This window comes from Lonchura striata, unplaced genomic scaffold (assembly GCF_046129695.1).
Source record: "Lonchura striata isolate bLonStr1 unplaced genomic scaffold, bLonStr1.mat Scaffold_113, whole genome shotgun sequence".
NCBI lineage: Eukaryota > Metazoa > Chordata > Aves > Passeriformes > Estrildidae > Lonchura > Lonchura striata.
The window spans coordinates 455,735-516,682 of record NW_027461081.1 but is presented as its reverse complement, the minus strand read 5'-3'; the positions used below and the strand labels follow the sequence as shown (position 1 = coordinate 516,682).

The following is a 60,948-nucleotide window of genomic DNA, read 5'->3' as shown; positions in this document are numbered from 1 at the left end:
CCTGGACAGGCTGGATCCAGGGCCCAAATCCAACAAGGTGAGGTTTAACAAGTCCAAGTGCCGGGTCCTGCACTTTGGCCACAACAACCCCTGCAGTGCTACAGGCTGGGGACAGAGGGGCTGGACAGCAGCCAGGTAGAAAGGGACCTGCAGGGACTGATGGACAGCAGGCTGGACATGAACCAGCAGTGTGCCCAGGGGGCCAAGAAGGCCAATGGCTCCTGGCCTGGATCAGGAATGGTGTGGCCAGCAGGAGCAGAGCTGCTGTGCCAGCACTGATCTGCCCCAGCTCTGCACACAGACATTGCTGCTGCAGCTCCAGAGAAGGAAACAAAAGGGCATCTCTGCAGAAAACTCTGCTGGGAGATCCTTTAGATACTTTAAAGCCACTGAGGGCGCAGCCCCTCACTGACACAGTCTGGCACAGGGAAGGTGGAAAAAAGCAAAATGAGAAATGGCTCAAAAAATTACATTAATTGTGGAAAATATGAAAAAAGAAAAACAAAGGAAAAAAATCCCCACAACTAAACCAACAAGAAATACCAAAAATGACGTTTATTACAAGTGATTTGCATAAATTGACCAGCAGTTTAATGTCCCTGAAAGCATCCAGTCATCAGTCTCCTCACTGCAGCCTTGAGCTCCTGGTTCCTTAGGCTGTAGATGAGGGGGTTCAGGGCTGGAGGCACCACCGAGTACAGAACTGTCAGGACCAGATCCAGGGATGGGAAGGACATGTAGGGAGGCTTCAGATAGTAAAATATACCAGTACTGAAGAACAGAGAGACCACGGCCAGGTGAGGGAGGCAGGTGGAAAAGGCTTTGTGCCGTCCCTGCTCAGAGGGGATCCTCAGCACAACCCTGAAGATCTGCACATAAGAGAAAACAATGAACACAAAACAACCAAATGCCAAACACACACTAACAGCAATGAGCCCAAGCTCCCTGAGGTGGGAATTGGAGCAGGAGAGCTTGAGGATCTGTGGGATATCACAGAAGAATTGGCCCAGGGCATTGCCATGGCACAGGGGCAGAGAAAATGTATTGGCTGTGTGCAGCAGTGAATAGAGAAAGGCACTGGCCCAGGCAGCTGCTGCCATGTGGGCACAAGCTCTGCTGCCCAGGAGGGTCCCGTAGTGCAGGGGTTTGCAGATGGACACGTAGCGGTCGTAGCACATGATGGTCAAGAGATAAAAGTCTGCTGAGATGAAGAACATGAAGAAAAAAAGCTGGGCAGCACATCCTATGTAGGAGATGTTCCTGGTGTCCCAGAGGGAATTGTGCATGGCTTTGGGGACAGTGGTGCAGATGGAGCCCAGGTCGCTGAGGGCCAGGTTGAGCAGGAAGAAGAACATGGGTGTGTGCAGGTGGTGGCCACAGGCTACGGCGCTGATGATGAGGCCGTTGCCCAGGAGGGCAGCCAGGGAGATGCCCAGGAAGAGGCAGAAGTGCAGGAGCTGCAGCTGCCGCGTGTCTGCCAGTGCCAGCAGGAGGAAGTGGCTGATGGAGCTGCTGTTGGACATTTGCTGTGGCTGCACATGGGCACCTGCTCATGGTGAAAGGACAGTGAAGGGTTAGAGGAGATACTTGTAACCAAAATCAAAGACATTTCCCATTCACTCTTTTCTGGAGCACACTCAGACTCTGGAGCACACATTTTTATTTAAGAGTATATATTTGTTTATAAGGTCCGCAATATTTGTCACAGTATTCCTGGATATCAAAATCTCTGCATTTCTAGTTCCCCCAGGGAGAACAAAGCAAGTTCTCTGAAACAAAGTGAGGAGTGGAGAATGAGGTGAGGTGATCTCTCGGTCTGACCTGTTCAGATTTCTCTGGGCTTTAATCTCTCTCACCTTGAGGGTGATCACCTTCCCATGCGTCCCCTAAAATGTCACCAGGTACTGCTGAGAGCAGATGGATCCACCACTGCCCAGCTCCACATTTGGAGCTAAGGACTCAGGTTTATTTCACAAACCCAAGAGCATTTGCAGTGTCACAACACCTCTGTCTTTCCCCATCAAACTTAAAACTCAAACATTGTCTAAGACAGGTTTGCACCCTGCATTGAAGCTCCCAGCTTGGATTGAAATCTCAGGGACACTTCCAAGTGTCCTTCTGATGGCACTGGATGAAGGGAGGTGCAGCTCCTTCCCTGGCTGCACTGCCAGCACTGCCCAGAGCCGGGCACTGGGGACAGCTGTGTCACCCTGAGCCAGCTGTGCCCCCTGCCAGAGCCCCCAGTGCCGGGCAGCTGCTCCCAGCCCTGTGCTCTGCAGAGGGAACTGGGCCCGGGGCTGCAGAGCTGCCCCACGGCTCTGCTGCAGCTCTGCCTGCACAGGAGGGGCTGCACGCCTTGGAGCCCCAGCCCTGAGGGCAGAGGCTTGGCTGGGGCACAGGAGGGAGGGGGCTTGTGCAGAGGGAGGGGCTGCACTGGAGGGGATCGTCTGGACATCTCTAAACTCTCCCTGCCACAGCATTTCTGGGATTTGTTTTCTCTCCTTCCCTGATCTTCTCTCTGCTTCCTGGAGATTTTCCTCCTGCAGGTGTTTCCCTGTGCCTGATCTCTCCCTGCCAGCACTCCCAGACCCCAAATCTCTGTGCCCTCTCCTTGGCCTGACAGAACCCTGCCTGTTTGCAGGGCACTGGCTGGGGGCAGGTTCTGTTTGCAGCTTGGAGAAAGGACAGCGCAGACTGAGCCTGATGGCTCCAGCAAAGGTGATGCTGCCGCTGTCCATGTGCAGAGTGGCTGAAAGCACAATAGGGATCTCCTGTGAACCTACAGATCACTAAAAGTAACAGTTCAGATGTCTCATGCACTTGTCAATATTCATAGTCAACCTTTAATATTTATCCTTCTTTCCCTGCCACTCTTCAATAGTAGACAGCTGACTACAAATTCTTAGGAAATTTCCACATTTTTATCAAAATCCTTGTCTTGGAAATATTATATGACTAATAAGAAGCCCTCAGTATGTCAGAGCTTCATGAGCATTTCACCTCCCCTGCACCAGAAATACTCAGTACTCACAGGATCTGTGGGCATTGGCATGTTCCAGCTTTAGGAGATCACTGCAGGAGCTGCAGCTGCATTGTCCTGCAGCCAGAGGTTCCTGTGCCAAGGGCTGGCAGTGATTCTGCCCCAGGCACTTCTCAGCCCCTTCCCAGCCCTGACTGATTGAAGCTCTCTGTGCCTCTGTGCTGTGCCCGCATTGGCTGCAGGCAGTGCCCCAGCCCTGCTGGGCTGGCAGAAGAGCTGCTCAGCAAGAGAAATGTGCTTTTGAAGATCTGCTTGGTTACCAGCATCACCCTCTGTGCCAGGAGCCCAGCCCAGCTCAGCAGCACAGACACAGCACAAGGATTTTAATGACCCTCTCAGGGGCTGCTGTTGTTTTCATTAGTCTCATTCCCAGAGAGTGTGCTCAAAAAACTTCTCAAGAACTCAAAGTGTGATTGAAAAACTGAAGTTTCTTGGACTTTTAATGGGTCCCACTGAGGGACACGACTGAGAAAGTGTCCCCAAGTAGAGCATAATGCTGGAGCAGAGATGACAGCAAGGGACAAGCAAGGGGAAGGTGTCTCTGGTGCTGAGCAAACCTGGATGTGTTTCAGGAATGCAAAGGGCCCAGGCCTGAGCCCCAGCCCCTGGCAAGGCAGATCCTGTCCCTCCCTCATTGCTCAGGGCTCTTCCCGGGATGGGCACTGGCATGTGGGGATGTGCAGTGCCAAGGGCAGGACCATGGGGCGGCCCCTGCCAGGCTGCTGAGCAGGGACAAGGAGGCACTGAGGCCCCAGGGCTGCAAGGGTCACTTGTCCCCTGGTGGCCTCAGGCCCAGGGCCAGCAGCCATGGCCAAAGGGCTGCACAGGTTGGCTCTGTCAGGGCCTTGCAGCTGCTGCACATCCCTGAGCCCTCTGCAGCCCAGGCTGTCCCACGGTGTCCCTGCCCTGCGCCTCTGTCCCTGCAGGCTGTCGTCACCCCCGGCTGCCCCACCTCGCTGGCCCTTCCTTTGCTGGCAGCTCTGCCTCCTGCTGCCCCTGCCTGGCCTCACAAAGCCTTGGGCTGCTCCAGGCTCCTTCTGGGGACATGTTGCACCACAGCCCTGCCCTGGGAGGGAAATTCCTCTCCTCTTGTGTCCAGTCTGGACCTCACCAGCTGCCCTTGGCATTAATTCTTTCTTTTTCTGGCTGCTCTCTTCTATGTCAGAAGGCTCCGCCATCTCTGAAATCACCCTTCAGTCCCTCCCAGGGCTCTCCTCTGCTGTCCTCAGTCTCCACCCCACTGAGCACAGAGCTCCTTTGTCCTTATAGAGTGGTCAAGTGCCTGAGGCCAAGAGTACCCAGACAAGAGGGACAGTTCTTTTCCACAGGAAGGAAACCACAGAGCCCCAGGGCTTTGAAGGCAGATGTGAAGCTGTCACCAGAGGCCAAGGCAGGCCAGACCTGTCTGTAACTGCAGCTTTTGTCTGAAAGCAGCCTTCGAATATATGGGGAGTTTTAGGGTTGGAATTCCATTTCAGCAGTGGGTTCCTGGAATAGGAATGACAGTTCTCCACCTGAAGGAAAGGATGCAGTCTGAGTGTTTCAAAGGCTGATTAAAGGCAGCCCCAAGGAGGCCAAGGCAGCCAGACCTGTTTTCAGGGAAGAATCCTTGGGCAGACAGAATCTGGGAGGCCAAACCCCACTTTTGTCTATGGCTGTCTGGATAAGGACAGTTCTTTTCCATAGGAAGGAAAGTATGGAGCCCCAGTATTTGAATGGCAGATGAGAGTTGGCCCTCAGGAAGCCAAGAGAACCTGGACAGTCCTGGCAGGTTTTGTCTGGGAGCTGTCCATGTATACAAGGAATTTTGGACGCAGATTCTCAATTTTGGCCATGGATACCTGGACTTGAAAGATGGTTTCTTCCATGGGAAGAAAAGCACAGCCCCCAGTGTTTTGAAGGCAGATGAGAGGTGGCCCCAAGGAGGCCAAGGCCAGCCCAGAGCTGTCTGTCCTGGCAGGTTTCACATGGGAATAGTCCTTGGATATAATCAAATTTGGAGGAGTAATCCTAATTTCAGCCATGAATAACTGGAAGAGAAGGACAGTTCTTTCCCACAGGAAAGAAAGCATGGAACTCTAGGATTTAAGGCACAGATGAGAAACAACCTTCAACATGCCAAGGTCACTTGGACCAGACATGCAACCCCCCGGAGGCCCAGCCAGCCAGACCTGTTCCATGTTCTTGGATCCTTGGGGCCCTGCAGCATCACAATTTCTCCTTGGTTCCATGAGGCCCTGTAGGATCACAATAGATCTTTGTTTCCATGAGGCCCAGTGATATCACAATGGTCTCCTTGGCTCCACAGTGGCACAATGGCCCCTTGCTTCCATGAGGCCTTGCAGTGTCAAAATGGTTTCCTTTTTTCCATGGGAAAATGCCACAATGGCCCCTTGGTTCCATGAGGTCATGGAGTCTCAAAATGGCCCCTTGGTTCTGTGGGGTTCCCCAGGATCACAATGGCCCCTTGGATCCACCAGGCCTGGATGTGTTACACTGGGCCCTTGCTTCCATGGGGAAGCAGTGTCACAATGGCCCCTTGCTTCCATGAGACCTTGCAGTGTCACAGTGGTTGCCTTGGTTCTGTGAGGCCCTGTGGTGTCACAATGGCCGCTTGGTTCCATGGGGACTCAGAGTGTCAAAATGGTCTCATTGGTTCCATGGAGCCCCGCGGTGTCACAATAGTCTCTTTTGGTTCCACAGTGTCACACTGGCACCTTGGTTCCCTGAAGCCCTGCAGTACGGAATGGATCCTTGGTTCCATTGGGCTCCTCACTGTTCCACGAGTCCTCAGTGCCACGGAGCCCTGCAGTGTCACAGAGCTCTCCTGGGTTCCATGGTGCCACACAGGGTCACCACGGCCCCTCAGTTCTGCAAGGCCCCACAGTGTCACAAGGCCCCCTGCTCCCATGAGGCTGGGTCATGTCGCAATGGTCTCATTGGTTCCATGAGGCCCTGCAGTTCCACAATGGCCCTTAAAGTGTCACCATAGTCTCTGTGGGTTCACCCACTGGTTCACAATGTCCTTGGTACCATGATGCCCCATAGTGTAACAATGGTGTCCTTGGTTCCACAGTCAGAATGGCTCCATGGTCTCATGGTGCCCCACAGCCCCTTATGGAGCCCCACGGCCCCTTATGGAGCCCCACATTGTCACTGTGATCCCCTTGATTCCATGAGACCATGTCATGCTACAATGACCCCTCACTTATACAGTATCACAATGGCCCCTTTGGTTCCAGTGAGTCATGAAATGTCATAATTTTTGGAGAATGGTTGTTGGAACAAGGCCATGAGTCTATGGAATACTTGTTTCAAAAAACCTCTGTTTAAGACTTCAGAATCAGGCTGTGTCTGACCTGGGAACAGAACTTGGGAACCAGGCTCTGTGTCTAGGCCTGGGAAACCGCATTCTGTACAAGGTCTAGGAATGAGATAATAAGGACAGGCATAGCCTTGAAGATATGCTTGTACAAGAACAGGCTGTAAGACATGTTCAACAAAGATGAAATGTCCTTGGAAGAAGTGACTTAGAGATGAGAATTTACCTTGAGAAACTTAGCTGCAGTTGTAACTGCACATAGGAGAAATAAAACAAAGACCTTTGTAAATTAACTAATGAGAGCTTACTGCTGATTATGCTTGTAGAATACCTATATAAGCTAAGTGGCTTTTTGATTAAAGTTGGAGCTTGCTATCAATCATATTGATTGTGTGCCTTTTTCCCCACCGCCCATGTCACATAATGGTCTCCATGGTTCCATGAGTCCCCACAATGAACTTTTGGTTCCATGAGCTTTTGTACTGCCAACAATAGGCTCCTTGGTTCCACAGTGTCACAATGGACCCTTGGTTCCATCAGGCTCAGTAGCATAACATGGACACCCTGATTCCATGGGGTTGTGTGGTGTCACAATGATCTCCTTGGTTCTGCGGCCCTGCTGTGGCTGCTGTGTAACAATGGACCTGTGGTACCATGAGGTTCCACAGTGCCACCATGGTCCCTTTGGTTCCACAGGGCCTTGCTGTGCCAATGGCCCCTTGGTTCCATGAGGTTCAGTACTGTCAGCAATGATCTCCTTGGTTCTGCAGTGTCAAAATGGACCCTTGGTTCCATGAGGTGCCTGGCCTCCCACAGCCCCTCATGGCCCCTCATGGCCCCTCACAGCCCCTCATGGCCCCCCATGGCCCCTCAGAGCCCCTCAGAGCCCCTCACGGCCCCTCACGGCCCCTCACGGCCCCTCAGAGCCCCTCAGAGCCCCTCACGGCCCCTCACAGCCCCTCATGTCCCCTCATGGCCCCTCACAGCCCCTCACAGCCCCTCACGGCCCCTCAGAGCCCCTCAGAGCCCCTCACAGCCCCTCACAGCCCCTCACAGCCCCTCACGGCCCCTCACAGCCCCTCACAGCCCCTCACAGCCCCTCATGGCCCCTCACAGCCCCTCACGGCCCCTCACAGCCCCTCATGGCCCCTCACAGCCCCTCACAGCCCCTCACGGCCCCTCACAGCCCCTCACAGCCCCTCATGGCCCCTCACAGCCCCTCATGACCCCTCACAGCCCCTCATGGCCCCTCACAGCCCCAGCCGTGGGGCTCCTCCCAAAGGAGAAGGGGTCGGGCCCTGCTGTTCTCCTTTAATTTCAGTCCCTTCCCAGTGCCGAGCAAAGAACGGCTGGAATGGAGCCTTTCCCAGCCTTTCGCTCTGGGCTGGCTGCGGGCTGAAGCTCTGTGCCGGCGCTGGCCGAGCACCAGCAGCCCTGCAGCCCCGGCCTTTGCTGTGCCGTGTCCGTCCCTGTCCCGACCCCGCCCGGCTCTGGCAGCAGCAGCAGCCGCAGCGCAGCGGGCGCCGGCCCGGCCCGGCCGGGGCTCCCGGGCAGGAGCAGCAGCAGCGCCGGCCCCTTCCCGCCTGCTCCTGCCTCGGCTGCCGAGGGCTTTTCCAGCTGGACTCTGGAGCAGAGCAACAGGCACCCGCACACAGCCCTGGCTCCTCAGGGCCCGCCTGTGCTGCCCCGAGCCAGCCCCCAGGGGAAGGAAGGATCGGGTTCCAGCGCTGTTTTCAGCGCTGTTTTACTCACCCTGAGCTGACAGCAGGAGGCTGCTGCTGCCTTCGCCTTGGGAATTGCAGAGCACGGCTGCTCTTGCCCTGCTACTTACCACCTGAATTTTATCCATAAAACTGCAAGTGCCTCTTTCAGTTGGCGCTAACCACAGTGCTTTCATGACAGTAAAGTCAGTATTTTTGTTGCAGGCATGAGGATCAGCAGATACTGGAATGCCCACCAGTTCCTGAGCACTAAGGTGAGGGGAATTAAAGCCACACAGGCCACATTTGCAATGCTCAAACACAGCCCTTTTGCTGGTGCTGATTAAATAGAACCAACTGACAGAGGCCATCACAGAAATTGCATATGAACTGTGCAATTAAATTTAAAAATCCACCAGGAAAGACGGGAACCAGAACTTCTTGACACACTTCATTTATTCTTCCCAGCAGCAGGAAATGTCAATGCCCAGAGGTGTTTTCCCTGCTGGTGAGCACAGTGAGAGCCCAGCCTGTGCCCAGTCCCAGCGGGAACCTGAGCCCAGCCCAGGGAGCTCAGCGCACGCGGGGCCAGGCCCAGAGCCCCGGGCACGGCCGCCCATTGCGGGGCAGCGGCGCAGACGGAATGTCCTGCGGCCCAAACCTCCTGCTCCTGCCACACAGTGCCAGCACTCTCCCCCTCCTCCTCCTCTCCCAGCACAGCACAAATTCCAGCTCAGAGGAGGCTACCCCAGAGAGGGCTCTGGCTCCTGCTCCAGTCTGAGCATCCCTGCAGAGGAACTGGGCATCTTTCAGGCACTTCCACAAGCTCAGGCTTCTCATTTCATGGTGAATCTGGGATGGAAATGTGCTTGTTAATAAAGCCAAAAGCCATGGGAATGGACTAGTAATTATTAGAAGAAAAACACCTTTCTTCCAGGGAAGGTTCACCAAGTCATTTCCTGCATTTCTCCTTTGCAGATTCTTTCAGTCGGCTACTCTGAGAGGTCCAGCTTGTTCTAGTGCTTATCAGGAACTGATTGTACTCTTGATTTATGCATCAATGCACCAGATGTGGAATCATCTACACTGAAACTCCCTCTATCAGAGCATTTTCACATTCCAGATAATTTTCAAGATGTCCACTGACAGGCTGGAATTATTATTATTACACAACTCTCCACTTTGGGCTGCACGCTCTGGAGATTATTTCTCTGAATTCAGCCAGGTTTGTATTTCCTAACAATTCCTGGTACCACCTCCTCTTTTCTTAGCCTAGAACAGTAACAATGAAAACCTTACCCCCAGCACAACTCCCCAGTCCACCAGTTAAAGAAAGGACAAGCTGTCAACTTCTCCAAACCTTTGTCCTGCTCTGCTGCAAGAATCCTGCAGCACACAGGGTGTGGAAAGCCAAGAGAAGCTGCAGTTGGTGGCACATCCTGTGACAGGAGCTCGACCTCATTTTCCAGGAAGGGTTCTTGAGAAGAGCAAAGAGGACTGTGGAGAAGATTCCTGAAAAACTAAAACAGCTTTCCAGAAGTGAAATGAAAATGAAAAGAAACAATCTGAAATGTTTTCCCCTATTTATTTCTATGCTCCCCTTTTCCATCTTGTTCTCCATCTCATAAATTCCAAATGCATGTCACCTCTAAGACTGGTGACTTAGCAAGTTTTAGACACTCTAACATACCATGAGCTACACACAGTTTGCCTTCCCCTGTGCCTGCTGGAAAGCAGTGCTGGAGCCATAAGAGCAGTGCTTGGGTCGGGCACGAATCCTGCAGCCAGGGAATGTGCCCCGCCGGTGTGTGACCCTCAGCAGGACAATGCACAGCAGCGTTGCTGTGCCGGGTCTCCATGGAGCCATCCCAGGAGCAGCTGCTGAGCTCAGAAGCCATCGCAGCCACCGCCCTGCTCCAAAGGCCCTTGGCAGGGTGGGCTCCTGGCCGGGCTCTGTGTGCGAGGAGCCGGCAGCGCTGAGTGCAGGGAGCCCAGGGAGGGCACAGAAACGCTGGGTGAGAAATGCTGGGGCACAGTGAGATGGGCGAGTGCAGCCGGCCAGGGCAGAGGAGCAGCGCACACAAGGGGCACAGCCCGTAGGAGAGATGGGCAGGGCTGGGCAGGGCTGGGCAGGGCTGTCAGGGACAGAGGCACCCAGGCCTTTGTCCCTGGGCTCAGGCAGCACCTCTGGAAGCCCCACAGAAGGAACTTTCCTTGGTGGGGCTGCACTTTGGTTCTCCCTTGCCCCTCCCTAAGGAGGATGGCAGGGGTTGCAGGTTTATGGCATTTGTCCTTGCTGCCCCTCACATCCCCCTGCCACACAAACAGCCCCGAGCCACCCGCGAGGGACAGGCCCTGCTGTGCCTGTCTGGGCTCAGGGCTTGGCCTTTCTGCTTCCCACAGCCAGCCCAGGCCTTGCTCAGCATTGCAGTTCCCTGCTCTGAGCCTTGGGCTCCCTGCAATCCTGGCCTCAAGGATCTGCTCTCTCCAGTCCCTGGTAGCCTTTGGCAGTCCCTGTCTTCAGTGGGGCCCAGTGATGCTCCAAGGGACTTGGAGTTTTGCTTATGACTCCTTGAGCAGCTTCTTCAGCCTTCTCTCATTGACTGAGGATCCTGGGCTCAGCCCCAAATCCACCATAGGGATCATTAAAATGCAGAAAGCCCTCAGGGCAGCTTTGTCTTCATTCAATGGTCTGCAAATCCCCAGGGCTTGTGCAGCTGATTGGAGCCAGTTTGGAGTTCTTGTAAGGAGGAAGATTTCCAAGTGCACCTCCTGAATTTTTTTCTTTTATAAAGGCAATATTTTTTTGTTTTCCAGTTCAGTGAAGAGCTTATAGAAGCATGCCCCAGGTGATCTTGATGCTGAAGTTCTCCTTAGGAGGTCTGGGCTTGCAGAAGAATGAGCCCCTTGAGGACTGACCCTGTTTGAACAAGCTGCTCCTCACCCCCAGCCTCACCATGTCTGACATCGCCCACCTGGCACTGACATCCTTGTGCCCTGCAGCAGAACCTTGTCCCTGAGCTCTATAGCTCCATGTCCCAGCCCATTGCACCGTGTCCCACCTGCTCTCCTCAGGGCTCTGCCTGCACACAGGCCCAGGAGAAGTTTTTCTCTGGGGAAGGAAAGAATGGAAAAGCCTGAGCAGGTTTCCTAAACAACAAACCCCACTCAGGAACCACCTGTTTAGTACAGGCAGCCTGGAATGGTGTCACCTTTCTACAAGAGACAGTGTGACCAGAAATGATCTCTGGAAGCATTCTCTGAGTCTCCTAGCTGAATTGTCTGTTCCTGACCTTTCCCTGGATCTCTGATGCAGATGTAAGCTGCTGGTGGCATCCTCACCTTTAACCTCTCTTTGGAATGCAAACAGATTTTCCCAGATATGTTAAGCACTATTTGCTCAATGTTTCTATAAATCTTTTCTGTCACCAATGGAATGAAAGGGCCATTTTGGCACTGAGGGGGTGACATGGAAGCAAGGAGTCAATTGTGACCCTGGGGTCCCATGGAACCAAGGGGCCACGGTGACACAGCAGGGCCATGTGGATCCAGCGGTCCATTGTGACACTGTGGATCCAAGGAGACCACAGGGACACCCCCAGAATCTCATGGAACCAAGGAGTCCATGGTGACCCAGCGGGGCTGCATGGAGCCAATGGTCCATGGTGACACTGCCCATCCAAGGAGGCCATTTGGACACTGTGGAAGCTCATGGAGCGAGGTGGCCATTGTGGCACTGAAGAACTTCATGACACCAAATATCCATGGGGACACAACAGGGCATCATGGAACCCAGGAACCGCTGTTGGCAGTGCAGAAACTCCTGGAAGCAGGGGTTGTTGTGACACTGCAGAACCAACACAGCTGCTGCACCTTGTCCCCTGCCCTGCACAGCTCCTTGGCAGGCACGGCAGGAGCAGCACCCTGGGAACCTTGGGAATGCCCCTCTGGGATCCATGGCACACGCTCCCAGGGGCTGGAATTGCAGTTCCCAGCCAGGAAAAGATGTTCCTGCCCTTGAAGGCAAAGCTCATATGGAAGAGCCAAAAGCCAAGTGGAGCAAGATCCTACAGTGACATTTCACTGCCAGCCATCATAACTTCACCCATGGTTGTTGTAGCTCGTGGATTGGGAATTAAATCATGGCAGGGCCATTGGTGGGGGCTGCCCTGGGTCAAGGGAGGCAATGAGAGAGAAACAGAGCAGGCAAAGGAAGGCAGGAGAGAAAGGAGGCGTTTTGGTTTGGAAACACAGGTGTCTGCTAAGAAAGGCATGGGCCTCCCCTGAAATGGAAAATTGAAGACTCTTTCTTTAAGAATTGTTATAAATTTGAAATTAAGGGCGGCTGTCAGGTAAAAATATGGAAGCAGGAATAACTGTTTTTTATTAGGGAAAAAAAAATAAAAGAAACAATGAAGTGAACTAAAACAACACTGACAGGGTCAGAATACAACCTGACACTCTGTTGGACAGGGTGTTGGCCGCAGTCCAATTGGAATTGTAGCTGCAGCCCTCCAGGAGTGTCAGGTGTGGTTCTGTTGGAGAAGTGATCCTGTAGAAAAGGGAGTCTTCTTCTGAAGAGGCAGTGGAAGAGGCAGCTGTTCCTCTGGGAAATCCAGCGCAGAAAAAGCTGTGTTGGTGTGCCAGAATCTCAAGACTAGATGCAGGTAGGAATGCTTGGCTCCTCCATCTGGGCGGGGCATCTCACAATGGGATGTTACAGTTCTTATCAGTCATGCTGTGACATTCAATAGCCCATTATCAGCAGATGTCTCCCCCGAGGGAGGATTGATTGTGGAAGAGATAAGGAAAAACTGCCCACTTAACACAGGACAACTGCCATACAGATGGCAAATAGAACACATCTTACTTTTCAGTCTGGGGCAGGAGGACACAAACAAAATCAGCTGAGAAGGCGGCACTCTGAAAAGCAAACCAGAACTGACAGAAAATGAATGGGACAGAAATCAATAGTTCTGGAAGTTTCATTTGCTATCAAAATAAATCACACCCACTCAGCCCCGCACAATCCTGATCCCACAACCTCAAATTTGGATCTCACTTCTCCTGATCTCCTTGCAACCCCATATCAACCTGGAGGCTGTGGAATTCAGTAATTTTGGCATGGGACTGAGGTGGGAACCAGCCATTTTGAGGTGGGATTCACTTATTTTGGGGTAAGATTTTGGGGTTTCGAGTGGGATTGAGTCATTTTGAGGTGAGAGACAAATCCACCTTGGCTTTTGGAGTGCAAAGATATGGAAAATACTACCAGATATCCCCCAAGAACCAACAGATCCTCCAGAATATGTTCCCAAAGGATAAATTCCACCTCAAATACCACTAAAATGGTGGGACTTTTAACATCTCTGGTCAATACTATTTTTAGTCATTTTTCAGGTGTTTTTAAGTGATAAAGACAAATCAGAAGAAAATTAGGGCCAAACCAAAACCAGAGACCCCTTGAGCATCCTCTGGGCACTGAACAAAACAAACTCAGCAGATATTAAACTTAACCCTACAGATAATGCCTTGAGGAAGATTTGCTCTTTCCGCAAGTCTCTTCTGATTGAAACGCAAACAAATCCCAAACATTAATAAACCAAAAACAGAAGCAATTCTATGGCAATTCCAAATTTTATCAGTTCAAGCACAGCTCCAGCTCAGATGCTGGCAGGTTCCAAAAAAAGAAACACAGAAATTTGTCCCAATACAGATTATTAAAAGGAAGTTAAAGGTCAGTGTAGCTGTCACAAAGGTGACAGGGACCAAGAAAATAATGCTTCTTCTCCAAGACTGTCAATTCAGGAGATATTTGTAAAATAACTTGAGCTGGGCTTCTTGTAGGACTTTAGTAGCCTTGTGTTCCTCACTAGGTCATGAATGATCCATGTCAGCCTCACTGGTGTCATCTGCTCCCTTTCTTTCAGTGATTTTAACAAACTTAAGAGAGAGAGATGGAAAGAAAGAGAAAAGGGGAGAGAGCAAACGAGTGACAGGGACAGAGATCTCCCCTGGGACAGGGCAAGTGTGACATTGTCCCCTGTGTGCGTGGCCTTCCCAGGGTGGGGGTTTTACACCTGAGCCAGTTTGGGTAAGGGGGGTGGTGTTCATCCCCCACCCCGAGCAGGGATTGCCTCACTGTTTCAGGTTACAGTGTCAGATGTAACCAAAAGTGTTTTCAGTCACCATCTCCATAAACTGTTATCAACAGGTGGGGCAGTGTTCTTTATCTCTTCCATGGCTCAGCCCTGATAACGCCCTCCAGGGTCCATCTTCTGTTAATGGGCCACTGAGTGTCACTGCAGGAATGATAAAATTACATCATCCCATTGTGGGATGCTCCGCCCAGGGGGAGGAGCCAAGCATTCCTACCTGGATATAATCTCACCATTTGCAACACCATGACCACCTTGCCTACTGCATTCCCAGAGGACAAGAGCTCCATAACCACCACTGGACCTTCAGAGGAAGACCAGACCCTTCTACAGGATCACCGCTTTGACAAAATCACGTTCATCACTCCAGCCGGACTGCAGCCACCATTTCATCAGACTACTGCCACCACCCTGAGCAATGGGTTGTCACCTTATATCCTGACTCTGTCAGATTAAGCCAGTGTTTCTGTATCATTGTCTTCATTTTAATTTTATTATTCAATTATTATGGCTTAGACTCTCCCCCTGGTTTGCTTTGAAGCCAGTACAAAACTCACTGTGCTCATACCTTGTTTTCCTCCCAAAACAAGATTTCCCGTATTCAAACATTCGCCAGATGGAGGAGAAGGTTGCAAGGAAGAGGAAGATGCCCTGGGACACCGAGGCAGGTGAGGAGGAAGTCAGTGCCCCTTTCTCCCTCTCTCCTGCTCCATCTCCCAGCCCAGCACAGCCCCCGGCTGCAGGACAGCCCCGCTGCCGGTGCTCTCCTGCCAGGGATGCACTGGGGGGATCTCCTTGCCCTTCCCTCTGGCAGGGAGGCAAATCCCATCCTCTCCTTGTCCTTCCTACCCCAGAGAAGGAGCTGCGGATGGAAACCAGGAAAGACAAATCCCTGCAGCAGAACCTCATGGAAGAAGCCATTTTGAGCAACTCCATAGTGCAGGAATCCAACAGGGAGGAAAATCCCTGGAGATCTTACAGGAGGACGGGCTGCAAGCCCAGTGCAGGATGCTCTGAGGAGGAAAGACCCACTCTGGGCCAGGAAGGTGGGCAGAGCTTCAGCCAGAGCTTGGAGCTGGTGGTCCCTGAGCAGCTTCCTGATGGGGAGAAGCCCTACAAGTGCTTGGAGTGTGGGAAGAGCTTCAGGCAGAGCAACAATCTGAAACGACACCTGATGATCCACACCGTGGAATGGGCCTACGAGTGTGGGGAGTGTGGGAAGGGATTCAGCTGCAACTCCCACCTTGTCAGGTACTTACACATCCACACTGGGGAGAGGCCCTACAAGTGTGGGGAATGTGGGAAGGGCTTCAGCTGCAGCTCCCACCTGATCATCCACCAACGCATCCACACTGGGGAGAGGCCCTACAAGTGTCCCAAGTGTCATAAGAGTTTTCAGACCAGCTCCAATCTCCTTGTACACCATCGGATTAACACAGAGGAGAGGCCCTTCCGCTGCCCTGACTGCAGGAAGGGCTTCAAGCACAACTCCCACCTCATCAGGCACCAGCGCATCCACACCGGGGAGAGGCCCTACATGTGCCCCACTTGTGGGAAGATATTTCAAAGCAGCTCAAATCTCCTCCTGCATGAGCAGATTCACATGGAGGAGAGGCATTTCCTCTGCCCCAACTGTGGCAAGGGCTTCAAGCACAAGTGCAACCTTGTCAGCCACCAGCACATCCACACTGGGGAGAAGCCCTACGAGTGTCCCCAGTGTGGGAAGAGCTTCACCCAGAGATCTCACTTGACCAAACACCAACAGAGCCACCAGTAAGGGAGGCCCTGAAAATGCCCCAGCTGCAGGAAGAGCTTTGTGCACTGCTCCAGCTTCATCCCCTGCCGCGCTCCCGCCCCAAATCCCTTTTCTCTCAGCCCCGGCTAGCTCTTGTGGGGCGAGGGCGGGCGATGGAGGCACCCTCCGCCGCTCCCAGCTGGGGTTTGGAGAGTGCCTTTGTGGGTTCCGGGCAGCGCTAGCAAGCCTCGCGGTGGTAAATGAAGAGCGGATCCTGCTGGAGGCTAAGTCCGAGTTTATTGTAGCCCAACGGGGCCAAATATCCTAGAACGGTGCCAGCCAACAGGAACAAGCACAAGGTGCTTGCACTGGCTTATAAACTGTAAGGGAGGGGTATCCAACGACCAATGGGGATAGGGATAGGGGGTGGCTCCGGGATGGGGGGATATGGTGGAGTCCAATGGGGGAAAGATATGGGGGGAGCCCCAGGTCCTCGCCCAATCACCCGGTGCCCTGAGTAGAAGCTTCTGGATGGATGGGAAGGGGCACCGAGTGATAGACAAGGCACCCGGGGGGGGTAAAATGCCTCTTTCAGGGTGATGGATAGATACTGGGAAGGTGGGAAGGGAGGACAATGCGGGAAAACTGGGGATAAACCAAGTTGCACACGGGGGTACAAAGGAATAAACCAATACATAATACAGGGATAATAAAACATACAAATAACGCAACTCCACATCTCCTCCTTTTTTTGTTTAAAAAGAAAGGGGAAATGGGCAAAATGAGTCTTTAAACGGGGGTGCACAGTCTCTGGGCTCATCTTGAAACTAGATGTTGTTTTCTTCAGGAAGTTCTTCTTCTTGGAACCCTTCTTTGTTCAAGGGTTCCAGTTCATCACTACGCTAAAGCCTGTAATAAACACAATGAGTCCCAGCAGCAGCAAAAGTCCTGTTTTTTTAGAAAACAACTGAAATTAATAGTCGAGGTAGGGGAGGTCTAACTCAAAGGGGAACAGAGAATCCCAGGAGCCAGAGAGGGAAGAGGGGGGATCAGGTGAGGGGGACCTTTTCCGCCGTCGGAGGGCAGCGTACCCAACTTGAGGACTGTCCGGTTTTCTCTTCTGGGTCTTAGGGACATATGGTCTGACGAATTTGGAAGGGACCCATCTCAGGCCTGAGGGCGTGGATATCAAGCGTACCCCCGTCCCCAGGTGACCAAGTCATAGGGTCCTTCCTGCCGCCAGGTCTCAGGGTCTTTAATGAGAACTGGCGGCTTTTCCCTGACTTTGCTCTGCTCGTAGGAATTAAAGTGCCTCGCAATGGGGGGGTTGAGGCACTCGAAGGAACAGTTTAAGAAATTGATGGTAAAAAGGGCCCACGCCAACTGAACTTGGGGGGACTCATTTTTAGCTGATGACTGTTGTTGTTTAAGCATCCTTTTGATGCTTTGATGAGTCCTCTCTACTACGGCTTGACCTGTCGGGGAATAGGCGATGCCAGTTTTATGTTCTATTCCCCATTGCTGCAGGAAGCCTGTGAATTCCTTGGACGTGTACCCGGGGGCATTGTCTGTTTTTATTTGTTTTGGGACGCCCGGCATGGAGAAGGCTTGTATCAGGTGTTTCTCTACTTCCTTGGCCTTCTCCCCTGTGTGGGCAGAGGCGAAAACTGCTCCGGAGAAGGTGTCCACGGAGACATGGACGTACTTCATCCTCCCGAAGGAGGGGATATGAGTAACGTCCATCTGCCACACCTCACAGGACTTTAGACCCCTAGGATTAGCCCCTGCGTTCACCGATGGTAGTGGGAGCGACTTACAGGATGGGCATGTGGCCACAATGGCCTTGGCCTGGTCCCGGGTTAGATGGAACTGCCGGACCAGACCAGGCGCATTCTGGTGGTAAAGCTGGTGGCTGATCTTTGCCTGCTGGAACTTGTCCGGGAGCGGCGCCAGCTGTGCGGGGGCGGCAGCGAGGGAATCGGCACGCCGATTGCCCTCGGCCAAGAACCCCGGCAGGTCGGTGTGTGACCTGATATGCATCACATAAAACGGTTGCTCTCGGTGGGAGACTAGCCTTATCAGCTTTGAGAGCAACTTGCTAAGGGCATCGTTGGAGACACCTTGCAGGATTGCATCCTGTGCTCTAGACATTACACCTGCTACATAGGCCGAATCGGTTACCAAATTAAAAGGTTCAGAGAACCGCTCAAAAGCTCAAACGACTGCGGCCAACTCAGCTACTTGAGGGGATCCTTCCACCTCAACAACATCTGCTTCCCACTGCTGAGTTTGAGGATCTTTCCAAGTCACTACTGACTTGTGGGACCCTCCGGACGCGTCTGTAAAAACTGTTAGAGCCTTTAAGGGTTTTTTGCTCTGAATCTGTTTTGTTGATAAAGTGAATTGGATTTCCGAATTGAAAATTTTGTGGGCCAGTCTCAAAACAGAAATTTTTCCGGTGTAGCTGTCCAGTGCAAACTGCAATGATTCATTCTCTTGCAGCAGGTGTTCCAACATTGCCTTTGTGAATTGGCCCGATTCCAATTTCAAAGGAATGTGGATGTGATCAAAGTCACACCCCGCCAGCTCCCGAATCCGTGTTCTCGCTTTGCGGATTAGCTCTGCCACCAGCTCTTGTGGCCGTGTCAACCTTTTGGATCGTGAATGACTCAGGAATACCCACTCTATGATGGAGAGTGGGTCCCTTTTGTCCTGATCCTTGCCCTTTCCTAGGGTGTCTGCCCATTGGAAGATGACACCGTGGAGGTGTGGCAGTCTGCCCAATATGATGAATCTGAAGGGTAGGCCCGGATCGTACCTGTGGGCCTGCCTGGCAGACATTGCCTCCTGAACCTTCTGCAAAGCAGCTTTGGCCTCTGGAGTGAGTTCCCTGGGAGAACTAGGCTCTTCCCCCCCTTTCAATAAATTGAAAAGAGGGGCTAGGTCTTCGTTGTTAATACCTAACCAGGGTCTCACCCAGTTTAAAGACCCACACAGCTGCTGCACGTCGGCTAGAGTCCTAATTGAATTTTTTATGGCCAATTTCTGCGGAACAATGGTCCGCTTGTTTATCTCCAAACCCAGGTACTTCCAAGGTGGCATTTTTTGAATCTTCTCCTCTCACAGCTCGAACCCTACAGCAACCAACGCACTGGTTGTCAGTTCAAGCGCGTGTGTAAGTAGATCGCTGTTGGGGGCACAAATAAGGATATCATCCATGTAATGCTGGATGATCACGCCCTCGGTGGCTGCACGCACAGGGGACAGCAATGAAGAGACGTACCACTGGCAGATGGTTGGGCTGACTTTCATGCCTTGGGGAAGAACTTTCCAGTGGTATCTCTCCATTGGGGCTTCTCGGTTGATGGAAGGAACCGAGAAGGCGAACCGTGGCACGTCATCAGGGTGTAGGGGAATTTGGAAAAAACAATTTTTGATGTCAATGACAGCCAATTCCCAATTTTCTGGTAACATCGTGGGGGACGGCATCCCTGGCTGGAGAGGACCCATGTCTTCTATGACGTTGTTGATGGCACGAAGGTCGTGGAGGAGGCGCCACTCGTCTTTGCCAGGTTTTTTCAGGACAAAGACGGGGGAATTCCAGGGGGATGCTGTTTCCTGGATATTCCCTTTGGCGAGTTGCTCCTTCACGAGCTCCCGAAGCGCTTTTAATTTTTGTTTATTGAGCGGCCACTGCTCTACCCACACTGGTGTGTCTGTGAGCCAATTAAGTTTCCGGGTAGTACGCTCCTCAGTGACTGTTGCCCGAAAAACCTGGGGGGTCGGGATGTTAATTGTGACCCCCCACTGGGCCATCAGGTCTCTCCCCCACAGAGGTTCCGTATAGTCTAAAACGAACGGGCGTAAATAGGCCGATTGCCCGTTCGGCCCCTCAAATTTTACGACGTTTTTTGACTGTCTTGCCAATTGAGAACTCTCTACACCTTGAATTTTTCCCGCCACGTTTTGCAGCTCTCAGCAAGGCGGCCAATCCCGTGCGGGAATGACTGTCACGTCTGCCCCTGTGTCCAGGAGACCGCTTAGGTGTTTGTACTCCCCATCCTTCCGCATATAGCAGGAGAGCTTTGGTCTTTCCTTCCCTATGACCTGGGCCTGGCACACCTGGTAGCTCTTCTTCGCTGACTTCTTCCATAGATCCTCAGGGTGTGCTGGAGGCCCAGATGCTGGAATGGCCTGGGCGATGATTTGGCCCTTGGGAAGGAAGACCGGAGGATGGGGGCAGTGCAGCCACACCACTAATCGCTCGGTGTTCCTGGATGTCAGGGATGGTGCAATAGTGACTTCAAGAGGCGTGAATTTTGTGTCCCCAAGAACGATATACTTACTGTGGAGGTTCCTCCAGGTTCCCGGGTCCTCTGTGTCGACGGCGATGGAGTGCCAGTCGCTGTCCCTTAGGTGCAGAGCCTCGGTCAGGGCCAACCTATATGGGGAGAAATCAGATGGGGTGTTAAGTACCAGCTTGGGCTGGTTCGGGTCTCGACCCAGCCAGGCAGTGGGAATGAAATCCACATCTTCCCTCATATAGGCTGGTTTGTCAGCTATAGTCCGGTGTGTCAAGTCCAGTGAAATGTCCTCAGGTGGGCATTGCAGGTAGTCGTCCCTCCCCTCCTCTGATGTTATAGAGCCCACCATATTTATGTCCTCGCGCAGGGAGGGACTGCGCTGATGACTCAGTTTTTTTGTTTTCCCCCCGAGTTGGGGACACTCTTTTCTTGTCGCTGCTGTTTAAACCTAAAAAACTCGTCCCTCAGCGGGCATTGGGAAGCCCAATGTCCCTTCTGCCTACATAGATTGCAGGCCTGATGGTGCTGTTGTCCCCTTGGGGGTGCTCCTGTAGGGCGGCGATCTGGAGAAGGGGTGGCTGGCGGTGTCACGGCTGCAGCAAAAGCCACTCTGCTTGTTGGTGGTTTAGGAGTCTATGGAATGTCTTTAGCAGGAACTGTCACCTTCCTCGCACAGACTTGCAGGATGCTTTGAAGGGTAGGCTCAGGGTCCAGGGGCAGACTGAGGATTGCTTGCCAGCACACGTCGTTAGCGTTCTGCCTCGCAACTGTGGCAAGCATCCCCTCTCGCAGCCTCTCGTCCGGGACCTGAGCCTCTATCGCGTGATGCAAGCGATCCACGAACGCGACAAAAGGTTCTAGGGGTTCCTGCTTTAGGGACAAGAAGTTAATAACCGTACCGCTGGGTCTTAACTTAAAAAACGCCTTTTCTGCCGCCCTAGTGCTGACTTGCAGCGCCTCTCTGGGGATTTTCTCCGCCTGCTTGGTCCCCATTTTCCAATCCCCCTCCCCGCACAAGTGGTCTACGGATATTACTGCCCCATCCTCATCCCTAGAGCTATCTGCATTGGCCCAGAGGTCAGGTAACACCTCCCTGATCTCCCGCTTCCACTCGGACTCCCAGATGAGGAATTCTCCGTGGGTAATTAAACAGAAGAGAGTTCGAATGTCCGCGGGGACATATTCTTTGGAGGAGAGGGTTGCTTTTAATAAGCTTCGGAAGTATTCACTTTCCATCCCGAACCCCTTCTTGGCCTTGCAGAGCTCTTTGATGGTCTGCTAGGGGATGGGGGACCACTGTGCAAGGGGCCTACCCCCCCGCCGCGGGGTATAGGTGACAGGTGCGGCCGAGAAGGCAGGCAGGGATTGGGGTGGATCGGGGTTCCCACGCTCCCCCCCCCCGGAACCGAAAGCGTGGGAACTGGAAGTGGGGTCGTGGGAACCAGGGGACGAGGCGTGGTCTGGAGCAGGGGGAGTGGTATGGTGGGGACTCCCCTCCCCGGGGGTGGAGCTGAGGGGGGGGGTGTTGAATAATTCAAGAGAGGGGGAGTTGACGGGTGGTGGAGGAGGGAGGTTGTCGGAGAAATCCGGGGAGCAGAAGGGGTTGGTCTGCCGGAAGGGATTATGGGAGGGGGGAGGACAGGGATCATGGGAAGAAGGAGCACAAGTGGAGGGAAAAACCACGCGGTCACCGCCATCTTGTGTCCTGGGGAAGGGGGGAGAAGGGGAGCCATTTTGTGGGGTTTGGGGATGGTGGATGGGGGATGAGGGATCTTCGGGGGTCTGGAACAATTTAAAACGAACAGAGTTTCCACGGGACGGGGCTGTACAGCGCGGGGAAGAAGGGGAACGGGTAGAAGCAGAGACAGTGCCTGCACCGCCCTGCGGGGTGTCTAAGGTATTCTCAGAGGGGCCAGAATCTGCCTGTGGGCAATGCCGGGATGCCTGTCTGATAATACCCGACTTCGGGAGAGAGGGAGAGTTTTGCCGCAGTTTTCTCGCAGCGCCCGCCGCAGCCGCAGCCTCGGGAGCAGCGACAGCAGCCGCCCCGCGCCCCGCCGCAGCCGCGAGCGCCGCATCGTACTGCAGCGACCGGGCTGAGGGACAGGGAAGCGGAGTAGCGTTATATGAACTACCCGCCGAACTGGGGATCGGTTTGTTTGCAGCTGGCTGTGGCAGACCTTCGTAGTGATATTTAATTATATCGCAAATTTGGAGAGCCAAATGGGTGAATATGGAGAGAGAGAGATCCGACTGTCGCAGGATCTCCCCCGCTACCTGTTCCCAAAAAGGGGCTTGGTATAATTTAGCTGGCGAAATGTCAGGGAAAGTCTGCGACAACCACTGAACAAACTTCTTAACTTCAGATTTTTTAACCTTAATTCCCCCCACTAAAAGGATACCCACAACTTGGGAATAAATGCTCTTCTGCAGCACGGACAGCCTTGCACCCATGCTGTTAGATGTTAAATCGTGCCGCAGCGCCTACGATTGGGAAAACACGAACGAAAAACAAAAGACCACGCTTCCGGCTTTGCCGCAGTCCTTAAGCTTCCCGCCCGGGAAGGGAAGCACCAAAAACAGGAATTTTTTCCCCGACCCCGGGGAAAAAGAAACCCACCAAAAAGGGATCCTTTCCCTAAACCCTAGGGGAAAGGAACCAACCAAAAAAGGACCGGGAAAGCCCCAGGGGCCCCTATACTCACAAACCAAAGGGGTCCGAGAGGGAAGGGTGGAAAAGAAAAACCAATCGTAGAACTCCTCCGCGAGAGGACCGATTCCGGCGGTGCGTTCTGGAGCTGCCGGTCCTGTCCCTGAGAGTGCCACCCACTAGAACGTGGGTCTGCTCTCGCTGGGGTAGCTGACGGCCAGGGAGGACGATTCTTCGGGTCCGCACGAACCTAAAATCCTCAAACGAGGGTCCAACGCCGCAAAAACAGGGCCCCACGTTGGGCGCCAGCTGCCGCGCTCCCGCCCCAAATCCCTTTTCTCTCAGCCCCGGCTAGCTCGTCCTGGGGCGAGGGCGGGCGATGGAGGCACCCTCCGCCGCTCCCAGCTGGGGTTTGGAGAGTGCCTTTGTGGGTTCCGGGCAGCGCTAGCAAGCCTCGCGGTGGTAAATGAAGAGCGGATCCTGCTGGGGGCTAAGTCCAAGTTTATTGTAGCCCAACGGGGCCAAGTGTCCTAGAACGGTGCCAGCCAACAGGAACAAGCACAAGGTGCTTGCACTGGCTTATAAACTGTAAGGGAGGGGTATCCAACGACCAATGGGGATAGGGATAGGGGGTGGCTCCGGGATGGGGGGATATGATGGGGTCCAATGGGGGAAAGATATGGGGGGAGCCCCAGGTCCTCGCCCAATCACCCGGTGCCCTGAGTGGAAGCTTCTGGATGGATGGGAAGGGGCACCGAGTGACAGACAAGGCACCCGGGGGTGGGGTAAAGGGGAGGACTGCGTCTCTTCCAGGGTGATGGACAGCCACTGGAGAGGCGGGAAGGGAGGACAAGGCGGGAAAACTGGGGACAAACCAAGTTGTACATGGGGGTACAAAGGAATAAACCAATACATAATACAGGGATAATAAAACATACAAATAACGCAACTCCACACCTGAGTGCCCCTCCAAGCGCCCGCCCGGCTCCCCCAGGGGTCCCCCAGACCCTCAAGTTCTCTCTGAATTCCCTCCCCAGACACAAAACTGCCCCAAATGTGCCCAGAAATGTCTCCGTGGAACCCAAAGTGGCCGCTTTTACCCTGCCTGTGAAAATGATAAGAAATTATGACAAAAATAATACAAATAAACAAAAATTAGAATAAAGAGGGCAAAATCAATAGCCAAGAGTGTTCAATGAATTAATGAAGGGAATTGTGTTACTTAGAACCAATGACCAATAAGTTTTTCGTTAGAAAACACATATAGAGTTTTTTTATAGAAGCATTAAAATGAAATAATAAAAGATTTAATAATATTTTTATGCATAAGCAAAATTAAATTTTAATTGTTATTAAGCTAAAATTAATTAATTGTATTCGTTTATTAAGATTTAATTAAATTTTAATTATGAAAAAATGCATAATTTTTAAAAAAACTTTTGGCATGTCAGCCCCAGGTGGGCAATATCTGTCGGTAAGGGGCATGTGGTAAATAGATGTGATTCATGCTGAATAAGTTGTTGTCCTAGATTGCAAGGCAAGATGTGTTCAATTGCCATCTGTTAGAGGTTGGTTCACTGCAATGTTTATTTTATCTTTTAGTTTTCTTCCCTAATAAAGAACTGTTTTTCCTGCTCCCATATTTTTGCCTGAGAGTCGCCCTTAACTTCAAATTTATAGCAATTTACAGGGAGGGGGTTCTACATTTATTTTTTTCCCCATTTCAGGGAGGGTCCTGCCTTGCTTAGCAGACTCCTGTCTTTGCAAACCAAGACAGATTTTGGCACCCAAATTGCAGCTCGAAGGCAAAGAAACAAAAAAGGGAATAACAGTTCTTGAGTAATCCAATTTTTGATTTTTGTGTGCTGCTACAGAAACCTCGTTCAGCGGCACCCTGTGCTCCAGCCTGCCCTGGTTTGGGTGACACGGAACCGTGGCTGCATTTCTCCATTTGCAGGCCCTGATCTAAACATGGCTCCTACAGCCAAGGCTGCTGTGGCTGTTCTCTGGTTTGTTTTATGGGCGAATAAGGGGAAGAATTCATGATCTTTAACTTCCTCTGGGAAGCAGGCACATGGATTCACAGCTATAACACACTGACTGTGTGCTTTTGGGGTTACTTTAATAATGGCACCTACTGTGAGGAAATGACACCGGGGGAAATTTTCTCCCAAGCCTTTAACCATCTCTTTGGGGCTGCCCCACCAGTTTGTGAAGGGCTCAGATCCACTCCAAATACCAATGATATCATACAGGGGCTGTGTTGCTGTTAGCCCTGTTCTATTTGGCACTGAGAGACAAGGGAAGATTAACCTGGATAACCACCCTGACACCCAGCCCAGAACCTGACACGGCCCCAGAGACCAGGGATGCTGCTGCCCCAGAGCCTGACCCTGCCCCACAGCCACCCCAGATATGAACCACCCAGACTGGGTGGGGGTCTGGTGAGGGAGATGCAGGAGATGCTGAAGGAGTGCATTTCCCCAGCTGGTGAGAAGCCCTCCCCCTGCCTCGAAAAAGGAGAGTCTGATGGGGCAGCAGTGGAACCCACAGATGTTACAACTGTCCAGGTTCCAGCTGAGCCACAAAGGCAGCCACAGCCAGCAGCAGTCGCCCCTGTAGAAACAAGGAGGTCTAAGATGGAATCAGAGCACCCAGATAAGGGAAGGCCCTCACAACTCACAGGGGAGCCAGAGGTTGCGATCATCACCGAGTCCCTGACGTACAAAAGTCTCTGTAACCTGCACAAGGACATTGTATGACAGAGACGTGAGGCTTATACAACCTGACTGCTTCAAGTCTGAGACCTCATGGGTACAGGTGCCCAGCTGGATGGTGGTGAGGCAAGGAATTTGGGACCCTTGACCCAAGGCTCAGGTATGAATCAGATTTTTGTAAGGGAGCCAGGGTCGCTTTCCCTCTGGGAGCGGCTTTTAATAAGTGTCAGAGAGAGGTTTGTCCACAGGGAGAGAATGCAGAAGCACCAGCACAGAATGTGCTGGAAAACCCTTGAGGAAGGGATCCAACAGCTGAGGGAACTGGCAGCATTGGAGGTACTCTTTGGGAGGGATGGACAGCATGATACTGACCCCGACAAGGTCAGGTGCACAGGGCAAATGCTGTGGAGTCTGGCAAGGCTGGGGCCATCTCAGTACACCACCTTCATTGCCACGATTAATGCCGATAACAGCCAAGAGACAGTGGGCTCTGCTGCCAACAGCTGAGAAATTGTGAGAGTATGATCCATGGCCCAGTGCAGGCTCATGGCTCTGCTGTGGGCAAGGAACTCAAAGAGGAGATGAGGGAGATGAGGGAGGAGGTGAGGAGGAACAGTTCCCACATTGCCCCAGTGCGAGTCACAGGCCCCAAAGTCAGAGCCCAACGTTCCCCAGCCAGAGAGAGAGGGTACGCCCCACAGGCTGGCCTGGGGTTCTTTCTGTGTGACCATGGGGAAGACATGGGAAGGTGGGATGGGAAACCCATTTCTGTCCTGGCAGCATGGGTGTGTCAGCTCAAGGAGGGAAGCACTGACCGAGGGAATTCCAGTGAAGTGAAGGTAGCCTCAACCTCCCATGACCAAGCTGCCGGGTGTGATTTGTCAGATCCCCTTGAAAGTACCTCTGCCATGTATGCCTTGGAAAGAAATAATAACCAGGGTAGAGGGGCCCTGCCTCAAGCCAGGGAGAGGCATGGGAAAACCGGATCTTTTGTTCAGTGTGGATCCGATGGCCTGGCACATCAGTGCCACAGAAATATGAAGCCTTATGTCCTGGGTTGTAAAATAAGCTTGTATTCTATTTGCCATCTGTTGAAGGCAAACCTGTTGGACAGGTTTTGTTATCTCTCTCAAAGACAATGGTTTGCCCCGTAGAGGCAATGGTTTGTTTATACACTATTGACTGACTCACTGCCGGGCTGATAAATGTAACACCATCCTATTGTGAGGGGTCCCACCCAGAGGGGGAAGCCAAGCACTCTATTATTGTATAAAGGGGTAGCTTTTTGGGGAGAGAGGCAGCTCGCTCTCTCTCTTCACGGGATTCCCAGAGAAGCAGCTCTCTTCGGCGGCACTCGCAGCGAAGCAGACGGAGCGCGCTGAGGCGACGGCGGCGGAGCTCGGAGGCAACCCCGGTGCAGAGGAAGACCAGCCCCACTGCCACCAGATCTTCAGAGGAAAACTATACCCTTCTAAAGATCACCACTGCAAGGGGAGCAATCGTCCCAGCAGGACTGCTACTGGCACCCCGAATCCTCAGGTTCTGGACTTTTTTCACTGGTTTTGTTTGTACCGATTGCATTTGCCTTTTTAAATTGTTGTCTAGTTTTCTCCTAGTAAAGAATTGTTACTCCCATTCCCATATCTTTGCCTGAGAGCCTTTTAATTTAAAGATCCTGGTAATTCAGAGGGAGGGGGGTTTGCCGTTCTCCATTGCACAGGAGGCTTTAGCCCTCTTTCACAGACTCCTGTCTTGTCGAACCAAGACACCTTAGCTGATACTGGTGCACAGTGTACCCAAATGCCATCGGGACATGTAGGGCAGAACCTGTTTCCATTGCCGGGGTGACGGGGGGATCGCAGCAATTGACCCTGTTGGGAGCCGAGGTGAGCCTGGCTGGGAAGGAGCAGCAGAAACATGCATTGTGACCGGCCCAGAGGCCCCGTGTGTTCTGGGCATAGACTTCCTCCAGAACGGCTGTTACAGAGACCCAAAGGGACTCAGGTGGGCTTTTGGCATAGCTGCTGCAGAGGCAGAGGACATTAAGCAATTGAACACCTTGCCTGGACTATCAGAGAACCCATCTGCAGTAGGACTCCTGAGGGTGGAAGAGCAACGAGTGCCAATTGCCACCTCGACAGTTCAGGGCCAGCGGTATCGAACGAATCTGGATGCCGTGATCCCCATCCACAGAATGATCCGTTAGCTGGAGAACCAAGGGGTGGTCAGTAAGGCCCACTCACCCTTCCACAGCCCCATCTGGCCTGTGCACATGTCTGATGGAGAATGGAGATTGACTGTGGACTATTGTGGCTTGAATGAAGTGACTCCACCGCTGAGCGCTGCTGTGCTGGACATGCTGGAACTCCAGCACGAGCTGGAGTCCAAGGCAGCAAAGTGATACGCCACTGATGACATTGCTAACATGTTTTTCTCCATTCCTCTGGCAGCAGAATGCAGGCCTCAGTTTGCTTTCACCTGGAGCGGCGTGCAATACTCCTGGAAATGACTGCCCCAGGGGTGGAAGCACAGCCCCACCATCTGCCATGGACTGATCCCTGCTGCACTGGAAAAGGGTGAGGCTCCAGAACCTGCAGGACATCGATGGCATCATTGTGTGGGGGAACATGGCAATGGAAGTGTTTGAGAAAGGAGAGAGGATCGTCCAGATTCTGCTGGAAGCTTCGCCATCAAGAAGAGCAAAGTCAAGGGTCCTGCCTGAGAGATCCAGTTCCTGGGGTAAAGTGGCAAGATGGACAGAGTCAGATTCCAACTGAGGTCATCAATAAGATCACCGTGATGTCTCTACCCACCACCAAGAAGGAAATGCAAGCTTTCCTAGGTGCCATAGGTTTTCGGAGAATGCACATTCTCGAGTATGGCCAGATTTTGGGCCCTCCCTACCTGGTCGCCCCCAAAAAAACCAATTTCCACTGGGGCCCTGAGCAGCAAACAAGCTTTCACCCAGATCAAGCAGGAGATCGCTCATGCTGTAGCCCTTGGCCCAGTCAGCACAGGACCAGATTTCAGAAGTGTCTTCAAAGTGTATAGACTTTATTGAAAACAATGCAGAGAAAATTGTTTTGTCCTTTTAACTTTTCTTATTTATATCTTGATATCAGCAATATCCAATTGATATTGACCCCCAGCACCTTGTTATGCAATCTGAATACATATGAAAATCATGATCCTTCATGGCTGACAATCAATAGCACTTTGTCCCTACCCCCCCGCCCCACCATTTCCCTCATCCAACCCCTGGCACTCCTATGGATCAGGAATGTTGTGGCCAGCAGGACCAGGGCAGTGATTCTTCCCCTGCGAGACAGAGTGAAAATTTAACAGGGTAGAAATCCATTTGGATTTAGGTGAAATGTGCTGCTTTGAGCTTGTTAACATAAGTGAAATATGCTGTTTAGTCTGGTAACTGCAACACTAGCAAAGTTGGCCCAGCTAAAGAGAAAGAATGCAAATTTCCACACTAAAAAGAGATAAGAAAGACTCCTTGGGCCTTTAAACAGACCACGCAGAGTGACCCAGGAGTTCTTTCTGTACTTTCTGACGAAAACAAGTGTAACTAGCTCTAAGTGTAACATGAAATCATCAGAATGAATATGCATGAACCTATTATGAAATTCTATGCCTATGGAAATAAATTAAGGGTAATAAAAAAGGTTAGGGACTTCTCAGGGGGGCGAATGTCCATTGAAGGGCAATGAGTCCCTACATGTGTCCAGCGCTGCAAATAAACATACCATTCCCTACAAATCTTTATTGGAATTGTGGGGTTTTTATTTTTCATCTGCATTTCACCTGTGCTGGGCACTGGTTGGGCAGCACCTCGAGTGCTGTGTCCAGTTCTGGGGTCCCCAATTTAGGAAGTGTCAGATTCCAGGACACTGCAGCACCAAGGAATTCATTGTGGCACTCTGAGGCTTCATGGAACCAAGAGGCCACTGTGCCCCTGCAGGGCCTTGTGGAACCATGCAGAGCTTTGTGACAGAGCAGGACCTCATGTCATGATGGGGCCACTGTGACCCTGCAGAGCCCTATGGAACCGAGGGGCCAGTGCTGCCCCTCAGGAACTCACGGAATGCAGGAAACATGTTTGACACTGTGGTGGCCCTTGGGACCAAGAGGCCATTGTGACACTGTGGGAGCAAGGAGAGCATTGCTGCCCTGCCAGACCTCATGGAACCAAGGATCCACTGTGACACTGCAGGGCCTTGGGGACCACGGTGACATTGAGACACTGCAGGGCCCAAGGATCCAAGGGACTTTGTGACACCAAGGGATCCCATGGAACCAAAGGGACATTGTGACACTGGGAGGCCTCATGGAATCATGGAGACCATTGGGACACTCTGGGGCCTCATGGAACCCTGGTGACACCAAGTTGTCTGGGAGTGTTGGTCTGCTGGAGGGTAGGAGGGCTCTGCACAGGGCCCTGGACAGGCTGGATCCAGGGCCCAAACCCAACAAGGTGAGGTTTAACAAGTCCAAGTGCCGGGTCCTGCACTTTGGTCACAACAACCCCTGCAGCACTACAGGCAGGGGACAGAGGGGCTGGACAGCAGCCAGGCAGAAAGGGACCTGCAGGGACTGATGGACAGCAGGCTGGACATGAGCCAGCAGTGTGCCCAGGTGGCCAAGAAGGCCAATGGCTCCTGGCCTGGATCAGGAATGGTGTGGCCAGCAGGAGCAGGGCAGTGATTCTTCCCCTGTGCTGGGCACTGGTTGGGCAGCACCTCGAGTGCTGTGTCCAGTTCTGGACCTCCAATTTAGGAAGGACGTGGAGGGGCTCGAGTGTGTCCAGACAAGGGCAACAAGGCTGATGGGGGGTCTGGAACGCAAGTCCTGTGAGGAGTGGCTGAGGGAGCTGGGGTTGTTGATCTGGAGAAAAGGAGGCCCATGGGAGTCAAGGTGGTGTCAGAGCACAGGTTGGGCTTGATGATCTCCAAGGTCTTTTCCAACCTTGCTGATTCTGGGATTCTCTGAAACCACTCTTGGAGCAGTTGCAGGAGGAGCCCTGGGCCTCCTCTTCAGAAGCTCCAGCAGCCCAGGTTCCTCAGCTTCTCCTCACAGCCCCAAAGCCCATCCTGTCAGTCCTGCAGAGCCTCTGCAGCTCCTCCTCACTGCCCAGAACAGGGAGCCCCACAGCCAGACACAGCAGCCCAGATGTGCCCCCCTGGCCTGGGGTGCCTCTGGCAAGGGAGCAGCACCAGGCACTGCAGGAGCCTGCAGACAATTCCTGCAGCACTTGTGGGATGATCCTACTCCCCAAGGGATGTTCCCATGGTGCCAAGTCAGGAACTGCAATGGGGAGTGGGGCCAGAGAGGAAAGGGCAAACAGGGATGGGCTGTGTGCAGGGGAGGGAACAGGGGTGGACAGGAGGAAAAAATTTGTATCAGGAAGAGTAAAGAAAGCAAAGGTGAAGCCAAGGAAATGCTCAGGGCAGTTTGGGGGTGGCTGCCAGGCAGCCCTGGCTCTGAGCAGCAGCGTCTGCAGTGGGACAGGAAACTCCCAGCTGATGGGAACAAACTTTCTGGCTGACTGCAGAGGCCAGGACAAAGCTGAGTGGATTCCCTAGTGTCCCCCAGCCCTTCCTGGCCCCAGGGGCTGATGGCATTTGTGCTGCCTCAGGTTCATGTCCCCACAGCCCCAGCATGGGGGTGCTCCTGCCTGCTGTGTGCAATGCAAACAGGGGCTGCTGAGCCAGTGCTGCCGTGTCTGTGCCTGCAAGGATGCGGCACCTCTGTGAGCTGAGGGAGAGGCCAGGGCTGCAGAGGGGGGATGCTGTTGGCAGCACCATGAGGACACTCTGGGACGCTGCCCTGGGCTGTGCAGCACAGTGGGGATGGATCAGCCCCTGCTCTGCTGCTCCTTCCCGTCTCCCCCAGGGCCCCTGCAGAGCACTAGCCATGCTGTTTGCCCCCAGCCTGCCCACGGCCAGCCTGGGGCTGCTCACGGGGGTTTTCTGTGCTGAGCATTGGCCTGGCCGTGTTCTTGAGAGAGCCCAGGCAAGGAGCCTGGAGCCCCCAGGCCCTGCCCTGAGGCGTCAGCGCTGCCCCAGCAGTGCCCATGGCCTGTCCCTGCTGCAGCCCCGGCACTGCCACCCCCAGGACTGTGCCCGGCCCCGAGAGCACTCAGGCCCTGCAGCAACACCAGGGCCACCAGGGCAGCGGGGCAGGGCCACGGGAGCAGCACTGGCAGCACCAAGTGCTGCTGCTCCTTGGGCACAGCTGCTGTGCCAGCACTGATCTGCCCCAGCTCTGCACACAGACATTGCTGCTGCAGCTCCAGAGAGGGCAACAAAAGGGCATCTCTGCAGAAAACTGTGCTGGGAGATCCTTTAGATACTTTAAGGCCATCGAGAGCACAGCCCCCTATTGACAGTTTTTGGGCACAGGGAAGATGGAGACAAACAAAATGAGAAATGGCACAAACAATGACATGTCATTGTGGAAAATCTGAAAAAACTAAAGCAAAGAACCACTGATCAGAAATAAACAACAAGTGTCAAAGATGACTTTTATTACAAGTGAATTGCAGAAATTGGCCAGCAGTTTAATGTTCCTGAAACCATCTAGTCATCAGTCTCCAAACTGCAGCCTTGAGCTCCTGGTTCCTCAGGCTGTAGATGAGGGGGTTCAGGGCTGGAGGCACTAGTGAGTACAGAACTGACAGGGCCAGATCCAGGAAAGGGGATGACATAGACAGGGGCTTGAGATTTGCAAACACTGCAGTGCTGAGGAACAGAGAGACCACAGCCAGGTGAGGGAGGCAGGTGGAAAAAGCTTTGTGCCGTCCCTGCTCAGAGGGGATCCTCAGCACAGCCCTGAAGATCTGCACATAGGAGAAAACAATGTACAAAAAACATCCGAGTCCTAAACTCACACTAACTGCAATGAGCCTAATTTCCCTGAGGTAGGATTTGGAGCAGGAGAGCTTGAGAATTTGGGGGATTTCACAGAAGAACTGGCCCAGGGCATTGCCATGGCACAGGGGAAGGGAAAATGTATTGGTTGTGTGCAGCAGTGAATAGAGAAAGGCACTGGCCCAGGCAGCTGCTGCCATGTGGGCACAAGCTCTGCTGCCCAGGAGGGTCCCGTAGTGCAGGGGTTTGCAGATGGACACGTAGCGGTCATAGCACATGATGGTCAGGAGGGCAAGCTCTGCTGAGATGAAAAAGAGAAAGAAAAAGAGCTGAGCAGCACATCCTGTGTAGGAGATGTTCCTGGTGTCCCAGAGGGAATTGTGCATGGCTTTGGGGACAGTGGTGCAGATGGAGCCCAGGTCGCTGAGGGCCAGGTTGAGCAGGAAGAAGAACATGGGCGTGTGCAGGTGGTGGCCGCAGGCTACGGCGCTGATGATGAGGCCGTTGCCCAGGAGGGCAGCCAGGGAGATGCCCAGGAAGAGGCAGAAGTGCAGGAGCTGCAGCTGCCGCGTGTCTGCCAGTGCCAGCAGGAGGAAGTGGCTGATGGAGCTGCTGTTGGACATTTGCTGTGGCTGCACATGGGCACCTGTTCATGGGGAAAGGACAGGGACAAGTCAGTAGAGGCTGCTTGCAGCCAAACCTGGGCCATTCTTTGTAGACTGTCCTACTGAGACTCACCCATCCTACTTCCTGCTCTGAGAAAACCTTTGGCTGCGATCGGAGCACAATCACACTCCCAGATCACCCTGGGATAAACCAGACCCTGCCCAGAGCAGAGGGATCCCTTAGTGTCTCACCCTCTCCAAAAGTCTCTGGGCAAGATCTAAGCACCCCTTGTGCCAAGGACACTCACGGCTCCCCTGGCCAACCCAGGAGCATTTCCTCAGCTGTGGCATCTCTGCACTTCCCTGTGGGACATTCAGAGAACTCCCCGAGGCTCTGGCACAGATCTGCACCCAGGAGGGCAACTCAGAGCTGGGGAGAGCACAGCAAGGAGATCCCCAGCTGTGCCCATGAGGGGATCTCAGAGAGGGGCTCAGCTCATTCCCCTTTCTCATGGACTGCTTTGCCCACAGCCCCACAGGTCCCAGGGATGCTTGGACACCCCATTCCCATGGACAATCCTGCCTGGCAGGAATGCCAAGGGAAGTGCCTGACTCAGCTGCTGCAAATGCCAGAGCTTCCCTGAGAGCCCCAGATAACAGTGACAATACCAGGGGAGTTCATAAACAAAAGAAGATGTTGTGGTGCTGTGCCTGAGAGGGCAGGGCAGAGACAGCCAGGCACTCAGGACAGTGTTCCCGTGCCCAGCTGTGGCCGGCACCTCCCACACACCAACAGAGCCCTCCTGCCCCAGCACTGCTCTGCTCAGCCCCCTCTGCTTCCCTGAGCATCTCCCTGGGCCTGGACATCCCCTCCTGAGAGGTGCCTTGTCCCTGCCAGCGCTCACAGAGCCCATCCCAGCCTGTGTGCCCTCGGCCCGGCCCTACAGAAACCTGCCTGTGTGCAGGGCCCTGGCTGGGGCAGGCTCTGTGTGCAGCTGGGCAAGGACAGCTCAGGAGAGCCCTGCTGGGCCCTGCAGAGGTGATGCTGCTGCTGCCCAGGGCTGAGGAGTGGCTGAAGGCCCTTTGGGAGGCTCCCAGAAGAGACACTGACCACCAAAGTCACAGTTCTGGAGTCTCTGTAAATGTTCAAACATTCCTTTGATGATCCTGTGTGTCCCTTTCAACTCAGAATGTTCTGTGATTCTGGGATTACAATTCCTGTTCTGCTTCACTCATCCCCCTGTTGTCTATAATAAAAAGAGAAAAAAATCCCTTGCAACAGTGTTAGAACAGTAAAGTTAAAACCAGAAGTTCACTGGAAGCTTCCAGGTGTCCCTGTGGGGATAAGGGAAAATAAGTCCCTGATTTCAATAATTTATTAAGGTTGATTAATTAGGATATTTAACAGGAACATCCAATGGGAGATTCAGTACACAGTTACACACTCCTGGCTAACCCACTGGAGTAAGTCCAGAGCCTTCTTTGTCCCAGTTTTTGTTATCACTGCTCACATTCAAAAGCCAAAATACTCTTCTTGTGGGTTCTTTCCCTGATAAAAAGACGATATAGCACTTAAAAAATTTATTTAGACATGTTATAGTTCTAAAATCTAAGACAAGATAAGGAAAGGTACTAGAGTTAATTAAGCAATATAATTACATTAAGTATATAATAGTAGTTAAATAGAGTTAATTAAGAGTTTAATAGAGTTAGGTAAGGATTATAAATTTATAACTAAATAACAGTAATTTACAGAACTATGAATATATGAAAAATATATGAAAAGCAAAAATGTTTTTGTCATCATCCCAACTTTCCCACCCTGCTCCAAGCAGAAAATTGAAAACACTCTCAGGAAAGCTCCTGATCTTTACAGCAATCCCAGGCTTACCTTCTTTGGGAAGTGTCCTCCGGAGCTGTGCCCAGGCTGGTCTGGAGCTGGGAGCAGCCCTGCCCCAGCCAGCCCTTCTCAGCAGCAGCACCTGCCCTGCTCAGGGTGGCTCCTTCCCCCCACAGCTCCTGGCCAGCGCTGGGAGCAGCTCCAGGGCCGGCTGAGAGCTGTCCCTGGCAGGCAGCAGAGTCCCTGGCCCAGCACAGCGCCCTGGGCTGCAGGACCCTGCTCTGCAGGACAGCCCTGGGCACCCCTGGCTGCTCTGCACAGGAGATGAGCAGAGAATGCACTCACAGAGTCTGTGGGCATTGGCATGTTCCAGCTTTAGGAGATCACTCCAGGAGCTGCAGCTGCATTGTCCTGCAGCCAGAGGTTCCTGTGCCAAGGGCTGGCAGTGATTCTGCCCCAGGCACTTCTCAGCCCCTTCCCAGCCCTGACTGATTGAAGCTCTCTGTGCCTCTGTGCTGTGCCCGGGCTGGCTGCAGGCAGTGCCCCAGCCCTGCTGGGCTGGGAGAAGAGCTGCTCAGCAAGAGAAATGTGCTTTGAAGCTCTGCTTGGTTACCAGGATCACCCTCTGTGCCAGGAGCCTGGCCCAGCTCAGCAGCACAGACACAGCACAAGGACTTTAATGACCCTCTGGGGCTTTGTGCTCAGGCCCTGAACATCAGGCCCTGAGAGGGAGCCGCAGAAACCTCTCCAGAACTCCAAGTCACAATCCAACTCCAAAGTTTCTTGGACTTTTAATGGGTCCCACTGAGGGACACGACTGAGAAAGTGTCCCCAGGCCCCAGGCAGAGCAGAGAACTGGAGGCACTGATGCCAGGTGGGGACAAAGAGAAGCCAAGTCTTGGTGTCCTGGGGCACAGCAGGGTCTGTGCCACCAAGGGCTGTGAGGAGACACCTTGTCCTGAGGCCCTGGGGCCTCCTGGCACAGCCCCAGCCAGGCTGGGCACTGTCAGCCCCTGGTCCTGCCCTCAGCATCCCCACCTAGCCCACATCCCAGTGGCCTCAAGGATCTGCTGGAAGGAGTCCCTGGGGAGCCTTGGACAGCAATGGCTCCTTCATGCTCCCAGGAACTGCAGGTTTTTCAAAGGACTCAGGGTTTTGCTTTTGTCTTGCAGTCTCTGAGAGCTTTCTGCAATCCTGGCCTCCAATATTCTGCTGTAATTAGTCCCTGGAGAGGCTTTGTCAGGAACAACACTCAGTGGGGCCCATTAATGCTTCAAGGTACTTCAGTTCTTTTAAGGTACTTGGTGTTTCCCTTTTGATACAGACTCTGTGAGAGGTTTGTGCTATTGTGTCTCCAATTATCTGCTTTAACAAGTCCCCTGAGAGCTTTGTGCAGACACACGCTGTGGCTCATGAATACTCTGAGATACTAAACTTTTTTCTGGTACTTTGGGTTTTCTTTTTCACATTGAGAGTTCTTTGTGCCGTTTTCAGTCTCTGAGAGGTTTTTGTGCCATCCTGGTCCCCAGTTCTCTTCTCCAAGGAGTCCATGAGGAGCCTGTGTTGGACATGCACCTCAGTAGGACTCATTATTGCCTTGAGAAACTTTGGTGTCTTCTTCTGACTTTGACTGCAAGAAAAGTTTGTGGAATCTCCTCTCAGGCCCTGAGGTTCCAGGGCTCAGCTCCAAATGCACCACGGGGCTCATTAGTATCAAGCAAGTCCTGACAAACCATGGCTCTGCCTTGATTTCCCTCTGCTCTAATGCAGTTCAAGAGGAAGTTTCTGTAGTGGTTTTGGTTTGCCATTTTGAGATTTCTCAGCCAATGCATCAACTATTTTGGTGTGTTCAGTGTTGGCTAATCACCAGTGCACACACTACAATATACTTACTCCTTTCCTGCTGTGAGATAGGATTAGGAGAAAGGCAAAGTAGGCTCAGAACTTTAAAAGAAAAGTTTAAACTTTTAAAGAGAAGTATATTAACAGTAACCAAAAGAAAGAGTAATAAGGATCAGAACAAACTTTCAGAACTCTTCCTCTCTCCATAAAACCTTACAATATAAAGAGAACAAACCTAAAACTTCAGGTCAGTTCAAATAGGGAGAGAAGTTCCTCGTGTTAATGTTATGGAGACTTATCCACAAGAAAACAGTTATCTCATGGCTTTTCATTTCCATGGATTGCAGCTGCCTCGAAAAATGTGCAATTGTGAAGTCCCTCCCATTTTTTAACAGCTTTTCCCATGGCTGTGTTTATGGTCCATGTCAATTTATGGGATATTAATTTACAGATGAGCTGTTTAAAAGCAAAGGTTCTCTTCATCTATTTCTGAAATCATCTTCATCTCTGGGAACAGAGGTCTTCTTTTCCTCTCCCTGAGGGTACAGTGTGTAACCACTCTGCTCTCCTCTGTTCAAACTTCTCATGGGATCACAGCTACTGCAACATTTGCTCACTTGAGCATGGAGGCCTTTGCTGAAACAAGTCATCTCCCCATATTTTTCAATGCATTATGGGGAAAAAGAGAGTCTGATGTATCAATGACATCCTTCTCCATAGCTTTAGCAGAGGATTCCAGCCCCAAGATACAGGCATCTCCTCATCCCTCCCATCTGGGACTCAACTTCCTCTTCCCTGCCCTTGGTGTGTCCATGCTGCTCCTCTGTGTGCCTGCACTGTGTCCTTTTCTCTCACGGGAGGGAGGATGGCAGCACTGGCAGAGTCAATATCTCCCGGGGCTGCAGATGGTTCCGTGAGCCCGGCTGGGCTCGGTGCTTGCGGCCGGAGCTGTTTTGCCATGGAGGTTTCTGCAGCGGCTGCGCTGGGGCTGTGTCAGGCTGGGCCGCGCTGGGGCAGGGCCAGGATCTCAGCAGCCAGGCCAGAGCCCAGCAGCAGCACAGCCGGGGCCGATGGCTTCTCCTGCCCTGCCTGCCGGCTGCGGGCGAAGCCCAAGGGCGGCAGAGCCTTGGCCGAGCCGGCCCGGCCCGGGGCTGCTCCTGGGGCCCGGCGGATCCTGGCCGGGCCCGGGCTGGCGGCGGGGCAGGGCTCGGCAGGGCCAGATGTCAGCACCCGCAGCCACAGCCCGGCCTCGGCCCCGCGGCCTCCCCTGCCCTGCCCGGCAGCCGATGGCGCCTGGCGGCTCCCTGGGAAGGGGCCCGGCCCCACGGCAGGAGCCGCCCGGCCCCACGGCCGAGACGGGGCTGGGCCGGCCTCGGCACCTCTGTGGGGCCAGAATGGAGAGAGACCCAGCCAGGCTTTCTCATCTGTAACTTGTCCATATGTAGTGGTCATGTGCCCAAGCCCCCAAAACCTCTCATTGGGAGATCCCTGGGCCCTCTCCAAGGTGTTTTCTAATAAAAATATTAAGCTCATGATCTGTGAAAATTACCAGAGGACAGGGCTAACCCATCCTGTCTGTCCTGGCTACTTTTGTCTGGGAGCAATCCTTGGATATACGGACTTTAGGAGGCCACATTCTAATTTTGGCCATGGACCATGGACAAGAAGACCATTTCTTTTCCACAGGAATGAAAGAACACAGCTCCATTTTTTCAGGGGCAGATGAAAGGTGACCACCACAGTTCAAGGACAGCCAGAGCTGGCTGTTTTTTCCTAAAACATAACCTTGCATACAGGAAATTGTTTAGGGATAATACCAGTTTTGGCAATGGGCATCTGAACACAGACAGTTCTTTTCTATAGCAAGGAAAGCACATAGCCCCTTTGCTCCAGGAGCTGATGAGAAGCAGCCCTTGGCATTCCAACATCAGCCAGACCTGTCAGGTGGCCCCTGGGAGGCCAAGCCAGCCAGACCTGGTCCATGTTCCCTCGCTTCAATGGGGTCCCTTGCTTCCAGGAGGCCCTGAGGTGTCACAATGCCCCCTTGGTGACACGGGGCCCTGAAGGGTCAGAATGGTCTCCATGGTTCCATCAGGCCCCACAGAGTCATAATGGTCTCTGGGTCCATGAAGCCCCACGGTGTCACCATGGTCCCTTGGTTCCATGGGCTCCAGTGGTGCCACAATGATCCCCTTGGTTCCATGAGGTGCTCACAGTGTCACAGTGATCTCCATGGGAAGGAAAGGACCGAGCCCCAGTGTGGCAGGTGCAGCCACCAGAGGCCAAGGGCAGCCAGGCTTGATGGTAGTGGCAGATTTTGGCTGGGAGCAACCCTTGGATATAGGGAATTTTAGAGGTGGAATCCCAATTTCAGACATGGACACCCGAAGTAGAAGGATGGTTCTTTTCCATAGGAAGAAAAGCACAGAACACCGGTGTTTCAGGGACAGATGAAAGGCTTCCACCAGCAGCCTAAGGCAGCCAGACTTCTCTGTCCTGGTAGCTTTTGTCTGAAAGCAACCCTTGGATATAGCGAATTTGGGAAGTGGAACCCCAATTTTGGCCATTTCTGTGTAGATAAGGACAGTTCTTTTCCATAGGAAGGAAAGAATAGAGCCCCAGTGTTTCAAAGACAGAAGTGAAGAGAGGTGGCTCTTGAGAGGCCAAGCCAGCCAGACTTGTTTGTCCTGGCAGTTTTTGTCATGGACAGATCCTTGGATATATGGAATTTGGGAGAAGGAATCTTAATTTTGACCATGAACACCTTGAGAAGAAGGACAGGTCTTTTTCATTGGAAGGAAAGCACTGACCCCAGTGTTTTGAGAGCAGGTGAAAGGCATCCCCAAGAGGCCAAGGGCAGCCAGATCTGTCTGTCCTTGCAGATTTCACTGGGAGCAATCGTTGGATGTACAGAGTTTTGGAGGTGGAATCCCAGTTTTGGCCATGGAAGCCTGCTCAGGATGGATTTTTTTTTCCTAAAGGAAAGAAAAGCTCAAAATCCAAGTGTTCTGGAAGAAGATGAGATGTGGTCAGCCTTAGGCCAAGCCAGCCAGACCTATCTCTCCTGACAACTTTCATCTAGGGGCTATCCTTGGACATAGGGCATTTTGGAGGTGGAATCTCAGTTTTGGCCGTGGGCACCTGGACAGGAAGAAGAATTCTTTTCATTAGTAATGAAAGCACAGAGCCCCAGATTTTCAGAGGCACATGAGTGCCAGTCTTCAGGAAGCCAAGGCCAGCCAGATTTGTGATTCCTGGCATCATTTTCCTGGGAGCTATCATTGGATATAGGGAATTCTGGAGGCAGATGCCCAATTTTGGCCATGGGTACCTGGTTGAGATGGATGTTTTTTCCCCATAATAAAGAAAAGCACATGGTCCCAGTGTTTGAAAGGCAGATGAGAGTTGGCCCCTGGGTGGCCAAGGCAGCCAGATCTGTCTCTCCTGGCATATTTCATCTATAAACAATCCTTGCAATATAACGAAATTTGGCGGAGGAATTCCAGTTTTGGCTATAGGCCCCTGGAGGAGAAGAATAGTTCTCTCCCATAGGAAGGAAAGCCCAGAGCCCCAATGTCACTATGGGACATGAGTAAACATGATGGGCACCTTTGCGTTTGTGACGGTAAAAGAAATGTAATTTATTTCTGACTCCAACATTTATAGTTTTCCAAAGGTGACAGTGGATTGGAGGGTGAAAGTGCCACCTCTCCAATGACACTGGACAAAACTACCGTCCATCAAATTTCCCCTCCTCTATGAAGGAATGCAAAGCAATAAGTTATTTACAGAAAGTTGTGTGAGAAAATTTGCTACAAGAATGTAAACTCAGAAGGTTTTAGAAAATCTTAAAAAATCAGGCCAACACCCCAGTGCTTCAGGGGCAGATGAGAAGTAGCCCTCGACATGCCAAGGTCAGCCAGACCTGTCAGGTGGTCCCCAGGAGGCCCAGTCAGCCAGACCTGTTCCATGTTCCCTTGGTTTCCTGGGACCCCACAGTGTCACAATGGTCTCCTTGGTTCCATGAGGCCCTGCAGTGTCACAATGTTCCCCTTGCTTCTGCAGTGTCACAATGGCCCTGTGCTTCCATGAGGCCTTGCAATGTCACAATGGCTTCATGGTTCCACAAAGCCCTGATGTGTCACAATGGCCCCTCAGCTCCGTGTGCCCTCGCTGTGTCACAACGGCTCCTCTGTGACACTGCAGCTGCACAAGGTCACCATGGACCCTTGGTTCCTTGGGGTCTCTGAGTTCACAATGGTCTCCTTGATTCCATGAGGCAGCACAGTGCCACAATGGCCACTTGGTTCCATGAGGATCTGCAGGGTCACACAGATTTGTGACATTTGTCCTTGCTGCCCCTCACATCCCCCTGCCCCACAAACAGCCCCGAGCCACCCGTGAGGGACAGGCCCTGCTGTGCCAGGCTGGGCTCAGGGCTTGGCCTTTCTGCTTCCCCCAGCCAGCCCAGGCCTTGCTCAGCATTGCAGTTCCCTGCTCTGAGCCTTGGGCTCCCTGCAATCCTGGCCTCAAGGATCTGCTCTCACCAGTCCCTGGTAGCCTTTGGCAGTCCCTGCCCTCAGTGGGGCCCAGTGATGCTCCAAGGGACTTGGAGTTTTGCTCCTGACTCCTTGAGCAGCTTCTTCAGCCTTCTCTCAGTGCCTGAGGGTTCTGGACTCAGCCCCAAATCCATCATGGGGATCATCAAAATGCAAGAATACTTCAGGGGCGCTTTGTCTTCATTCAATTGTCTGCAAATCTCCTGGGCTTGTGCAGCTGATTGGAGTCAGTTTGGAGTCCTTGTAAGGAGGAAGATTTCCAAGTGCACCTCCTGAATTTTTTTCTTTAATCAAGTGAGTATTCTTAGTTTCCAGTTCAGAGAGAGCTGATTAGAAGCATTCCCCTGGTGACCTTGATACTCAGTGTCTCATTAGGAGGTCTGGGCATGTAGAAGAATGAGCCCCCTGAGGACTGACCCTGTTTGGACAAGCTGCTCCTCACCCCCAGCCTCACCATGTCTGACATCGCCCACCTGGCACTGACATCCCTGTGCCCTGCAGCAGAACCTTGTCCCTGAGCTCTGCAGCTCCATGTCCCAGCCCATTGCACCATATCCCACCTGCTATCCTCATGGCTCTCCCTGCACACAGACACAAGAGAAGTTTTCCTGTTGGGAAAAAAAAGAATGGAAAAGCCTGAGCAGGTTTCCTAAACAAGAAACCCCACTCAGGAGCCACCTGCTCAGTACAGGCTGCCTGGAGTGGTGTCACCTTTCTACAAGGGACAGTGTGGTCAGAAATGATCTCTGGAAGCAGAATTCTCTGAGTCTCCCAGCTGAGTTCTCTGTCCCTGTCCTTTCTCTGGATCCATGTTGCAGATGGAAGCTGCTGGTGCCAGCCTCACCTTTAACTTGTCTTTGGAATGCAAACAGATGTTCCCAAGTGTTTTAAGCGGGATTTGCTCAATGTTTTTATAAATCTTTTGTGTTCCCCATGGAATGAAGGGGCCATTTTGGCACTGAGGGGATGACGTGGAAGCAAGGAGTCAATTGTGACCCTGGGATCCCATGGAACCAAGGGGCCATGGTGACACAGCAGGGCCACATGGATCCAGTGGTCCATTGTGGCACGGAGGATCCAAGGAGACCATGGAGACACCCCCAGAACCTCATGGAACCAAGGAGTCCACCCAGCGGGGCTGCATGGAGCCAATGGTCCATGGTGACACTGCCCATCCAAGGAGGCCGTTTGGACACTGTGGAAGCTCATGGAGCGAGGTGGCCATTGTGACACTGAAGAACTTCATGACACCAAATATCCATGGGGACACAGCAGGGCACCATGGAACCCAGGAACCGCTGTTGGCAGTACTGAAACTCCTGGAACCAGGGGCCATGGTGGCACTGCAGCACCAACACAGCTGCTGCACCTTGTCACCTGCCCTGCACAGCTCCTTGGGAGGCACGGCAGGAGCAGCACCCTAGGAGCCTTGGGAATGCCCCTCTGGGATCCAAGGCACATGCTCCCAGGGGCTGGAATTCCAGTTCCCAGCCAGGAAAAGGATGTTCCTGCCCTTGAAGTCAAAGCTCTTATGAAAGAGCCAAAAGCCAAGTGCAGCAAGATCTTACAGTGACATTTCACTGCCAGCCTTCACATTTTCACCTGTGGTTGCTATAGCTCATGGATTGGGAATTAAATCAGGGCAGGGACTTTGCTGAGATCTGCCCTGGGTCAAGGGAGGCAATGAGAGAGAAACAGAGCAGGCAAAGGAAGGCAGGAGAGAAAGGAGGTGTTTTGGTTTGGAAGGAGAGGTGTCTGCTAAGGAAGGCATGGGCCTCCCCTGAAATGTAAAAATGTAGACCCTTTCTTTCAGAATTGGTATTAATTTGAAATTAATGGGGGCTCTCAGGTAAAAATATGGGAGCAGGAATCACAATTTTTTTTTTAATAGGGAAGAAAATGAAAATATGAACAATGCAGTGAACCAAAACAACACTGACAGAGTCAGAATACAACCTGAAATCCTGCTGAACAGGATGTTGGCCACAGTCTAATTGGAATTGTGGCTGCAGTCCTCCTGCAGTGTCAGATGTGGTTCTGTTGGAGAAGTGATCCTGTAGGAATGGGAATCTTCTGAAGAGGAAGGAGCAGCTGTTCCTATGGGAAAATCCAGCCCAGAAAAAGCTGTGTTGGTGGGCCAGAATCTCAAGACTAGATGCAGGTAGGAATGCTTGGCTCCTCCCTCTGGGCAGAACATCTCACAATGGGATGTTACAGTTCTTATCAGTCATGCAGTGACATTCAATAGCCCATTATCAGCAGATGTCTCCCCTGAGGGAGGATTGATTGTGGAAGAGATAAGGAAAAACTGCCCACTTAACACAGGACAATTGCCATACAGATGGCAAATAGAACACATCTTGCTTTTCAGTCTGAGACAGGAGGACACAAACAAAATCAGCTGAGAAGGCGGCACTCTGAAAAGCAAACCAGAACTGACAGAAAATGAATGGGACAGAAATCAATAATTCTGATACTTTTACTTATTATCAAAATAAATCACACCCACCCAGCCCCACACAATCCTGATCCCACAACCTCAAATTTGGATCTCACTTCTCCCGATCTCCTTCCAACCCCATCTCATCCTGGAGGCTGAGGAATTGAGCAATTTTGGCATGGGACTGAGGTGGGAACCAGCCATTTTGAGGTGGGATTGAGTCACTTTGAGGTGACAGACCAATCCACCTTGGGTTTTGGAGTGCAAAGATATGGAGAATACTACCAGATATCCCCCAAGATCCCACAAATCCTCCAGAATATGTTCCCAAACAGTAAAGTCCACCTCAAATACCTCTTAAATGGTGGGACTTCTGACATCTCTGGTCAATACTCTTTTTAGTCATTTTTCAGGTGTTTTTAAGTGATAAAGACAAATCAGAAGAAAATTAGGGCCAAACCAACACCAGAGACCCCTTGAGCATCCCCTGGACACTGGACAAAACAAACTCAGCAGAAATCAAATTTAACCCTCCATAAAATGCCTTGAGGAAGATTTGCTCTTCCCACAAGTCATTTCTGATGGAAACACAAATAAATCCCAAACATTAATAAACCAACAACAGAAGCAATTCTCTGGCAATTCCAAATTTCATCAGTTCCAACACAGCTCCAGCTCAGATGCTGGCAGGTCCCAAAAAAAAAAAAAAAAAAAAAACAAACATGGAAATTTGCCCCAATACAGATTATTAAAGGAAGGGAGAGGTCTGTGTAGCTATCACAAAGGTGACAGGGACCAAGAAAATAATGCTTCTCCCCCCAAAGCCCATGAATTCAGGAGTTATTTGGGAATTTAGCTACTTGAGCTGGGCTTCTTGTAGGATTTAAGTAGCCTTGTGTTCCTCACTTTGAGGTGAATGATCCTTGTCAGTCTTGCTGGTATCATTTGGTCCCTTTCCTCCAGTGATTTTAACAGACTTTTCAAAGAAGGAAAATAAAATATTTTTCTTTACACTGGCCACCCACAAGAGCCATTTTCCTCATAAGTTCTCCCAAAAGTCACTCAGAGGAAACTGCATCCAAGTTTCCAAGAGTTCCTCCAGAAAGAGCCACAAACTCCTCAGAGGATAGAACCAGGCTGTTGTCAAAAGCACTTGGGGTCAGACAACATTGCCCTGAACTCACTGTGCAAAATAATGTTGCAATCTGGATAATAAAATTGTTAGAGAGATGCCTCTGTTCCAATTAAGGTGCTAACAAGATCAAATCCAAAGTGGATTTTATTGAACAGTAAATGTGAGGTAGAGAGAGATGGAAAGAAAAAGAGAAGAGAGCAAGGGAGTGACAGGGACAGAGGTCTCCCCTGGGACAGGGCAAGTGTGACATTGTCCCCTGTGTGCGTGGCCTTCCCAGGGTGAGGGTTTTACACCTGAGCCAGTTTGGGTAAGGGGGGTGGTGTTCACCCCCCACCCCGAGCAGGGATTGCCTCACTGTTTCAGGTTACAGTGTCAGATGTAACCAAAAGTGTTTTCAGTCACCATCTCCATAAACTGTTATCAACAGGTGGGGCAGTGTTCTTTATCTCTTCCATGGCTCAGCCCTGATAACGCCCTCCAGGGGCCATCTTCTGTTAATGGGCCATTGAGTGTCACTGCAGGAATGATAAAATTACATTATCCCATTGTGGGACGCTCCGCCCAGGGGGAGGAACCAAGCATTCCTACCTGGATATAATCTCATCTCTGCAACACCACGATCACCTTGCCTGCTGCATTCCCAGAGGACAAGAGCTCCATAAGCACCACTGGACCTGCAGAGGAAGACCAGACCCTTCTACAGGATCAGTGCTTTGACAAAATCACGTTCATCACTCCAGCCGGACTGCAGCCACCATTTCATCAGACAGCTACCACCACCCTGATTATCAGGGTGTCAGATTATATCCTGACTCTGTGAGTTTAAACCTGTCTTTCTGTATCATAGCTTTGATCTTAATTTTCTTATTAAATTGTCCTTCTGGCTTAGACTCTCTCCCTGTTTTGCTTTGAAACAGTACAAAACTCACTGTGCTCATCCCTTGTTTTCCTCCCAAAACAGGATTTCCCATCCCAAAACCTTCATGAAATGGAGAAGGAGGCTGCGAGGAAGAGGAAGGAGACCTGGGACACCGAGGCGGGTGAGGAGGAAGTCAGTGCCCCTTTCCCCCTCTCTCCTGCTCCATCTCCCAGCCCAGCCTGGCCCCCAGCTGCAGGACAGCCCCGCTGCTGGTGCCCTCCTGCCGGGGACACACTGGGGGGATCTCCTTGCCCTTCCCTCTGGCACAGAGGCAAATCCCATCCTCTCCTTGTCCTTCCTCCCACAGATGAGGTGCTAAGGGTGGAGAGCAGAGAGGACAAATCCCCATGGCAGAACCTTGTGGAAGACGCTGTTTTGAGTGGCTCCATGGTGCAGGAACCCAATGGGAGCTGCACGAGGAGGGGCTGCAAACGCAGATCGAGGGGATCTGAGGAGGAAAGATGCACTCTGGTCCAGGAAGGTGGACAGAGCTTCAGCCAGAGCTCAGGGCTGGTGGTCCCTGAGCAGCTTCATGATGAGGAGAAGCCCCATAAGTGCTCAGAGTGTGGGAAGAGCTTCAGGTCAAACTCCAACCTGATCCAGCACCAGAGGATCCACACTGGGGAGAAGCCCTATGAGTGTGAGGAATGTGGGAAGAGCTTTTTGTCAAATTCCAACATGATCCAGCAGAAGAGGATTCACACTGGGGAGAGGCCCTACGAGTGTGGGGAATGTGGGAAGAGCTTCAGGCAGATCTCCCACCTGAGCAGCCACAAGAGGATCCACACTGGGGAAAGGCCCTATGAGTGTAGGGAGTGTGGGAAGAGCTTCAGGCAGTGTGGTGCCCTGATTGTCCACCAGAAGATCCACACTGGGGAGCGACCCTACGAGTGTTCCAAGTGTGGGAAGGGGTTTCAGACTCGCTCCTATCTCCTCTTGCACTATCGAGCTCATACAGATGAGAGGCCCTTCCTCTGCCCTGACTGTGGGAAGGGATTCAAGCACAGCTCCAACCTTGTCAGGCACCGGCGCATCCACACTGGTGAGAGGCCCTACGGGTGTCCCCAGTGTGGGAAGAGCTTCACCCAGAGCTCTCACTTGACCAGACACCAACAGAGGCACCAGTAAGGGAAGCCCCAAGAGTGTCCCGCCTGCAGGAAGAGCTTCGTGCTCTGCTCCAGCTCCATCCCCCACTGCAGGACCCACATTGGGCACAGGTCTGGTGACCCACATTCCCTGTGATCAATGTTGGGAACACACCTGACTGGTTATCCTTTTGGTTTGGCCCTAATTTTCCTCTGATTCATCTTTATTCTTCAAACACAGCCAAAACAGGGTTAAATTAAAGAAACTGATCAAAAATATCTTAATTGTCACCATTTCACAGGAGTTTGAGGGGGAATTTAGGATTTAGGGACGCATTCTGTGTGGAGTGCCCCTGTTCCTGAGAGGCAGGAGTTTGATCTCACCCTTCTTGTGTTGCCAGTAATTCCTCCCTTGACCCAAACCCAAACTCCACCCCTGGGATACCCTATACAAATCCCATGGCTCTGCCTTTGCCCTGTCTTTCGGTGATAAGAAATGGATTTTGGAGTTTTGTGAAACCAAGATACATCTCATTTGTTCCTGCCGCCGGCAGCTGCACTCACCCTGGACACCATGAACTCAACTTCTGGAGGATTTGTGGGTTCTGGGGTGATTTTGGGCAGTGTTCTCCATCTCTTTGCATTTCAAAAGCCAAGAGGGATGAATTTGTCACCACAAAACCACTCAATCCCACTGAAAATAACTGGATTTTAAACTATAAAGGCACAATCCCACCTCAAATTGCTTGTTCCCCCTCAAAAAAACCTCAATCCCACACAAAGCTCACTCGATTCCAAAGCTGCCAGGGTGAGATGGGGTTGGGAGGAGATTGAAAGAAGTGGGATTCCAGTTTGGAGTGGTGGGATGGGGATTGTGTGGGGCTGGGTGGCTGGGATGTATCTGATAGCAAATAAAACTTTCAGAGTTAATGATGTTTTTCCCATTCATTTTCAGTCAGTTCTATTTCCAGAGTGGCTCCTTCTCAGCTGTTTAAATTCTTATAAAAATCCTTTTTTAAAAATCGTCTAACCCAAACAATCCAAAAACCAATATCCATATAAAACCACCCATCTGTGATTATATTTTTATAAATAATTTTAATTTTTTAGAGTACTTAAGGGTGTTATTAAATTTTAATTGTTTGGTTAAATTGTATGAGACATTACAGTGGTGTTTGGTTTCGTGTTTAGTATATTTGTAGTATGAATTGTTTTACTAAGGTGTGTTCCATTGTATGTTTAGATTGGCCGGTGCTGTGAGAGGCGCTGGGCTCTGCCTGGCAACTGATTATTCAGAGCCGTCCCGGGCGCTGATTGGCTGAAAATCGCCGGGCGGGACAAGCGCCGAGTTCCTGCCCGGGAACTGAATCGTCATCAACGCCGCGCGCTCTGATTGGCCAGGATCTGCTTCGGGGCGGGGCCGGGAGGAACTGGGGACCCCCAGGAGCCCCCCGGGTTTGGGGGTTTCCATCCCCCCTCGGCCCTCGGGGCGGCCTTGGGGCCACCCCAACACCCCAAAATGGGGAGGGTCCCCGGAGCCGCTTGGAAGCCCCAAAAATGGGCTGGAAGCGGCAGGAGCCGCCCCAAAAAGGGATTGAAGGGTCCGGTCCGGGAATGGCTCCGATCCGGACTGGGATTGAGGGAGGGTCCGGTCAGCGGCTGCGGAGGGGCTGGGATTGGGGAGGGGTCCGGGATTGAGGGGATGGGTCCATTCCGGGACTGGGGCAGGATCGCTCCCTGGGGGTGGGCTCCATTATTGAGTCAGGGTCTCTCCCCTTCCCGATCCCAATCCCGTTCCCTGATCCTGTTCCCGATCCCAATCCCATTCCCATTTCTGTTCCCGTTCCCGGGCCAGTTCCCGATCTCATTCCCAACCCCATTACACTCCCATTCCCGATCCCGATCCCATTCCCGTTCCTGTTCTCGATCCCGATCCCACCGCTGTTTCCAGGGAATGGCTCCTATCCCTACCCCGACCCCAAACCCGGGGGGTCAAACACTGGGGTCAAACACCCCGAATCCTAACACTGGGAGGGGGGAGGTCAAACAGCCCCAAACCCAAACTCTGGGATGTCAACCTCCCCCCTGCCCCAAACCCCAAATTTTAGGATCAAACCCCCCAAATCCCAGATCCTGGGGTGTCAAACACTCCCCAATTCCCAAACGTTGGCATTAAACCCTCCTGACCTGAAATCCTGGGGTTCAAAACATTTGGGGTGTCCAACACCCCCAATTCCCAAAGTCTGGGGTCAAATACCTCCAAAGCCCAAATCCTGATGTGTCAAACACCCTCAGCCCCCAAAGTTTGGGGTTAAAACCCCCAATCCCCGACTCCTGGGGATTGAAATATCTGGGTTGTTCAATCCTCCTCTTCTCCAAAGGTTGGGGTCAAACCCCTCAATTCCCAAACTTTGTGGTCAACCCCCCCCCAATCCCAAACCCTGGGGTGTCACATGCCCCTGATCTCCCCCACTTTGGGGTTAAATCCCCCCAAATCAGTTGGTCAATCCCCCCAGTTTCCAAATTTTTGGGTCTAACCCCCCAAACCCCAAATCCTGGAGGTTGAAACACCTGGGTTGTCCAACCACCCCGATCCCAACGTTTGGGAGTGAAACCGCCTGATCCCCAAATCTTGGGGAAAAAAAACAAAATCCCAAACCCTGGGGTGTCAAACTCCCCCAGTTCCCAAAGTTTGGGGTCAAAAACTCCCAAAGCCCGAGGTGTCAAACCCCCCTAAACCCCAAATTTTAGGATCAATCCTCCCAGTCCCCAAAGTTTGGGGTCATGACCCCCCCCAAATCCACTCCAGCCCTGGGGGACACAGTGGGGTTTGTTTGGGGTTATTTGGGGTTTGTTTGGGGTTATTTGGAGTTTGTTTGGGGTTATTTGGGGTTTGTTTGGGGTTTTTTGGGGTTTGTTTGGGGTTATTTGGGGTTTGTTTGGGGTTATTTGGGGCAGCTCCAGGTGCAATGTCTGCAGAAAGACCCTGGGTACAACACTGGGAAAGAAAGGGGAATGGGTGGGAATTGGGGGATTCAGGATGGGGAAAGATCCTGGGTGGGAAAAGGGGATCTAGGGTGGACAGGGAAGGATTTGGGTTGGGAAAGGGGGATTTGGGATGGGGAAAGGGGAATGAGGTGGGGAATTGGGGTGGAAAAGGGAGATTTTGGTATTGGAAAAGGAATTTGAGGACAGACAAAGGATGTGGGGAGAAAAAAAGGAGAATTTGTCATGGGAAAAGGAGGATTTAGGTTGGGAAAAGAAGGATTTGGGGTCAAAAAAACATTAGGGATTAAAAGTGATTTTGGAGTTAAAAAAAGGAGGATTTGGGATAAAAAATGAGGATTTGGGCTGAGTTGAGCTGAGTTTACCTGGGAGAGTAGGGGCATGCAGGGTGTTTGGGGCAGGGTCAGGACCATTTTTGGGGCAGTTTTCTGAGATTTTGGAGTATTTTCTTGGGATTTGGTGGCAGGTCTATGAGATTTGGGTGCAATTTTATGGGATTTAGGGTGTTTAGGGGTGGTTTTGAGGGATTTTTGGGTGTTTCTATGGGATTTGGGAGCACTTTTATGGGATTTCAGGGGTTTCCATGGGATTTTGGGGTGCTTTGAGGGATTTCAGGGTATTTCTATGGGATTTTTAGGTGGTCTGGAGGGACTGCAGGGTATTTCCATGGGATTTTGGGGCAGCTTGAAGGCATTTGAGGTGTTTTGGGGCAGATTTATGGCATTCAGGTGCAGCTTTGAAGAATTTCGGGGTGGTTTGGAGGGATTTCAAGGCATTCCTCTCAGATTACAGGGTGGTTTGGAGGGATTTGGGGTGTTTGGGGGCAGATTTTGGTTATTTAGTGGCGGGTTTGAGGCAGTTTTTGAGGGGTATTTCAGGCCCATTTTTTGGGTGTTTGGGGTTATTTTGGTGGGGTTTGGTGTGTTCTGGGTCACTTTTTAGCGAAGGAGATCTCCATGGGTGGCTCTGGGTGATGCTGGAGCCCTGCAGGGCCTCGCGGGCAGCGCCCGCCTGCACCTCGGTGTCCAACTGCAGCGAGGCGATGTCGCGGCGCCCGGGCACCAGCGCAGCTCCTGGAACCCCGGGAACCTGGGATGGGAACGGGGCCAGGAGAGCCCGGAACACCCGGGAACCTTCCCTAGACACCCGGGAACCTTCCCCAGACACCCGGGAACCTTCCCCAGACACCCGGGAATGTTCCCCAGACACCCGGGAACCTTCCTCAGACACCCAGGAATGTTCCCCAGACACCCGGGAATGTTCCCCAGACACCCGGGAACCTTCCCCAGACACCTGGGAATGTTCCCCAGACACCCGGGAACCTTCCCCAGACACCTGGGAACCTCCCCCAGACACCCCGGGAACCTCCCCCATACACCCCGGGAATGTTCCCCAGACACCCAGGAATGTTCCCCAGACACCCGGGAATATCCCCCAAAATCAAGAAATGCTCAAAAAAAAAAAAAAAAATCCTAAACATTTCCCCCAGAAATTCAGAAATGTTCCCCAAAGAAATCCAGAAATGTTCCTCAAAAAACTCCTGAAATATTCTCAAAAAACTAGGAAATTTACCCAGAAAATCCAGAAACATTTATCCCCAAATCCAAACCCAACCCTGTTCCCCATCCGGAATAATTTCCAAACAATACAGAAACATTCCCAAAAAATCCAGAAATTCCCCCTCAAAAAAATCCAAAAATCCCTCCCCAAAAACACCAGAAACTCCCCCACCAAAAAAATTCAGAAATTCCCCCCTAAAAAATCCAGAAATTCATCCCCAAAAATCCAGAAATCTCCCACCAAAACTCCAAACATTTCCTCCCTAAGAAGTCCAGAATTTCCTCCCACTCAAATTTGTTATTTTCCTAAAAAAACTCAGAAATTTCCTCCTAAAAATCCAGACATTCCCCCCCAAAATTCCAATATTGTCCAAAAAAAAATCCAGCCCCAAGCCCCCTCAGCCTCTCACCCCCCAAGCCCCAAAATCCCACAGTGCCCTAAAGCCGGGCCGGAATGCCGGAATGCCGGGATTGCCCCAGATCTCCCTGGCTGAGGAGCAGGGGGAGCATCAGCTCCTGGGGCTGCTCAGGGAGCTGGGCAGGAACAGGATGTGCTTCGGGGCTTTGCCACAGCTGGGGGACACGGGAGACAAACCCCAAAAGCTGCCCCAAAGCTGCCCAAAGTCACTCTGGATACTCAACACAAAATCTGCCCAAAATCCCAAGAGAAAACACCAAAATCCCAACAAAATCCTGAAAAAAAACACAAAAAAATACCCCACCGAAATATTAATAATTTAAAAAAACTCACAAAAATCTCCCCAAAATCCCCCACAAAAATATCACCAAAATCCCATAAAATCCCCCAAAAAACTACCCAAAATCCAGCAAAAATCTCCCAAAAAAACCCCCAAAACCCCACCAAAATCCAATAAAAATCACTCAAAATCCTCACAAAAAATTCCACCAAAAATACCGTTAAAATCACATAAAAATTCCACCATAGAATCCTCGAAAATGCCAGAAAATCCACACAAAATCCCAGGAAAATCTCCACAAAAATTCCACCCAAAAGCCCACAAAACTCACCCCAAAACTCCTCACAAAAATCACCCCAAGGCTCATAGAAATCCCTCAAAATCCCCATAAAAAATTGCCCTCAAAATCCCCAGAAATCCCACAGAAAAATCCCTCAAAAAGTCCCACTAAATTCCCATGAAAATCCCACAGAATCCACAAAGAAAAAACTGTACAAAAATGCCCCCAAAAATGCCCCAATCACACAAAATCCACACAAAACATCCCACCAAATCACCCAAAATATCCCACCGAAATTTCCCCAAACCCCCCCCCAAAATCCACACCAAATCCACTCAAAAAATTCGCACCAAAATCCCACCAAGCCCCTCTCAAATTCCCCAAAAATTGCCCCCAAGTCCCTTCACATCCCACCCAAAGCCCGAGGAAATGCACCCAAAAAATCCCCACGAAAACTTCCCTCAAAATCCCAGCCAAACCTCCCAGGAGCAGCCCAAGAATCCCGCAGAGATCGCTGCGAGTGCCCGAATCGCCCGGGACAATCGCCGAGCCATCCCCGCCCGGCCCCGCGCTCCGGCCCCGCTCTCTGTGGGGCCGGGGCCTCTCCCCCCTTGGCTCTGCGCTGGTCCCGTTCGCGCTCCGCTCCCGCTCCCGCCCCACCAGCGCTCCCTGCCCTGGGCCGCGCTGGCCGAGCCCGGCCGGGCGCGCTGGATCCGCTGGGACGGCGCATCCCGGCCCCGGCCCCGGCCCCGCGGGGCTCCCGGGGCAGCTCCGGCCGGGATGCGGCACTGCCGCGGGGCTTTGGGCTTTCCCGGCGCTGCCCGGCGGCTCCCGGGGATCTGCGGCTTCCCGAGGGACTCGGGGAGCTTCCAGAGGGGACCTGGGCTGGCTCCGGGGGGATTTGGGATCACTCCGGGGGGAGCTGGGGACGGCTCGGGGGGTTTGGGGTTGTTCCCGAGGATTTTGGGGGGATCTGGAAGAGGCTCCAGAGGGGATCTGGGGCTTTCTGAGGGATCTGGGGGAATTCTGAGGGGATCTGGGAGAGTTCCAAGAGGGATTTTGGGGTCTTCCAAGGGATTTTCAGAAGTTCGGAGGGATTTGGGGATGCTCCAGAATGGATCTGGGGCAGTTCCAGAAGCAATCAGGGACGTTTTTGAGGGATTTTGGCAAGTCCTAGAAGGAATTCAGGGAATTTCAGCAGGATTTTGGGGTAATTCAGAGGAATTGGGGAGGTTCCAGCAGGGATTTGGGGTCATTCCCAGGGGATTGGGGGGTGGATTTCTGGTGAGATTTCCGTTTCTTCCCCAGATTTCAGGCTTTTTCCCAAGATTTCCTGTTTTTTCAAGAATCTGTGGATTTTTCCCTGAATTTGGGTCTCACTGTGGGGTAGAAGGGGAAGGTTTAGGAGATTCAGGGTGAATTCTTGGGGGCTCCTGGACGGATTTTGGGTGGGTTCCCAATTGAATTTTGTGCTTTTGTCCCAGAATTACAGGATTTTTCCCAAAATTTGGGTATTTGCCTGAAGATTCTGCTATTACCACTGGTTTGTCCCGGAAGGGGAAGCTTTGGCGGGTGGGGGGGGGGGGGGGGGGGGGGCGTTAGGGTGAATTTTAGGGATAACTGAGGCTGGATTTGGGTTTTTTCCCAAGGATTTTGGAGTTTTTCCCAGAATTTCAGGATTGTTCCCAAAATCCCAGGACTTCTACTCTGATTTGTCTCTTACCATGGACATTTGGTAGAAGGGGAAGCTTTGGGGCGGTTCCTGGTTGGATTTTGGGGATATTTGAGGCTGCATTTTGAGTTTTTCCCCCAGGAATTCAGGATTTCTCCCAGAATTTCAGGATTTTTTCCCAAAATGTCAGGATTTTCCCAAGGATTTGGGTCTCACCATGGACTTGTCATAGAAGGGGAAGCTTTGGGGGGTTCCTGGTTGGATTTAGGGGTGTTTCCAACTCAATTTCAGGGATTCTTGATGGGATTTTGGGGGGAATCCTGGTTGGGTTTGTTTTTTTTCCTCAGGATTTTGGGTTTTTTCCATGAGAATTCCAGGATTTCACCCAGCATTTCTGTCTTACCATGGGCTTGTCATAGAAAGGGAAGCTTTGGGGTGTTCAGGGTGAATGAGTTTGGTGGGATTCCAAGTTGGACTTTGGGGGTATCTGAGGCCAGAGTTTGGCGGTTTTTCCCCAGCATTGCAGTTCTTTCCCCAGTGCCAGAACTCCCCCAGTCGCTGTCTCCCCACGGGTTGGCCGCAGGAGGGGAAGCCCTGCAGGGAGCGCAGGGCGTTGGTGGCGCTGCTCATCTCCCTGAAGGTGAGGAAGGCCTGGCCCCGCAGGCCGAGACTGCGCCGCACCAAAATGTCCAAAATCTGCCCAAACGGCGAGGAAACGGCGCAGAGGGACTTCTCCAGCTCGGGGACACCCAGGGGACAGCCTGAGCCCCTGGGGACAGGCACGGACACTCTCAGAGCCCCCAGGACCCCCCAGCCATCCCCGTCCTCCTTGGTGTCCCGGTTCAGGTGGTTGATGGAGATGCTGGGCTGGGGCCGGGGGTCCTGCACCGCCAGGGCCGGGACCCCTCTGTGGGGACAGGGGGGCTTCAGGGGGCGTCTGGGGGGCTGCGACCCCTTCACCCCCTGGCACCCCTTTAGGTGTCCCCAGAGCCCCAAATCCACCCCAGACCCACCTAAAGCCCCCAAATTACCCTCAGGTCCCCCCACTTTACCCCAAAATTGACCCCAGAGCCACCTCAGAACCCCCAGATCCCCCCAGTTCCTCTCACAACTCCGCCAAAGTCCCCTCGGACCCCCGCAATTACCCTCAGATCCCCCTAAACCCAACGGAGAACGCTCCAGAAGCTCTCAAGCTCCCCCCAAAGCTCCCTAAAGCCCCCTCATTCCCCCAAACCCAGCAGACACACGCCTATTTCCTGTCAGTTCCCCCAGAAATCCCCAATTTCTCCCCGAGTCGCCCCAAACCCCCCGTTCAGTTTCCCCGGCCCCACCTCAGCCCCTCCTCAGCCGCGCTCCCCTGACAATTTCCCGCCTGCACCGCGCGCGCGGGCTCCTCCAGCCAATAGCGGCGCGCCCCGTGCCGAACCAACCAATCAGCGCGCGGCTGCAGCCAATCAGAGGGAGCCGGGAGCGGCGCCCCTCCCCCGGCGGCCCCGCCCCCCGGGCTCGGGCGGGCCCTGCGGGCGGCGCTGCCAGAGCGGGGGAGGCGCTGGGAGAGGCGGGAGCCGCGGGAGCCGCGGGGGCCGCAACGCTGGGGAGGGGGCTCCGCACAGGGGCCGGGGGCTGGGAGGGGCTGGGGGGGCTGGGGAGGGGTCCTGGGGGGATCGGGGGCCTTTGGGGAGGGATCCGGGGGGAGTTTAGGGAGGGCTCTGGGGGGTCCTGGATGGCTCATGGAGGAGTCCTCGGGGCAGTCTGGGCGTCCTGGAGGGCTCTTGGGTGGGGGATCCTGAGGGGTCCTGGAGGTGTCAGGGAGAGTCTGGGGAGGGGTCTTGGAGCATTGTGGGGGGACCTGGGGGGTGGGGATGGGTCCTGAGAGGGGCCTGGAGGGGGGGTCTTGGGAGGGTCTGGGCGGAGTTGGGGGAGCGGTTTGGGGGGTCCTGGTGGCGTCCTAGGAGGTTTTGGAGGTTTTGGGGAGGGGCTTTGGGGGATCTGGAAGGGTCCCAGAGAGGGTCTGGGGGGGGTTGGGGGTTTTTGGGAGAGGTCCTGGAGGGATCTGGGGAGAGGCTGGGGGGTCCCAGGTTGGGTTTGGGGAGAGGTCTGGAGGGTCCTGGAAGGGTCCTGGGTGGGGTCTTGGGAACGGTCTGGGGGGGTCTCAGGGGACATCCTAGGCTGGGCCCAATTGGGGTCTGGGGGCTCTCAGGGGGTCCTGGGCCAACCTTGAAGGGGCTCTGGGGAGGATTGGGGTTCCTGGAGGGGGTCCTATGGAGATCTGGGGGTCCCAGGCAGTCTGATGCCCACCCTGAATGGGGTCTGGGCGTTTCGGGGCGAGGGGGCACAACAGGGGTTCCCCCTTCCCCCATTTTTGGGAGGATCTTCCATGGTGCCCCCTCCCCAAAAATTTCCAAGGGCCCCTGAAGTTGCTCCTGTTCCACTGGCTGGTGCCCCCTGACCCAGGACAGCCCCCAGTGAGTCTGGGGGAATTTTGGGGGGATTTTGGTGGTGGTTGTGGACTTTGGGGGGATTTTCTTGGGAGTTAAGGGGGAATTCTTGGAGTCTTTTGGGAGAATTATTAGGTTTTGAGGGCGTTTTGTGGATGTAGGGAGTTTTGGATTTTGGGGGACTTTATTGTCGTTTTGGAAGGGGTTCTTTTTAAAGGGTTTATTGAAATTATTGGGAGGTTTTTTGTTTTCAATTTTAGTGGGTTCCACTGGGATTTTGTGGGATTCTCTGGGGTTCTGGAGGCTCTTCTTCTGATTTTTAGGGGATTTGGGGGCTTTTTAGTGAAATTTTGGGGGGCTTCGTGTAGTAATCAGGGCTCATGCCTTTATTAATGTTCAGCTATTTATTATAAAGATCAGCTGGGCAGGGAGCTCAACACGGAGCTTGCCCCCGCTTTTGTAGCTTTTTCCCAGTAGCCGAGGGGTGAGAAGGCTGCAGAGTCTGTCCCTGGAGTCTCCGTGGCACACTGGTAGCCGGAGGTGAAGAGGTGTGCAGTCTGTGTCTGAAGTCCTGGTAGCCGAAGGGTGAGGGGATGTGCAGAGCCTGCTGCCAAAGTGCAGCAGCAGCTGTCCCCTGTCCTTCCCTCCTGGGAACACCAGGAAGAGTTGTTCCTTTGTTCCTGCTTCCCACAGCCCAGTCCAGTCTGGTCCCCTGCAGGCTATGGTGACAGGTCAGACACAGACCAGGGATGTGGTTCCCTTTTCCCCAAGCAGCTCACCCATCCAGCCCCCTCCACTGTGCCCAGCCTTCCATTTAGGGGTGTTTTCATCCCCAAAACCCCCTCCCGTGATTCCACAGGTCTCTCTATTTTGCATCCCAATCCTAGAATGGTAGTGTGGGTGGGGGTGTAGGTGATTCTCAGGAGCAATTCGCTAATTAATATTTCAATGTCAGTACTTAGCCCAAACCGAAGTGTCTCAGCAAGGCTGTTTTGTTCATAATAAATCCCTCCACTATTTCTTTGATCGGGCTTAAGCCCGCATCAACTTACAGTCTCTGGCTTTTGAGGGTTACCTTCTTTGGGTAATTCTCTTGATTCCTAGAAGCAACATAAGACTGAATAATATTCTAACTAAAAATTTCTTCTGTTGACTTCTTTGACTAAAGGACACGTATTAAACAATTACAAAGTGTTTAAACTTTTACTGTGGTACTTTAACTCAGAAACGGTTATTACTACCTTACTGTATATCAGCTTCTAGCAAGTTTTTTTAAAGTTAATTTTAAGTCTTCTGGTCCCCTAATTACCATCCATATACAAGAGGAGGTGGGTGACCCTATTGGGTCTGGTCTGGTGTCTGGGGGTGGCACTGATCCTTTTACTCTGGTGATATGGTTTCAGCCTTTTTCTTGAACACCTGGAAAGGTCCTTCAAATCTGAGGGTTAGTGGAGTGGTGGTGCTCTAGGATTTTATTAACACCCAATCCTCAGGACTGATGTGGGCATTGGTATCCAGAGGGGAGGTTTGGGGGAGATATTCCTTCTTTCTGAGGCTTTCTAGGGATTTTCTTATGGTTTTTTAATATTTTTGAGTTGCTGCCTCCCCTTCTAAATAATCTGCAGTACTGAAAGGGGTGATTAGAAGAGGGAGTCTAAACATTATTTCATAAGGAGAAGCCCCTATGTCGGACCGAGGTCTTGTTCTAATGCACAAGACAGTAAGAGGTAAATATTTGAGCTAATTCATTTTTGTCTCTTTAATTAATTTGGTTGTTACATTTTTAAGAGTTCTATTCATCCTTTCTGCCCTTCTCGAGCTTTGAAGATGCCATGGGGTGTGCAATCTCTACCTTATCCCCAGGGCTTTTGTTACTTGATGCAAAGTTCAAGCGACAAAATGTGGACCTCAGTGCGAGTCAATGTTACTGACTAGCCCGTATCGAGGTATGATATTTTCTAAGATTATTTTTGCAACTTCTTTTGATTGGGAAAGCCTCCGCCCAGTGAGTGAGATGATCTACGATCACTAGTAAATGTTTGTACCTCTGCACAGAGGGCATTTTACTGAAATCTACTTGTATGTTTTGGAAAGGTCTTAAAGCAAGTTTTCCTCCCCCATGTGCTGTTTTTCTCATTACCTATTGGTCAGCTTTCAGGCAAATCACACATCCACTTGTGACTGCCTTTGCCAGGTCATACACTCCAATAGATAAATTTTCCCATAAAAAGTGGTCACACAAACCTTGGATTCCCCAGTGGATCAATTCATGACTTGAACTATTATCTTTTTATCTCGTGGGATGGTCCTTACCCTTAATTGGATTTGCAAATTGTGAGAACCCTGGGTTTGGTTTGGGGGTCTCGTGTGGTGGTAAAGTCTCTCTTCCAACCCGTGCTTCCAAAGAAAAACTCCACAGTCTCTTGTTGTTCGGTCTCAAGATGATTTATTGCTAGTTATCTAACAGATTATGTTCTCGGGCTGCGGCTGTTTGATCAGCGGCCCGGGCAGAGACGCACACACTCCTGACACCCTGACTGTCCGGTGTCTTCTTCTTCTCCCTCCCCACCCAGGGCTGCTGCTATCTTTTATAAGATATATTACGTATAACATGTTTACAATTATTCCCCAATACCTACTACCTATATTCCCAAGTGCTTTTCTACTCTAAACCAATCTGCGAATGCCAACATCACCAAGAACATGGATGTAAGGAAGAAGAAAGAGGAAGGACAGGAACAGCCCACTTTCCTCCATCTTAGAACTTCTGACCCCCGTGTACAAAGTAAAAACCCCCCTGTATATATGCTAAAACCCCCCTGTACAATACTAAAAAAATTTCCCCTCTACTTTGTAACTACTTTTACTATACTATCTAACCCTTTGTGACTGATTTTTCCACCTTAAAAGTTGGTAATTCATTCCATGGCTCAAACTCAAATCACAGCTGATTCCAGCTGCTTGCTGGGGTCTAGAATGCTCTGACAAAGGCCTGGAACCTCTAAAAATGTCTGAGAGACATTTTGAGTTCCCACATCTCCCCTCCCTGTTTGAACCAAAAACACCTGCTTTGCCACTTTGTTCAAGGCCCTTAGAATACACATGAAAATGCATGGCATAATAAGCAGAAGAACTACAAGCCCTATAAGAATGTAAAATATTGTTTTTAAAATTTCTTTCCACACTGGTGAGAGATCAAAAAGGTTAAAGAAATCATCCCACCAGGATCCTGTTACTTTTTTCAACTTGGTGATACTACTTTCTAACTGTTTTATTTTTTCATGAATGGATTTTGAATGATCTGACAAGTTCATGCAGCACATCCCCTCAAATTCTTCACATCCGTGCCCATGTGACAGCAACAAATAGTCAATTGCTGCCCTGTTTTGAAGCACTGCCTGTCTTGCACTGCTGATGTCTGTTAACATGTCACTCAGTGCAGACGAAATGGCACGACTGTGTTTGCTCAACCAGCAAGCTATGTGGTCCAATTGTGTCAAGGCCACCTCTGATGCTGTTTGGGGTGAGAAAATTGCAACTGCAATCCTCCGAGCCTTGTCCCAGGTATAAACATCATCATCATCACAATTCGGACTCTATTGATCAAGGGATCTTTTTTCCCTGCATGTCTGTTCCTTTAAAGTTTTCAAATCAGGTGTTATCAATGAGAACTCCCCAATGCTGCATGGACTGCCCTTGACTTTTGCAGGGATATCAGGACAAACTCTGTCCCCACAAATCAAAAACACTCCCTTCGGTAAAGTGGCTGGGTGTTGAAGGGATGATTTGCTCGTCACCTTGGTGTAATTGCACCAGGATGATGCATTTTTATAAAAAGGCTGAATTGGAGTGACATCTATTGTATGATTATCTGTCTTTGCCACTCCCACTGGATTAAATTTGATGCAGTATTTCATTTTTGTTGACCCAAAAATGTCGAACTCTGGGGGTTCCAGGTGAGGCACAGGAAGGTATTGCGTCCAAACATGCCATCCTTCCATAGGATCTGCAAAAGTTTTCAAAACCTTTGGAGGGATATTTTTTGGAATTGGCCACTCCTTCACTGGCACACCTACCAAACATGTTGAAAATTGTTTCCCTGGCTTTGAATGAATCAGACAAATACTGTCCAGACCTGCTGCCTTTGCCAAAGTTTCCCACACATTTTCCCTCGGTTGTTTCATGGGAAAATCTGTCTCATTGCCCAAAGCAACAGGCAAGAGAATGAGACACATGAACACTACCTGTCTAAACTCCATGTCCATGTCCCCAACCTCTGTGAAAATCCCTGCAATACAGCAACACTTAAATAACACTTAATTTACCCGAAAAAACCCCAAGTCTCTGCGTAATCAATCGTTGTCTG

At 52.0% G+C, this 60,948-nt stretch overlaps 3 protein-coding genes across 3 annotated transcripts; 1 reads left to right on the top strand and 2 right to left on the bottom strand.

Moving 5' to 3' along the window:
- Positions 1–590: 590 nt before the first annotated feature.
- On the bottom strand, positions 591–1,523 carry LOC144248409 (olfactory receptor 14A16-like). Its single transcript, XM_077790583.1, has one exon. It carries the CDS (start codon positions 1,521–1,523, stop codon positions 591–593), a length of 933 nt encoding a protein of 310 aa, XP_077646709.1.
- Positions 1,524–15,394: 13,871 nt separating this feature from the next.
- On the top strand, positions 15,395–46,972 carry LOC110483738 (uncharacterized). The gene is made up of 3 exons (XM_077790582.1): positions 15,395–15,993; positions 45,238–45,244; positions 46,388–46,972. Exons 1-3 carry the CDS (start codon positions 15,395–15,397, stop codon positions 46,970–46,972), a joined length of 1,191 nt encoding a protein of 396 aa, XP_077646708.1.
- On the bottom strand, positions 32,195–33,127 carry LOC144248415 (olfactory receptor 14I1-like). Its single transcript, XM_077790589.1, has one exon. It carries the CDS (start codon positions 33,125–33,127, stop codon positions 32,195–32,197), a length of 933 nt encoding a protein of 310 aa, XP_077646715.1.
- Positions 46,973–60,948: the final 13,976 nt, after the last annotated feature.

Coding starts and splice junctions, on each gene's coding strand:
- LOC144248415 (XM_077790589.1), bottom strand. CDS start 33,127: ATGTCCAACAGCAGCTCCATCAGCCACTTCCTCCTGCTGGCACTGGCA.
- LOC144248409 (XM_077790583.1), bottom strand. CDS start 1,523: ATGTCCAACAGCAGCTCCATCAGCCACTTCCTCCTGCTGGCACTGGCA.
- LOC110483738 (XM_077790582.1), top strand. CDS start 15,395: ATGATCCACACCGTGGAATGGGCCTACGAGTGTGGGGAGTGTGGGAAG.